A 72089-nucleotide genomic window follows, 5' to 3' on the forward strand; every position below is an offset into this window, starting at 1 on the left:
AAAAATAATAATATAGCATTGTGCCTTTCAAATGAGCAACATGTTCCCAACAGCTGGCATTTATTTATTTTTCTCCCTAGATCATGAGCCTATAAACACACAAGCATTCAGCAGGCTGACACTTAATGTGATAGCAATGGCAAATCCACAGCTGAAGAAAGACAATAGGAAGACTATAACCTTATTTTTTCCAAAATGTCATGATGAAATTTTACAGTCTGCTGTGCCAATTGTTCCAAAACCTTTAGATGAGCCTTTAATATTGATAAACGGGAGTTTAATCTTCTCTCCTGGTGGAAAGCATCACTGCTGCCCCATGTTTCACCCCTTCATGACTAAGTGAACTCTTTTTTTTTTTTTTTTTGGAAATTGAAGAAAGAGTCTTAACAGATCCCTGCTAACAGCTGAAATAAGATATGTTAAAAAATTCAGAAAGATATTACAACTGTAACTCTTCTCGACAACTCTTGTGTCTTGTAGGCATACATTTTCATTTCCTTTTATTCTCAATTACTGAAATGGTCTGAGCTCAGAGATTAAAACATGCTGAACTTTCCAGTAGTAAAACTTTCATCTGGGTTTGAGCAATAGTTTTTTTTTTCCTTTAAAAGCATATTCACATCAAGGAGTAAAAAACCTGAACAGTCAAGTTCCTTTTTTGGTTAGCAGGAAACACTTCATATAATCAGGTCATCATATAGGGCTAGGTTCAGTTTTTTTCTGTTTAAAGAGGAAAAGGTTGTTATGTAAAATCAACTTTTTGAGCTTTACATTATGTAATGATGTTAGTCCCTTATCAAAAACATACCTGGAGTGTTGCTTTGATTCTTTTATGGATGTTTGATAAATGCTTTAATCTCTTGTGGCGGCCATTTGGAGGTGGATAAACACTCGATCTCACCAAGCGCCGCCTTTTCCATGCAGTTTCTGCTTGAAGCTGCAGCCTCCAAGCCAAACTTCTGCCTCACTGTTCCCCCTCCCGTGTGACTCAGCTCCTTCAGCAATTAGCAAACACCTGGTGCACCTGCTGAGCTCATTTACCAACTACCTCTCAGCGGTAATGACTTCTGTCAATGGCTTAATGAAGAAACAATGTTGTTATGACATTCTTGAAGGTGGAGTGTCAGAAAGAGCAAGAGCTTCTTAAAGAGGCACAGGCCCAATTTGCAAAGTCAAGTCTCTTTTAAGTCATTTTTCATAAACAGCATACAGCTTTTTCTTTAACAGCTGAAGGTAGCATATTAAATTGATTGTGCTATGAAATGGAACCAAGTGCCTGGCCATTGGCAATCCATAAATCCATCACTTTGAACCACACCACAGAAACATTATGCTTCAGCAAGAATAACCATCATTAATATTTAAATGTAACATGTAGTTTGCTTGTAAGATAATATCTCTTGATAATTGACTCAGTGACTTAATGACATTTTGACACAATGCTACATGAAATGCTATAGGCTGAGGTTTGCAAAGCAACCAATCCTGGAGTGATATTCATTTTCCCTGGTGATAAGGAACAAAAATAACGAACTGCAGGGATGCAAGTCTCTGAAGTAGTTCCAAAACCTTTTCCACTCTTGAGCATGTTGAGGTATATTTACTTATTAAACTATTAAAACAGGTGACTATAAGAACTTTTAGTCTCAAGTATTTGTGGATTTTCAGCTTTTTATCATCCCTGGTAAAAAGATCCTGTCTATCGACTGTGGTTCCCAAGTATCTAATTTGTCATGAGGACTATTTTTAGAGGAAATGATGCAAATCTGAAACGACCAATCCGACTGCAAAGAATGGGGGTGGCATCATTGTTTTGTGTGGATGTTTTGCTACAGGAGGAACTAGTGTACTTCAAAAAACTGATGGCTTCATAAAGAAATAACCTTTTGGAGGATGACCTTATGTGTACTATAAAAGTAGTTACAAAGTGACTTAAATACTCATAAATTAGGAGTGGCCATCTGGAAGCCCTGGTGTCAGTTCCATAGAAAGTTTGTGAGCAGAACTGAGAACATTGTGTGTGAGACTCAGTAACAGCTGTTTTCTCAGGAGTAATGAGTCAAAAGTCAAGCAAATTATTTGAAAAGCCAGTAGGAGCACATTGTATTTTATCTGCTTTTTTTCATTTATTGTTTCTATCAGCAAGATTTCTTAAGCTTTTTAAATGTTTTTATCAAGTTAAGATATTTTTTCTAGGTCAAGCACAAGAAGTCATGCCTCTTTGTGTCTCTTATTAAAGCAAACGTACAAACAAACAAAAAAATGAAACATTTAAAAATTATCACAATTTTTTTTACCTGGACAGATCCCATTACCAGCCCTGTGAAAGAACCTATTTTTGTATCATTCTGGGGAATTCAAATCTTTCCTCCCTCTTTCCATTCTGACCAGCAGCTTGTCAAAATGAATACTGAAGAGCATTTTACACACCACTGCCCAAAACAGTCAGCTCCTCAGCTGTCTCCCCTGAAGTCTAACTGGCCCTACAAAGACTGAGAGCTGCATATGGTGGACTTGATGGCGACAGATGCATCTGTGAAGCATGTATGCTTCCCAGAGCTAAATGAGCTGGCAATAGATGGCAAAAAGATAGTGTGCAAGGAGCAGTGACTTTAACGATTTAACAGAAACTGTAAGCTTCAGTAAGGGAAGAAACTGTGCCTGCACTTATGAGTGAAAAACTGTTCAGTCTCAGCATGAGAATATTACTTCTCATGCTGCAATGACTGGGAAAAACGGTGATGTGAGAAATCACGCTGTTCATGGACTCCTCAAATGTAATACTTTACCATTTGATTTTCAGGTATGACACCAACTGTGTCTAACCTAACATTTGGGTTCCATTTGGTTTTAACTGATTACATGCCGAGCATTACATTGCAAACACAGCAAGCCAAAAGCAATATAACGGCTTTGCATCACAGGTATCCTTTAAGGAGATAATGATCTTAGTAGAGTCTGGTGCAACAGTTTCTCTTCTGTTTTCACATTTTGTTCCAGTGCAAAGTCACTTTCCTTCACGAGTGTTTTCCATCAAACACAATGTACCCCTGTGATTTATAAATTCCTACAAAGCAGAATGTTTTGTTTAGATTCAGATCTGAATTAATTATTTCAATTCTCTGACAGTGCCTAAAAGAACTGTCTATGATCCAATAAATTAGTGAAAAAATTTAAAATAAACATGACCTACTTGCTTAAGTAGTTTGTGAAAAATTAATCATGGAAAAAATAAATATAAAGTCAGAGGCCTTTCTGGTTAGTTCCTCTCACAAGTTCAAATGAAGTTGAGTAAAGCTTTCAGGATTTTCTTGACATTCACTCACTCCTATAGGAAAAGCCATAGTTTTGACACAGATGTTGATCTCAAAGTATAGCGTTATCAATCAGGAGAAGGCTTGATAGAAGAAACTCCTGAAATATATAAAGAAATGCAGAATAAATGCTGTTAAGTGAAGAATAAGGATGTCGCTCAACTCCTTCAGAAGACGTCTGAATGCGGAAATCACAAGGCTTTTAAGCAATTTATTAGATTTTGCAACCAGATTATTGTAGCTTTTTATTCTTTCATTTAAACAGAATATTTTGGGTTGTATTGGAATTGTTTAAAAACTAACATGAGCAAGGAGAATTTTGAACACTTGGCTTACTTCAAAAGGTAAATGAACCCTATTGATAAAGTTTTGGAAAAAGCAATAACAAAATGTTTTTACACTGCAATAAGATGACACCACATCCCAGTTGTGTAGGAAATTAGTTATGTTTGTGATTGTTAGGTGGACATGCTGCCTTTAGAAACCATAAAGTCATATTAAGATGAGTGATATTAGATTCTCTGTACTTTTTGTGTTCTGTTTTAATTTTCCTTTCAGCAAAAGAAGTGAATTGTTTTGAAATGTCTTTCAGACTTTGAAAGGTGAACAACCAGTTTCAAAATGACCTTTTAGTTGTGTGAAAGAAGCTAATTGTTTCATCTGTCTGTCACCACCCTTGACTCGTCCTTATGATGTCTTGACTGTGGTTTTGAATTGTTATTGCTTTGAATACAAAGCCTTAACCTGTTATATCTGCAGACCAGACAAACGTCTGGTCTGCAGATAACTGTCTTTTTTTAGTTAATATGTGACCAATTGATCTTCAAAGGTGGACATAGATTATTATTTTAGTTAGTGCCTACATTTTGCAGAAATGATTGACAAACAGATCAGAAGAGCAAATTCTAAGAATTCAACTCCCTTTCAAACACTACTAAAGTTTTTATGGCAATGTCTAAAAAGATCCTGTAAAACAATTCACAGGATGTTTCTATCTTCTCTTTCCTGGGCTTGATCTTTGACCTTAAATCTATCTCTCTGTAGAGAAATTAACATTTGCAGGTCTTTGTCCACAATCGGTGCTGGCCCTTGCTCCTCGCCTTGTCTCTACTGCTTCTTCATCCCACTTATCGGCATGGCTGATTGAATCTGTGACCTTTTTCTGTCCTCCAATCACACTATAACAATAACCTTCACCTTCTGCAATAAAAGCACAGACAGTTTGTTAGCAAGTACAGCTTTGAATTTCACCACTGTATCTCTCCTCATTCTCAGTTCTTAGTAGTGAAGTCTGTACCTAATCTCCCTTTAGGAAGGTTATAATATGGCAACCTTTTGGTGTTTGGTTGCACCAGGTAAGACAGTGGGTTAGTTTTCTGTGGTTGTATACACACAGGTTTAAATCTAGGTCTTGCTAAACCAAAATCACACCAATTTGACAAATGCATCAATGATGGAATGTGAGCCAAAAGTGATTTAAGTATGCTTGCATCAGACTTAACTATGTGTCTAAAAGCTTTGATGAACATTGTTAGCTATTAGTAAATTGTTGAAGCAGAAATTACTTTAGTGCTTACAGAACAAATCAAAGCCAAATCTAATTTAGCTCTACGCCTACCCCAGCGACCGCCCCTATCCCTTGGCATTTGTTGTCACAACGAGAAGCGGTTTAAACAATCAGCTGTAAAATGGGATATTCTTTCTTGAAGTCAGTACATTGTCAATTTTACACACTTCCTTTGAACATGAACACACTGACATCAATATAACAACTTGTTTTTACAAAAGAGGCTTCATTATACAAGATATGCTTGATGCTTGTTTCTACCCTCCTCCCAAAATTGCATATGTCTTGTCATTTTAATGCCCTAAAAGATACAGCTCCATAACTTTGCATGAGTCTGATCTGCATCATACTGAATGTGAGCCCCAGCCAAGCCAGACAGTCACAGATTGTTTGGATATGAATGTTGCAGTTTGTAGAAGCCACATGCAGTGACAGTGTTTACAGTGAACAGGGCAAGCCCCTTTTTATACAACCAATTAAAATGCAGAAAATCATCTAAGAATCAGAGGTGGGATGAAATGCTGTGGAGCCACAAAACAAAGCTTCCCGATATGTGTAGGAGCAATCAGGTTTCTCCAACTTCCCACACTGGCTGCACATTTATTAAAGCAATAGAAAACCTTTTTTCAGAAAGTAACTAACATAAGTAATAATTTTGTTTTTATATAGTGCTTCTATATTCTAATTCTGCGGTGGGCAATGACTCAGGGTGGCATTAAAAATGCTGGGCTTGTATGGAAATGCAACTCTAATATTAAAAGAATTGACCCGAAATATAATCTCAGGCATACCTGAGACACTGCACAGACTGCAAAGCATCGTATGCAGACACTGTATGTATTTTACACATTCATTGAAGTTTCTGAACAATAACCCACAAAATAGCAAGCATGCATTTAAAGGGTAATAGTGTTGTTCCTTTGCCCTCTGTCTAGAAAAAAAAGGGTTGGTCTGATGCATAGAAGTAACATCATCATTCAAATCTACCTTATGTTACAGTCACAGGTGTTTAATTTAGTCATTTATGACATATTATATTTATTGATAGAGCATTGTGACATGAAAATTAAAATATTACTTATTCTCTTATCCCTGTTTATATCTTTTAGGACACATTTCTTGGAGTTCTGCATCATAACTTCAATAGGCATGCTCCATTCAGCAGGACACATGCTGAATGGAGCCCAGCTCTGCTGTCCCTGTCAGGGGTAAATCATGTACAATACATGATCCAGAGAAAATTTGAAGCTGCATTCAATTTCACTGTGTGAGAGCCTTATTTGAAAAAATTTTCAACATCTGTGACCTACTCTTTGACACTGAAGTGGCTCCCTAAGACACTCATTGTCTATGGTTCACTTTCTGCCAAACTCACATAAGGATGAAGTACTAGACTGTCCTATTGTCCTAAAAACGTAGGATGTTAATTTAATAGATGTACTTCAATAAATCTTTCCTAAAATCCTTAGAGGAAAACTTAGTGCTGCACGTGGTCTGCAAGGCTGACATTGTCCTTTTAATCCCGTGGCAGGTTGGATCTAAAAGAAATTAAGCAAATACTCAGCCTCTCAGGGAGTAGAAAGCCACGGCTCTTGCTTGATCCTGTCTATCTCCAGCCTCCGAAGCTTATTTCGCTCAACTAAAGTGGCCACACACAGTCTTTATTCTTGAGAGGAAGACTGACAACTCCAGCACAGACCTGAGTGCAAGTACTTGGGAAGATTGTCAGTCTCCAGCTCTTTGCAAGGCAAAATCCTCCATGAAAGCACCACCTGTCAGAACAGTCAATGTCTCTCTCAGGAGTGTGAAAGCAGAAGGTGAATAGAAATCCCTGTGACTCTAAGTTAAGGTCATGTCAGTGACATGGGCTTAAACTGTCTTGGTACACAGCTGCTCTTTATGGAGGGCACATAAAAGAGACTCCAAGTGTGCATCAACCAACCATTCCTCTGCCAATTTCAGTACTTCAGTACAACCTTTATTTAATGACAGGGAAAACAAATACAACATTCATTCCATTTGTGTGCAAGCTTTTTCACTTATGTTACATCTCTGATAAAAACCTAGAGTACTTACAAACCTGTCGTCACAAACAGCCAAAGGGAGTTGACACAAAAGTGAGTACACAGTAAACTGAACTGGAGCCATCACACTAATTATCTTTACAGGAAGGGTCAGAGCAGACTCTACCTGCTGAGGAGGTTTTTTGGAGTGCAGTGGGCCACTTCTGGTGGCATCGTCCATCTGTAAGTGTGTCGCCTGCAGTAACTTAAGAATCAATTGAATATGTTCATCAAGAAGGCCAGCTCTGTCCTTGGATGTTCCGTGAGCCACTGCAGGTGCTACAAGACAGGAGAACACAAACCAAATAACGTCACTCTTTGAAAATATCTCTCAGACACTTTGCAACCACTGGTAAGCTCTTTCAGTGAGTAGATTAAAATATGAAAAGAAAAAAATACTAAATTGCACCTCACAGCTATTTGACTACAACCAGTAAATACAACAAGATGCTTACATTCTTACTATTATCTGCACAGGTTTCCTTAATCTTAAGTTTTATTATTTTACGTTTCTTTAAATCCACATCTGCTATTTTTCATTATAGTTTTGCTTTCATTGTATATCAGACCTTACTGTACAGGCCCTATTTTTATTTTATTGCTTATCTTTATGTGTATCTGTGTATTTTACGATTGGTTTGCTTCTGATATATGCAAAGTACACCACTAATTAACAAATACAGCTTTGGAAAAAAATAAGGGACCACTGCACTGAACCCCATTGAAAACCTCATGGTTATTTCACCAAATATTGATTTCTGAACTTTTCCTGAGTAAAAACATTAATATTGTTGTTTCCAAATTAATATTAACTTGATTTCTTTGCACTATTTGAGGTCTGAAAGCACTGTATCTTTTTTTTTTTTTTTAAATTTTGACCACTTCTCATTTTCTGCAAATAAGTACTAAATTTTTGGTTGGAAATTCAGAGACATGTCAGCAGTTCATAGAATAAAATAACAATATTCATTTTACTCAAACTTATACCTATAAAAAGTAAAATCAGATAAACTGATCATTTTAAGTGGTTTCTTGATTTTTCCAGAGCTGTTCACATGGAGACGAGCATAGTAAAGTTTTGTAAACAGTTGAGAGGAATACGTCTACAAGACATGATGCAGCACCATAGAAAATACCGTATCCACTGCATCATAGTTTATAAATGTCACAGCTCGCATGGCCATGCAGAAACATAAAACTCATGTTTTGAAATTTATTCACTGTGGGACCAAAAGTGATCCGTAAGGATGGCAACACATCAGTCCTAATGGGAATTAGAAATTACCATATTTCTTTTGCTCGGGTAAACCCTACAAGCTGTAACAACCCCGCTTTAGTTCAGTTTTTGCAGGGACACGTTGTGAACACATACATAGCATTGTCAAGGTGAGATGATCATGTTTACATATTTATTAAGGAACTATAGTTTTAACAGGTCTTGTGTGTGGTTCAGTGCCCTTTAACGTATCAGGTGCCAATGCTATTTTTTTTTTGCCTGCTTTGTCCTCTGACAGTTCAGCTTGCTGCAGCAGATGGTATCGTACTGAACTGGGTTCTGCTAGAGTTTTCTTCCTATTCAAAGAGAGAAAACTCCATTTTGCTTTCAACACATTTCCTCAGAATGAGGGACTGACACAACATTAACGGCTCAATGTAATCAATCATTCACATGCTTATTCAAGAGGAATAATTGCTGCAAAAGTGATGACTCAAAGCAGTCTACTGGGCATCCTTATACTGACAAATTTTTACAAATTGGAATTATCGACAGAATGTTACTGCATGTACATAACCAGGACAAAAATATAAGTACCAGTAATTGAATTTTAATTTTAATGACATTTTAATCTTTCTTAATTAGTGGATTGTATTGGAATGACTTGATCATTTATTTATGGATATAAATTGGATCTGTTTGGGTTTTTCAACCCTGCTTGAGTTTAATTTTTTTTTGTGAATTGTTGCTTTATTGATTAACCGGATTTATTTGAATTTATTACAACGTCTCTCCACTGAATATAATTATGATTTAGGCCCAGGTGACTCTTCAGAAAGATGATAGATGAAAACCACTGATCTAATTCAAAAACTCTTAGTGACTATCTGCTTCAATACTCATTATGAAGTCACATAGCCACAGAAAATCGATGTGAGAAAACCTACGACAGATGACTCCTGTTCATACTTCAAAATAGTAAATTAATGAATTATCCAAACATTTCAAAAGCACAAAATGGAAAGAAAATTGGTATTATAATAATGATAATTGGCATAGTATTAATTGAATATAATTATAATTTCTCAAGCTGAACAGACGCAAAGAAAGGGAATGAATAATGACAAAAATGACATTTGGTTTTTGCCTGTCAGAAACAGGATGTAGACCTTATCAAAGTAAACATAAAAAGAAGTTGTAAATTAAAAGCCACCAAATGAGCCATAAAAATGACAAAAAAATTTACTTTAAAAAATCAAGATTAGAATTGACTAAGGGTGTCGTTGCTGTATCTTTTGACCGTGAAACTGAAATAAAAGCTTGGTAGAAGACACAGAGCAAAAGTGTTACCAACTGATAAGAGATTGAGAGAGTTTGAGAGTGTGGACAGCGCAGTTCATTAGTTGGCAGCAAACAAGTTAACAGAAGGTATTCAAGTAAGACAGCAGAATCAACACCTCAGATTCTCCATAGACTAGAAGAAAAGTGCCCAAACCCACAGTTTAATCACCACCAGACACATTTGTAAAACTCTTCCAGTAGTGTTGCCATTCATTGTTAAAAAGAATCACCAAGAGAGAAATCACAAGAATCAGAGGACCTCTTTCAGATAGAACCAGTCTTTCTTATAGGACTTGTCCACATTCCGGAAATGTAAAGGGTGGGTCTCCAGCTCTGCAAAACCCCCTTGAACAAAGACGTTCTTTATCTTTACAGATGGGTCTTGTCTGCTACAGGAAATAAACTTAGCCTCTACACATGCCATCAAGAGTTATGCCCCATTTCACTTTATTCTGAAACCATTATATGTCTAACAATGTAGGTCAATGGCAACAAATGAGTAAATAATAATCCAAATTAATGTAACCAATAAATGCAATTGACTCTAAGTAGATGACATAAAATAATGATAATGAACAAACATTTTTCTACCCCAGAATTATGGACTTTGCATGGCGCTATAACAAAAATACTTTGGCCCTTCATACTGTCACATTTTTTTTTTTTCAGACAGAGAAATGTTCTTTTTGTTCTTAAACAGAAAGTTAAACTTGTTTTCTCAGCAATCATACATCTATTTTTTTAGACATATGGTCAGTGTAAATTAACTCTTTGTTCTGTTCTCCAGTAGTACAGGAACAAAACTGAAGTTATTATCTTCAGTTATTATCCTAACAGTCAGGATGCAGCTTCAGTTAATAAAACTAGAAACTTCAGGCCCAGAATCTGAGCATAGCGATGGACTCAGATCTTAGCCTTCAGAGACACATAAAACAGTTACAAAGTCAGCCTTCTATCACCTGAAGAACATTTTCAGTATTAAAGGACTAATGGTCCAGCAAGATCTAGAAAAACTCATCCATGTGTTTATCGCATTGTTGTACTGATTACAGCGAAAGGTTTGCCTAAAAATTTAACCAGTTAGAAAAGTGGAAAGTCCTTACCCTGTCTCCCTGTAGCTCTGAGAATAGGCTTTAAAATACTTATGTTAGTTTATAAATCACTGAATGCTTCAGCACCAAAATACATCCAAACAATGGAGAAGCAGAATTCACTTTTTATGCTCCACTGGATCAAACTTCAAGAAAACTCCACAACAGCTGAAACACAGAGCTCCTTTAAATCACTGATCCATATATTTGTACTTGATGATGGCCTTTTTGTAAAATATATGTTACTGTCTCATAATTGGGAACTGTATTATCTTTATGTTGTAAATAACTTTGATTTGCCTTGTTGCTTAAATGTGCAATATAAATAAACTTGATTTGCCTTTACTTTGAGGAATCCTTTTAGCAGTTATAGTTCAAATAAATTAAAAGTATCAGACTGACTGCAGAAATGTTCAATGGAAATCCACCCAGCAATCAGCAGTTTTAGATACTAAAATCCACAATAGCAAAGAGTTAAATGAGTGTCAGGACTGAACTTCGTTTTGTAGCCTCCCTGCAGGGGCAACCGTCTCACACTGAGTGATGGAGCTGCAAAGAATAAATTTGCACATGACACAGTCATCATAATAGTTAAGTTTCAGGTGATAAAATTAGCAACTGGGAAACTTAGAAATAATTAATATTCCTAAAGCATTTCTAAAAACACAACAGCAACAAAAAAAACACTGGGGGTTCATTGGATTCTCTGAACTCTGCTGAAATGTGAATGCATGTCATGGTGCAGTTTAGTTTATATAAATGAGACTTTTAATTTAGCTATGATATATCATGAAAATACAACAAAAAACTTTTAAAATAGCAAACATTTAAATCTGTTGGATTCTCACAATTTATAAAATATTTGTAATAGACTTTTCTCATCACATGAAGGACAAATATACTCAAATGATGCATTTTCCAATGAAAAGGTGGGACACCTTCTCTGAAATTGGGGGAAATTATTCTAGAAAACAAAACAATTTACTCTAGGTTGTTTTGCCTACAGCCTTAAATTAAAAATTAATTTCAATTTTAAGGTTTAAAGACATTTTTAAGTCTATGAGCAATGTTTTTTAATCTGTGAAAAAAAATCAAGCTCCTCGTCCTTTGCCCAGTGCTCCCAGTGAAAACTGCAGAAAATACAGTTAGCTCTGTCAGAAACAAACAATCAGAGCCAGGAGGAGGGTCTTAGCACTGTCTTTCATGCTTGTGTACATGCTGCTCTCACCCTCCACCTTGTTCTCTGCTATGCTAGAGCTGGTTTATAACAATTGAGCCTGTCATGAATGCTCAGGCTAGTTAATCTATTTAGTTCTCTAAATAGATTATGCATTTGACTCATTATACTATCATTATTGTTATTTCAATAGAACTGGGCTATACATTTCCGCAGTTTATGATTGAACTGTGCTGGTATGAATTGAATTGGTTTTTTTATTCTACATTTGTCAAAAATGTGGCTGTAGACAAACATTTGTTGTCTTGTTATATGCCCTAAGATGAACTATGTTATCTCTATAAAAACAGAACTAAATAAAGATATTCTGTCTTAGTCTCTAGATAAAAGAAGCTGATATAGACATGAGTCTAAAGCTAATTTAGATCCCTTCCATTAATACTGTAATTAGGATATAATTAAGCTTTTATTTTAGAATCCATTTAATGATCAGCATTATGTAAATCTACTTTAGATCATTTCTAACTCTATTGAAAATGAGGCAACTCAGAGTGACTCTTTCCTTCTTGTTGGAAATAAACTTCCTGAAGGAAGTTCTGGGTTGGATGGACAAACATTTATTTTTTCTCTTTTCAATAACTCCCCCTTTTTTTACTTTGATGTTACAGAGCATGTACAAAACTTAAGTAAGTTTTTTTCCTGCATTTTGCCAACTCTAATTGTCATAGTGTGTGGTCTGTGCTTGTGTTTTGGACATGCTTGTTTCAAAAATGTCATGATGTGCAGCTTTCTACTCTGACAATCACAACATTTTGGATTATAAAGGATTAAAAATGTGTGAGGAGTTTGTATTTCAGGATTAAGATATTTGAAAACACTCAAGAAGTATTTCCCCCTGCGCCGGCTGACAGTGGGGAACACAGGAGCTCACACTGCACAACACATACACCCAGAGGTATGTCAAGTTTATGCAAATTTCTATCAGCCTTGAGGATTAGGAGAGGGCTTCACCCTTGATGATATCTATGTGTGGATGTTAGGGCAGAGCCACTGTCATCTGTTGAGCTGAGCAAGTCATAGTCAGAGATGAGTCACAGAGCTTCAGTTCACTGATCAACACCTCCGCCACAGCCCCCCGGCACTGCTTAACACAAATACACAACCCTGTGTCAATCTGTCAGAAACAAATAGGGTGACGTACTTTTGGGAGAATGTTCAGCTCCAGAAACAGCAGCCTCAGTCTGAATGCACCGACTAAAGTCTCATCGTCTTGCCGACACGAGCGGAGGCAAAGTCTACCACCACAAAGGCAGATATCTAATTATTTATGCACCCATCTGTCTAAGCATTGTAAACATGTTTTGTTGTGACGCAGTGAGGATTCCATTTATAATTATGTGCGTTTTTATTCTTTTATGAGCTTTAGAAGAAGTCAAAGGAAAAGAAAATGAATCTATTTAAAACTCTTGAGATTGAACAGTGCCAAATGAACTTTGTTTGTTTCACTAACTAAAAATTCTCTCTTAATACACAACTTAAAATGGAAATCTTACAAGACTGTTGGACATTAGCAATATCTTAGGAATAGAGTTGGTAATTACTTTGTTGTTATTCACTTTGTTAGGATAACCTCAATCAGAATTCTTAAACTAATGGACTCTCACGGAGAAAATACAGTTAAACAAAGTGTTATCACATCAATTGTTAAAAATTGGTCAGTATTATATAATTATAGCAGTCCTTAAAACTGGAAGAATCTTCTGATTAACTGACCTGAGATTATATATATTCTAGGGCAGTAGAATCTAAAAATCCAAATGTATTTAATTGGATTGAGCTTCTTGTATTTTGAAAAAAATATGTAGAAGTTTCCCAACTTAAAAAAGAGACAATGGGGGGCATGCCGTGGTGGCGTAGTGGTTAGCGCGACCCGTATTTGGAGGCCTTGAGTCCTCGACGCAGCCGTCGCGGGTTCAACTCCCGGACCAGACGATATTTGCCGCATGTCTTCCCCCCTCTCCTTCCCCGTTTCCTGTCAGCCTACTGTCATATAAGAAACACTAGAGCCCACAAAAAAAAAGACCCCCTGGAGGGGTAAAAAAAAAAGAGACAATGAGTTTACTAAACTCTAAACTATTTTAATACAAAAGAATCTATGAATTGCCTTTTATATGTCATTAAAGGATGTAGCTACATAACTGTACAGCTAAACCAACATCTGGACATCTGTTATCAATACTCTTAATCATTTTCTGAATAATTAAATGTTTCCATTCTAGTGGATGGGAATTGACCAATTACAATATAATTCAGGGATTTGCAAGCATTTAGCTTAAAAAATGAAATTTATCTTGGTCAACACAAACTTGTTGAAGAAACAAGTTAACTTTTGTGTATTTCTAACTGAAGAAACAAACAACAAATGTACTGGAACATTGCAGAGCACATCTGTTTAGTGTTAATAAACTACTAATTACAGAGTTACTTAAAAATAACTCTGCATTTGACAAGCAACCATATCAAATAACTTTACAGCAACTTCTGTCATTTTACCATTAGTTGCATCAACAATCAAACCTATAGCACCATTGCCTGAAAAAATCCTGACAAAAAGCAGTGAAGTCTTTGTAAATGTTTATCAGGTAGAAAGAAAAAGCTTCAACCATTTAGACCAAGAAAGCAGATTTCAAATGGCTCCCAAAACGTTGATAAAAAAAACTCCTTCAATTTTCTAAGCCTTGAAAATCTCTCCTATTCAAACTTCTATTATAGAAAAGTACTGCCTTTTGCTAGAATCAGAACAATGTTCACAGCAAACACAGCTTATTACGTATAGATTTTAATATGACCAAAATGCACCTATTGTGAACTGCATCAGCACTAACACGTATTGCAAAGGCTCTTTCAGTAAAAGGTCTTCACTTAGGCTGACAAAAATCAATCATTTTCCCTCATTATTCTGCTTCACGGTGCACCTTCATCAGCTGTGGTATTTGAATGAATAGAGAATTGGCAGTTGCTGTGTTGAAAGTGTGCTGGAGAAGACAGTAATTGGAGGGAAATAATGAAGTATGAGGACAGTTTCTCAATGAAAATGTACAAGGAGCTAAATGGATCTTTTAATGGTGTATATAAGGCTCAAAATGACAATTTTTGATATGGAATATTAGGTGTGTCCATCATGAATGAGTCTGAACATTGCACATCTAGAAGGATATGTTTATACCCCAATCAAAGAACATGAAAAAAGATGGTAAGATGAAAGGAGCATCCACATATTCCAATTAAAATGTGCATTTGATTGAATAAAAGATTAGATGCTTTTCCTTCATTATACGTTATTAAAGTAACACATGCTTTTTATGCTTCCTTTCAACCCAACTCCCATTCCTTATTTAACATAATATGTAAAGTTAATACACAGTGTAAGCAGGGCTATACATCTTCAAAAACAAGCATAGATTACTAGAGTCTTGCTGTTTAAGAAAATGATGTTACCTAATCTAAAACCTTTGGATTTCATAGTTTTATTTTCAAACTTCTAAGACTGTTCTTTGATCGTGTGATGTCAGTGCAAGTCTGTTTTCTTTGACTGCCTTGGAAATGCGTCGCTGGCCTGATAAAACCAGATTCATTTCAACCCTGAGACTTGAAACATTTGAAGCACTTCCCCCACGTTTGCCAGGGCGCCTTTCATCGGCCGTGTCAAATTTCAAAACCCCCCACGGTTGAAGTCTTTGGAAATATTCAATAATCTTTAATATCTGCTGCTAACTCAGCCAGACACACTGAAATTTGAGCTGAAGAGCTTCATTGCGTCTCAGAGTGAAACAGTTTAGGGTCTGTTCATTGACTCTTTCCATCGTTGCCTGTTAAAAAGAAATAAGAGAAATACGGCTTGATTTTTTTTTCTTCACCCCTCAGTTGGCTTCATTTGCTCCTTGATGTGTTTTTCCATGGGGATAAGAGGCCATGAATAAGCTAAGCATCCTTGAGGAAATGTGAGCAGAAAGCATGGATATGATCCAGTTAAGCATGAGTGGTTACTTTTGCTATTCTACAATGGGTGTCTGTCTGTAAAATGACACACAAAACAATGACTGTCAGCACGCTCATGAAATTACAAAAGAAAGAAGATTTTTCTTTTGTACAAATACCAACAGACCTAGAGAATGGAACAGGTCATTATGGATAGCTTGTAACATGATAAAACCCAACAAAACCGCCCTTGCAGCAATTAATTTTAGGTTGACAGAATGCAGCCCATTTAAGCAATCTGAAAATATCGAAATGTTGACAGTTAATAAATGAATAGATGTGATTCTATTTTGTGCAGCATTCTTTATCTAGATCTTACAGTGCCTTGTAAATGCATACTTGTGAAATGTTTTCAATTTTTCTCACCTGAGAAACACACATTACAATATATTTTATTAAAAGTTAAGGGGATAGACCAACTCACATTACTGTCAAGTGAAAGGAATAGAATAAATGTTTTTTTGTTGTTTTTTTTTATTGTTTGCCAATACAAATCTTAATCTCTTAAAGCTGAAACTACTCACTAACCTTTTCTAAATTTTTAGCTAGAACAGAGAAAGCCCTTAATCCCTTCAAAATGTGCGTATTCTACATATACTGTATGCCATAATTTTTGTACAAAGGATTTAAAAATATTTGATTTGATTTTTCCAAATGTCTACTCAACATTAATCTATGCCATGCAGATAAATAAAGTGTTTGCTTTTGTTTTTTATCTAAAAAAACAAAAGGATTTTGTTTTAAAAAGTTGTACCGGAAATGTAAATATCTGAATCAACATCTGGGCGCACATACAAGGCTAATATTGAACAGCCAAATCTGGAGTTGCGTAATCGCTCATTTTAACTCTTATTGTGACCTCCACTTTAACCTTTGCAGTTTGTTAGCTCTTTTTAAAATCTTGGTTTTTCACTGCAGCTAATACCCACCGTAAAAGTACTTTTCAAGATTGGCTGTTTTAGTTCTGTTAAGACCAAATAGTTTGTCTTATCTGGTGGTCAGTGAGTGGTCACAAACCACTGTACTGCAACCTTTAGATGTTTCCCACACACTTGATTCAAATGTTTGAATTGCCTCCTCAGCATGTCTCCATTTTCTGAAAAAACCCTTAATCACCCATTCAATGAAGCCAGGTGTGCAGCAGCACGGAAACCCAACTAAAATATGCAGAATAATGGTCCCTGAGGGCCAGGGTTGAAGACCTCAGCTCTAAAAGCAGGACTCCAGGTGTGTTGATCCTTGAGTTTGCTGCTGACAGACATATTTTCTGGAACAGTTAGGCTTAAACATTTAAACTGTGGTTCTAAATCTTTAACACTAATGAAATAAAGAAATTAAATTCAACTGCAACCTTTTAGGAACACCTGGTCTTCCCAAATATCAACTCTGCCAATTACATGGTGTCATCTCAGTGGACTTTGTCAGCATTCAGATGTGGTGTGTAGACGACTTGCTGACATTCAAACTGAGCATCACGAAAGAAGAAAAAAGGGAATGTTATTGATACTGAACACCGCATGATTGTTGGTGCCTGACAGGCCATTCTGACTGATTCAGAAACTGCTGATCTATTAAAACCTTCAGTCACAAGTACTCATGGTTGGCAGATCTAAACTATTTTTAAGCTTATTATCATGTTTCATCTGACTGAAATTAACACCAGTCCCTTAGTGTGACCTGGCAAGAATGTCTATTGTAAACTGATAGAGCAGGAGTCCTGTCCTCAAAAGCTTCCATCATGAAGCTTTTAGATACATATCTGCTTAACACACCTGAATTAAATTAATGACTTGTTATCAGGCCTTTGCCAAACTTGATGGACGTAGATTAGAATATGGCAATCTATTCAGATATAAATTCAGATATAAATGAAAATGAAGAAGGCGGTAAAGACAAAAAACACAAATGAAACCAAATCCAAAGATCCAAGGTTCATAATAATTAGAAACAAACGTTTTTGTTCAATGAAAATGAGCTTAAATCTAAATTGCAAAGCACTATTAATACCTTGGAGCTGAGCTGTACCCCTATACATCATAATTTTGTACATACACCATTTGATTGTATGGTTTATTATACAGTTGGAACACCATAGTTTGAGCTCATGTAAAGCATTTGCTCTTCTTTCATGCTCCTGTCACTGTATGTGCTGAGCAAGTCCTTCAGCCTGCATGATGTTTCTTCATTGTGGTACAGGCTCAAATATGAAAGTCAACCTCAGCACAAATTGGGCATGTCACCAGACTTCAAAGAGAATACATTAATCACTTTCTATTGGCTTTGAAATTCATGTTTTCTGTTTGACTTCTGCAGGTGCTCCATGTTGGATTTTTTCCCCCCTTTTTTATCAAAGGCAATGCTTTCCTAAAAGAGAACACAAAACCTTCATTCACTGCCTTTCTCATTCTCAGTCGCCAATGTTTTACTGAAATTTAATGACATCCAGCCTTACAAGATTTTCACTCACACTGCTCGCAACTTTTCTTTTATTGTTTTAATATGGGATGGAAAATGCATTATTTTCCTCAGTGGCGCTTCTGATTTCATGCAGTATGTTTTAAATAGGATCTGCACTTCTGAGGATTGATCAATGAAGGACGCCCTTCTGAAGTTTCTTGCTTGACTTTATGGTAGCAGATTTATTTTTACTTTTACAAAACTTTGTATCTAATTTTTCTCTCACATACCCCAGTGAATATAAAACTACTTAGTACCTGATTTTTCTTTGTATCTATGTTTGCTTATGTCAACCAGTGATATTGTGGATCATTAACTACTGTTGCTCATGTAAACATGTACTAAATTTGGGCTACAAACATTACCGTACTTCTTTCAAGTTCAGCCACCTAAAAACAAAACAAAACAAAAAATGCGGTTTCTTCACCCATTGAATTATGTAGATGGTACAAGTTCCAGAAAGACATAGAAATAAAACGTAACCGTTATATTATTTACTGTAAATACAGGTCCAGTTGCAAAATGGTTAGTTAGTGGGTGTCCTGTCAAGCGTGGTGTAAACATTGTTCAAAAAAAAAAAAACACACACTGCAGATGGCTACAGACAGGGAGGTAATAAGTAGCCAGCTGCAGCATTTGACTTGTGAAAACCTTACTCTGTTAAAACAAACAAAAAAATATTGCATATTATTTTTTTTCACATGAATTCAGTGAGAATCTCCTCTTAGTCCCATAAATCCAATATATTTGGTGGACATTTAATACAGATAATCTGACTCAGAGGTTTTCCTAGATAATCATTTAGTCATGAACACCCACTGTGCCTGCAAGAAAATTGGTTGTGATTTCTTCAGTCTGTTATTTTTTTAATTATGCAACACAAAAGTAGCATTATTTTAACCTGCAACAATTCATTAGTTCGTTTTTGTTTGTAAGGAATTGTGTAGTTGAAAGTGGCTGTTTGGTGCAATTCCCCATCAGGATTCATCGGATGCTCTTAACTCTTATGTTTTACCTTTCTTTGATTTTTCTCTGTTTTCAATAACAGACTGCAGACAGTCCCTAAAGCCAGTCATTTGTTTAGCTTCAGTCTTCGTGCCACGGACTGTAATTAAAACCAAGCAGCTCGTCTCTCTGACTGTGTGGTTGTTGTTTAACTTGGCCTGCTTTAAGTTCCTCGTATTGCTAATCCTTTAAGCTTAGAAGACAATACAGTGTAAGTGTTTTGCTCTGTTCCCATGTCTTTTTAAAAGTGCTGACCAAAGTTGCCTCAGAAACACTGCCATGATGTATATCACCATAATGTGTAATATTTCTGCTTAGAACCTTTTAATAGACGAGGTTAGGTAGTCCACATCAGCTTATTCTACTCAAATATGATTTGTCAGAGTGAATTGTGAACATTAAACTGAGTAACAGTTTCCTCGTTTTATTTTTGGTAGCATATTTTGAAGGATGATTGGTTATTTTTTGGATAAAGCATGGTGCTCATGTTCAGAAGAAGACCCCTGAATGTGGGGGGAGAAGCCCAAATTAGCCCCTTATCAAGCCCTGCAATGCTTCTGAGATGGAAAACAGAGCATGTACGTTTTGTTTTTAGTCTCCAAGTCAGAAGAGGCATGCAGTTTGGCATGCACATGCTTTGGCTCCTTTCAGTGAGGCAGACACGGATAAATCCTTTTATACGCAGTCCTGCCAAACTTCCCTGTAGGCAGGCTTTGCATTTGAAATGTACAATTAGTTATCCCTGTTTGGTTTGAATGCAACATTTCTGAAACATAAAGCCTAGGGGCAACACATGGTGAATGGCAGCAGTGAACCCATACATTGTAACTCTTTGCTGTTTATTCTGTATTCCTGTCAGTCTTGCTCCTTCCTTTCTTTGCTGCTTCATCCTTTCTTTTGTTTCATGCTTGTGTAATTTAGATGTTATCCAGATAAATGTTTATGTATGTGTTCTGAACCTATCTTTACCATAGAAAACGTTCTGTCAGACATAAATTTGAGCATTCAGTTAAACGGTTAGAGTTGAGGGGCTAAATGGAATAAATTGAAACACTCTATCTAATCAGCAAGGCTGGTGGCAAGCTGTAAAGCCAGTTGTTGGTCAGTTGTGTGTGTTTAGGTTAAAGTCTGCCCGCAGTACTTGTTTTCAGTGTTGACCTATAAAATGCCCCAGCCGGTGTGCCTAATCTACAAAGACATTAAAACTGGCAGAAGCGGCTCACAACATGGCTATGAGGGAGGCTTTTTAATCTTGCTAAGCGCTCTGCTGGCAAATAAAGAGCTTTTTTTTGTGTATCCCCCTGCAAAAGATTAAAGTCAAGTTCAACATGCTAAATTGTTATGGTAAAGCTTTGCAGTTTTTTCCATGTGTATGTGATTTATTTTCTCATTCGTGAGTTTCCTTTTTTCAACATCCTCCCACAAGGGCTGCATGATTTTGGAACAGTTTATTAGCTGGAAGAGCTAAATCAAATTGCCCAGTGGAATAGTGTTTACTAACAAGTTTTTTTGCCAATAGGTAAAACTTAATATCAAGGCCAAAACGGGCTTGTTAAGGTCAGGCCGAGCCACCCACACATTACAGAAGAACAGCATTTGAGAACATTGTTGCTTTAACTGATGGGAATGATGGGAATGGACCGAAGTCACCTGTGGCATCATCCTTTCTCACCCAGTTCAAAAACAACACAAATCTTAGAACCCCTTCAATACAAACTTGAAGGTAGCTAAACACCGATAGCAATCTTGGAGAGATCTTAGTTATTTCATCTTAATTTGTCAGAAACTTTGTAGCAAAAGTAACTTTTCCCATTTTGTCATGTTATAATCATAGACATTAACATACATTATCCGAATCTTACGTGGTAGAACAAAACATAGTTATGTATAGTTGTGAGGTTGTTGAAAAGTGGGTTACAAATTTGTTTACTCTGAAAGGTGTGGCAGTGGGCAAACCTCGTGGTGAGCTAACTGTGAATATACACATGACCATGTCCTCATTCAGAAGAATAAATCAGCCCAATCTTGAAATTGAACTCAGAGGAAAGGTTAGTGAAAAGTCAGGGCATAAATACAAAAAAACAAACAAAAAAATCTCTAGGAAACAGAACGTCTCCTGGAGTTCAGTTAAATCTATTTTCAACAACAGGAAGGAACGTAGTCCATGTGTAAATCTGCTTAGCCCACCCCCTTGTTTTAAGTGTTGAAGTTTTACCCAATTATTAAATCTGTTAATATTTGCCTCAAGCTATGTGAGAAAGAGAAAAACAAGTTTTGTTTGGCCCACGTTGAGAATGCAATGGGACACAGAAAACTAACTCTGTACAGCATCCTGACCACATTGAAATATAATGCTAGCAGCATCATGCTGTGGGATGTTTTTCTTCAGCAGGGAGAGAGGTACTGATGGACAGCATTTACTATTTCTACTTGCTAGGGCAACTTAATCAAAGTCCAGACTTAAAACTAATAGAGAATCTGTGTCGAAACTTGAAACTTGATGCTCAAAGGTGCTGTGCTGTGACATACCGCAAAATACTTTTCTCTAAGCCCAAGTATTGACCCACAGAGGGTGAATATAAATGCACCGCGCACTATTAACTCAGACTTGAGTTAATCTCAAAAAAGAAGTGGCCACAAACTACACACAGTACATCACTTGTTTGAGTCAGGTTGAATTTGGCAGATCTAAAATCTTGGCAAGTTGTAAGTGAAACTGATTGAGGTAATGAGCCAAACCAAACCAAAGAATTGACAGGTTTAATTCATTTCAGGTATTTTTGTTTATATTCTGGAGATGTAGCATTGACAGTGTGGTGTGCACAAACATTGAAATAATCTTGTTCTTGAGTGATTTTTTTTAACCTTTGAGCAGAAGAAATTAATGTTAAAGATCATGCTATGTATTCTCATATAAACCACACTGAGAAATACATTTTCCGGGTCGAGAAATTTCACGCTGCCTTACAACTGAGAGGGTTGGTGGTGTCGATGGTCCAGCTGTACATCCCCCTCCTCCACACTTCTGTCATGGCCTGTGCACAAATTGCGTGCTGTGCTCCATCTCTCCATCTTGTGTAATTGTTCTTTCCCCAGAAGTCAGTACTCTGCATACGACTTGTTTCACAGTCTTAACGCAGGAAATGTTTCAAACAGACAACTGCTTTGTCTGTTGATTACGGAAAAATGTGTGATGAATCTCACCCACTTTCACTGCACAGCTGGATCCTTCAGGAACGAGTGGATGCTCACTTCATCCTTTAATTTCTTGCAGTAATAAACATCAATTAGGTATACTTGAATGGTTTTTTTAATCAGCGATTATTAATATAAATCTTACAGTCAAAGAAAATGTTAAAATTCAAGATAAAACCTTGCAAAAATTATTTCTGGTAATCTACAAAATGCTTTAGAAAATTACTTACTGACTTTAAAAAACAAGCCAAAGGCCAATTATGAATCTTTCAAACATAACATGTAGGAGTTTTATGACTCCTAAATGTTGTGTGACAAATTTAATTTGTCAGTAATTTACAAAACAACCTCCTTGGGATAAAATTTTAATCAAGTGGCAGTTATTTATTGTCAGTTTTCACATATTTATTTTCTGGTTTGTGTGTTTGTTTACTTTATCCCAAACTTTCATTGTTGTTCACATCATCTGAATCTCAGGTGCACACACCTTAATATTGCATTGTACTGTAGTGTGGCTACAATACACTGTAATATTACCACAGCAGTGGAAAATTCCTTTTTATCTTCAGTTCTAGTAAGACTCCATTTTGATACGTGCCATTTTAAAAGCTATTTTAAAACCTCCCATCCATAGAGGACGCACCATTATTTTTCTACTTCTTTCAAACAAAACATTGCTAGTTCTAAAAGCCTGTGATCCTAGTAATCCTTAACTTGAATGGTGTTGTGCACATGTAATAAACCATCACAAGAAAATGGCTTATGAATCATACTGTTTGGTCACAATCACTCAAACTGCCACTGAAAGAACAATGTCATTTTCTTTGTAGCACCTGCTAAATATCAGCAGTTGGAGGCTTGGAACACCTAATACATTTCACAAAAGTAATTTTCCTTCTGCCAGTTGAATGCTTCGGCTAAACTTCATATATCTTTTGTAGACAGCTGGGAACTCTTTTTTTTTGAAAACCTTTTTTTCTACTGTCTCCTCAGGCTGTGAATTATGCCTTCACTCCCAATACCTCACAAAACTCATAATGATGAAAGTATAAGCAGATATCAGGCTCTGGTCATACAGTGCAATCATAAAGTTATGGACAGCCTGCTTTTACTTTTGTCCTCCATTTCATCCCCATCAAAAAGACTCCTACTCCATTTATTGAGGCTATGGTTATTTTCTTAACAGGCGAGTACAGGATGAGGCGGCTGAGCTGCTCATGTGTGAATACACCTCTGACAGTAGTCACAATTCAGGCACTTCTGAAAACTGCCCATAAACAACAGAGGAGGGCAAAAGATGCTTACAGAGGCAGTAAGTGTATTTGAAGGAAAGCGCTAGTGCTGCTGGAGGAAGCAGCGGTCCATTCAGGAGAGTCGCAGGCTTTATGTTGATTCATTACTCTATTAGACCTTGTGACAGAGATAAGGACCAGCATGTTTCAAAGTGATAGCTGACCTCTGCGTTTTACCCATCCCACATCCAACACACCCACAGTGGCCACTGTTTTTCAAGCACACAGGCTCACCTATATACATGCGGACACAAAAACAGTAGAGTACCTATCAAATCCAGTTTTGTTTTTTCTTCCCCAAAAATCTATCAAAATAAAATACAGACGTAAAGTTATTTTCAAAATTGATACAGACCAACTAGCATAAACACAAATGATGTAATGTAAAATCAGTTGTGTAAAATGATGGATATAAATAGAATGATTGTGCAAAAGTTCAAGCAGTTAAAGAAGATTTGACATGTTTACCATGAAAACATTAAGCTAAATGCCAGACTGTAGAGTATTTAAATTTTCTTGGGCCTTATTTCTTACATTTTTCACAGCATATGTGTACAAGACATGCCTGCTGCTTGTGCTCATTCTTTATTTGACATAGCAATAAGTAGGATTAAGAGTATATCAAACAACAAAAATAAAAATGAAAAAATAAAAAAAACTTTCCTCTGTGCAGATGGTCTACTTTTGCATATGTCAAATCCAAAACATTTTGTCTTATGTCAAGACGCTAACTATTCTTTAAAAGTCCTTTGTATTTCCACTGAATAATGTAGCGAGACAAATCAATTATGAGCATTTGCCATTCAAAATGGAAAAGGACAGAATAGAAGAATAGAATAGAAATATCCTTTATTGTCCCACAGTGTGGAAATTCAGGGCTAACAGCAACACATCTCTTATACCCAAATTTTGCACAAACCCAGTATAAAAAAAATTGTCTAGATGCCTAGAAGAACTGAATGTGTGGATGTGCCATAGCTTTCTTCAGCTGAACAGAAACAAAACTGAAGCTACCATCTTTTTACCTAAAGAGGAACGATCCAGGGTCAGCATGCAGCTTCGTAATGACAGCTAGAAACTAGTGATCAGTCCTGAAATCTGAACTTGAACCTGCAGAGACACATAAAGGTAATTATAAAGCCGGCTTTCTGTCACCTGAAGAACATTTCTAGGATTTAAAGATTAATGTTGACTTGACACCAAAATACAGTGAAGATCTGTTGTCACTGTACCAACCTTCCAGATCACTAAGGTCTTCTAGTTCTGCATCAGAATCAGAACCAAATGTTTAGAAGTAGCAGTCAGTTTTAATGCTCCTTTAATCTCGAACAAACTTGCAGAAAACTGCAAAAATGCTGAAATACCAACTTCCTTTGACTCAAGGCTAAAAACCCCATTTGTTAGTTTCCTTTGATTAATAGTGAGAGTAAAATAGATTAATTCTGGTCTGGATTCCATCTTTTTATTACTTTTCAGTACTTCTTTGTTCTGGCAATGTATATAAAGTTTAATTTTTTGTTTGTTTTGCTAATCATCACTGGTACTGCTCAGTTTGTTGCATGGCTTTTGTTTTGTATAGGTGTTTCTTTTCATAATAACTATTTTTTTATGACATTTAAGTAGGTTAAGGTTGCTTTATTCTGTTTTGTTACTACCTGTCACATGCTATATTCCTATTTAAAGAGTATCAGTCAGTAACAATTAAACAGCCTGTGTTTATTTTGGCCAGTGTACAACAATTGATTCGGGACAATGGGAAAGGAGGATTCATATATAAATTCAAAATATGGACAAAGAAAAATGATCTCAGTATATTGACAATCCTTTTTGACATACATATAACCATCGATACAGACTTATAGTGTCTGGTTGCCTCTGCTCAGCGAGTTCATTTTACCTTTAAGGCTAACTTTCACATTGTTAATGTGACAGAATATTCACTTAGACATCCTGTGAACATTTACCAAACGTCCTTCTTTAAATGGAGTGAATTAATGCTCAGTATTTAGCAATGCAGCCTCTGCTCTACTAGCTGACCCACAATATATTTTTATCAGAGAGCTGAGACAGAATAAAGTCAAACATGTTCACAAGCACATCCCTCACTGCATTGATGCCCTGCCACAGGATATTGCAGGCTTCAGTCTTTAAGAAGAGCAATAACAGCTCACATTTCATCTGAGACTGCAGTCTTTAAAAGGTAAGGCAAGGCGATAACCCACCTGTTTTTTCCACGGCTGCCTGAAAGTGCAGCCAGAAGAAAGGATTTCAGTGTAAACCATTTTTAACCTGTGACATAACAAATCATTGTTACCATGAGTGAAGGAAATATTTGAATTTTGACAATTGTGATTGATTATTGAGTCATTTTTTAGAAAATGTATTTTGAGGTTTTTGTGTTGGTTTATGTTCTGTTTACAATTTTTCATAATCGTAGTGTTCTTTTCTTTTCCTCATGACTCAGATATTATATTCTATCAGCGCCCCACTTTTCTGCTTCCTGTTTTTCATCAGCCAATAAACCCACTTGCTTCTCATCCCAGAATTACTGTCTTCCACCTTGTAGCAACAACTCCTTGCAGAACCTTTTGTAACTCACCATCATTATCATTTATGCCTCATGATTTCTTCATCTATAAGCTTTGACTTTAATTTACTGAAAAAAAATATAATCTAAAAGACATGTACTTTCATATAGTGATGCAGGCAAGATCGTCCTGTCAGTGGCTCAGGAACAATGTAATTGTTTGCCAATTTGTACCTCGATTTTATACCCACAAAGTATCATTTTGTCTCTTTCTGTTTAACCTGGTTTAACCTAAGAAATCAAACTTTATTAAAACTATTTGCAACAGTCTATGGACATTTTAGGCACCATGCTGCCTCTGACAGGTCAGTGGCAGAAACCGAATGATGCTCAAATTTTTACTCCTAGATCTAAATGCAAATGCAGGACTTTTTTTAACTTTTACTTTGTGGATTAAACAGTAGCCTATATGTTAGTGGTGTAAGATAGTAATGGGCAAATGAAGCCTCATGAAGCAATGAAGCTTTCCAACCCTTTGCTTTGCAAAAAGATTAATTACTTGAAGCTTCATTCATCACTCACTAGTGACATCGGCTGGTGAAACTGTAACAGCTTTGTCACTCAGTTGGATCACACTTCCAAAAATTAGTAAATGCAATATTGTCACAAAGTTTTCATCAAACTTTAGTAACAGGGGAATCAATTAAATCATATTTAATTGTCATATGTTTTAATTATTAAAAATGATTTGTAGCCAATCTAATCCTGGTATATGTTGAATGTCAGTGGATGTGTTGGATTTTCTGTTATGTCATGTACTGATATGACAATAAAGACATTTGATGTTTTAGTGTCTTGGGAGTGCGGTGCTTGTTGGGGCATTCGCTTTTTCTTGGATTTCTAATTGGCTCTGATCTCTTATATTTAGCTAGATGCAGAATTTTAGTCTTGCAACAGCATTAAATCTGTTTCTGCTGTTCAAGACTGATATATCTTTGCTGATCAGACTACCAATAATAGTGGAAATTTCCAGAAGGTGAGAAATGGGGAGGCATAGAGATTAATTATTTTTATTTAAGAAGAATTTTATTGTGAGCAATCATCTCAAAGTATTCCCAGATGTCAGAAATTTTCCTCTAGCTGGATCCATTTCAGACAATCAATCGAGTTTATTTGTGTGGCAGATTTCAGCAACAATGTAGTTCAAAGAGCTTTACATCATAAAATGAAATATAAAGTCATAAAAAAACACCATAAACAACAATTGAGAAAACCAGTAACAAATAATACATTTTGAGTGTCATCATCAATACACATCAAATATGTTGGTCAATGTTCCTTTTATTTTGACCAGTGAAGCAAATATTCTCCTCTGATCTGCAACCATATGACCTACAACAACCCATGAAGCAGCATGTGCTTATAGTGCTTTTATTTTGAAAACCGACACGCAAAATGAAGCAGTCACGTGTCCCAGGTGATGCGAGGCGTCGTTTGTTGTCAGTCACGTGGTTTTCAGCGAGACTACACAAGCATCGAAGCAGGGCTTCATCTGACACGCCCCCTTTTTACTAGGTACCCGTCTCAAGCCTGGTTTCAGATGACCCATCTCTAGGTGTAAGTGTTCTGACATTTGATCATCAGTATGAACCTTTTGTACCACATGGTTGCGGTATTGTTTTAACCCTTCACACATGCACAGTATTTACATGCAGCACTTCTTAAAGCAAATCTAAGCTTATAGACAGACATTATGTTAAAACATGACGTTTGGGAACATCAAGGTTTCTCCGCTGACAGCAATAAAAAAGAAGTGGATTGACTGAAATGCAAAGTCAGACCTCAACAATAGCAAATGTCACTAGAGCTACATCAAATATAGTTTACTCACTTGTAACGGCGTGTAAGCACAACTGGTCCAAAGTGAAGACAGGTTTTACAGAAAATCAAGTTGCCTGTAGCATTCAAACACACTCTTGCTGACAAATTCAGACCTGGGTACTGATACAACACAAAGGAGCTGACATGTGACTTCTTTGTGAAAAACAGCAATGCTGAAAGTAACAGTTGTGTTTTGTCAGCAAATAGGACCACATTTACATAAAATAGTACAAGATGCTCTTGTGCATGACTCATACAAAGCTTAACTTGCTGCACTCATTACTGATGAATACAAGAACAGTGTTGGTCAGCAAGTCATGATTAAATGTGCACATCTCAACCATGGGTTTGTATTTACTTCAGAGAACACTGACTTCCAAAAACTTTATACATAGCAAGAAATGTGTTTCATATTTTGCTCACTATTCAAAAAATGTTTTTTCCCCACTTAATGTAGTCATACCAAGCTGAGGACATTAGGTTTAGAAATATGTGGAACATCAGCAGATATGCTTAGAAAACAGCTAACCTTGTGTACTCAAGTATGCACAGGCTTCCTCTCAAGTCATTAATTCTTTGCTATAAATGCTAGTTATAAATGACTATACTATAGAACCTTCTATGCTGTACAGAAAAACTAAGAAAACAGACAAAAAATATTCTCCATTTCACGCATTAGTAGTTTTAGTTGTCACATATCTGGGCCTGTATTCTCAATGATTTTCTCTCTTCTCAAAAAGCTCCTAACTTAGACTAAAAATTCTTAGTGTTTGTGGTTGACCCTGTTGCTAGGTGTGATGCTGTCTTCTAGGGACTGTGATTGGTTCTTCTGCTACTTCTTGTTTAAGGGTTGATAAACAACTTAATGGAGCATTACCACCATCAACTGGAGAGGAGTGTAGACCAAATAGTGGGGACAAAAAACTTAACATCATATCATACACATTACACTGTATTTAAAATAAAACATGGCTGGGTATTTCCACTTCTTGAGTCTTCAAGAAAACGATCCATAAGGTCTAATTTTGACTTTGACTGGTTGATACATGAAACAAAATAAGACACAGAAAAAGCAAACACACTCCCAGTCGGTTAATAAAAATGTACTGGTCATAGAATTTAGAAAAGTGTCATGATGATGATATTGTGCAAAACTGAATTAATTGCCACACAGTATCAATATATTTGATTGCATCTTATTTACATGCTCATCATTGTTGTGATATATCACTGATTGTCAATATGTTGGTCATTTTACTGTGTCATAGAGTTGATATTAAAATGGACACTCAGCTGTCAGCAACACACTTGGTAAATGCCTTCTTATATAAACTTATTTAACCTTGTAAAACTATTATAATGGAGAAGAAAAGGACTCGAAAAAGAAAACAGGACAGGAGCAGTGTCTATTGGTGGCACTGCTACTGTCATCGTCAACTACAGGTAAAATTGTAACCTACCTGTAGTTTCAGCAATGACAGCGAACAAAGCCGTTCAGTCCGTGTTGACCACATATCCAAATATCACAACATGGACCTGGTGCATTACATGCATCATGGGCAAACGTTAATATATAAGCAATAGCCAAGAGTCCAAAAAACCTCTGTCTGAAACAAAAACCATAGGACAAAGAGCTGGTTTATACCATGCTCCTGTATACAAGGACATGTGCAATCGTGTTTATTTGTATCCAGCAAGTTTGGTTCCCCTGAGTTGCAGCTAAAGAGGCAGATTTGCAGCTTCAACATACTCCCAGAACACCTGCAATTAATGATGACAATTTAAATTTTGATGTGCTGGGCTTTGCCCGAGCAGTCAGCGCTAGACAAGTTGGGGAAGTCACCTATCTAACAGATGCCACATAATATTAATGTAAAAAGGTACGGTGCCTCTAACCTGGCAGCCACAGGAAATCAATCACCTCCTCGGCATTGCTTTCTTCTGACAAATATACTCTCAGAGGCCAGGTAGCAGAGCTAATGGCCTCCAAAGTATTTCTGTCAAAGACACAGCTCCTATTAATTATTCAGTCACCTGTGCTGTGGTGCAACCTTACAATATTTACAATGCTGCAATAGGCCGCTATCCCACCAGCTTGGAGTCCCTGTGGTGGTGAGCTGCTTTTGCATGAGCTATAATTCCATCTGCTCCCCTTTTACTGAGACAGCAAAAGAGAAAAGCTGCTTTCATCCCTTATCAAGAAACATGCTGGTCTCTTGAGGAGACTGAGCATAAACATGACTGACGGCTGATGAAGGAGCTGCACAGTATGTTTTTTTAGACATTAATGAGCCAGGTAGTGTTTTATCATCATGCTGAAGTGGAGACAGAAAGTCTGGTTTCAACGGTCATGAAGTATGTGTCTCTTTAATTCAAGATATGAAAGCTTACTAAATATAGATGGCAATTTTGTGTACATAATGATGCATCACTAATGTGGCAGACAAGCCACAATATTACGACAGTTTTCAATTTGGAGCTGTATAAAAGATGCTGTCCTGGGAGAATGACTGTATGCAATGCTTTACAAAGTAAACAATGGTTGTAAATTCAGCTGTTGCCAGAGAACTGCTGGCCACCATCCTCTCACAGAGTTAAATCTCCCCTTTTCTGCCTACAGACGGGGAATAAAGGGGTTGGGTCAGGGGTAGGAAAGGAGTAAGGGAAGAAGGGATTAAAGATGCATTCAGGTGCAAGTGGGAAAGTAGAAGAAACAAGAATTATTGTTTAGTGTTTTTAAAAAAGAGGAAATTCAGAGAAGTTAGTTGTTAAATGCTCATTTAACAAACAAGTCACAATGTTTTTTTGTTTGTTTATTTGTTTGTTTGCTGTTTTGAACCTACAAATGGAATACTGGTTTTGTAAATGAAAATCTGTGTTTGAAGAAATGTAATCAGTGTGACATGAATTATTCCTGGTTTGAATTATCCATGTATTGCGGTTTGTTTGCTTGTCTAATTCTAAGGTATCCAGGTAAAAACCCTCCTTCTGTGCATTGCTTCATACGGACTCTTGGCTATTGAGGAACGATCACTACCAGGAGGTATGAACTCTTTTGAGGTTTAAAATTTTACCTAACTTTTGCCCATGACATACAGTATGTCCCAATGTGAAGCTATGAAGCTATATGCAAATTGCCTGCGCTGTAAAGAGAGAAATGCTGAACTGAACTGGTGGCTGTTAATGTTACTTCAAAATTTGGAAGCATGACCAACATGTACTGAATGACTTTGTTCACTTCAGTTGGTGCATTGTTTCTGTTTGCTGATTGACCCAATTGAAATTCTACAGGAGGAATCCAAGTCAATGGGAGAAAGCCCAGACAGCTGTGAAGTGAGTTAAATATTGAGTAGAATCGCTAGGGAGAAAATAATAATCTCTTATTTTACACATGGCAGGTAAATTATATCTTATGTCCCCCAGAATGTTTTAGCTACTGTTCATTGTTATCATTTATTTTTTCTGTTAATCAGCTCTTAAAAATGGTGTAATCATTCCTGTCATTTGCTCAAATAAACAACTTTAAACTTATAAATGAACAGTGGAAGTAAATATTGTAACATGTGAATATGACAGGTTGTCAGTGACATTCATGTCGCTCTTACTCTTTTTTTTTACACATCTCATCTGTTATACAGAACAAACATGACCACAGGTCAAAGTTAAATATAAGAACATTTTACATTATCGGAGAAGTATGTGAATAAAATGATAACTATGTACAAATGACTTGAACTTAATAACTTATAAGCTGCCTGCCTATATCACCCATTGTTTTCCCAGGCTTTTCGCCTCCACCCTCTCACCTAAATCAGAGTACGTTTAAATTCAGATGAGTTTTTAAAACAGCAGTGCAAACAGAAGTTGTTTTCTTCCACAATAACATTACTTCAGGTTCAATATAAAGTTGAAATATTTTTTGAGTTGTGGCAGCACCATGATTTTTTTTCCCCAATACCCTTTGAACGTCTCATAACGGAGTAACTGGGTCACGTGAGCTGCTCCTCTAAGAGTGCTGTGACGTGGTCGAGCACAGTCAGTGTAGCGGTGTCTGACAGACAGCTTTCAGGGGCCAGCAGCTGTCTTGGCTGGATGAGAGATCCGGCAGGGGTCGGGGTCGGTCCAAGACGTATCAGAAGAATGCTTCTGCAGAAAAGAAGAAGCGGAGTGTCCAGTCAAAGCCTGGAGCTGAAGGTAGATGAGTTATTGCTTTTGTTCTCCCTCTAGGAGTCGGGGTACATGTTTCAACTGTGACTGGACTCAGAGGTGGAGCTGATATTTCTATAATTCTGTTTTCATCCATCGCGTTTCACTGCGAATTCACTGCACAGCAGCCGGGCTCAGAATCGTGGAGCAGCAGCCGCATACCGGCAGCTCTGCCGCCGCCGCCGCTCTGCTTTTCCTTCCAGCGCGTTGGCTCCAGATGAAAGTGCGGGGATGCTTTTTCATTTTTAAATGACAAGAACGTCTCTGTAGAGGAGGACAAACTTGGATAAGATCAAGGAAACAACTGGGAACTGCATCGTAAAGCAAGAAATGTGCATTTGAAAAAGAGTTATATAACGGACCCTGGGAAGAGAAGAGGGGTAAAAAGGGAGTCGCACCAGGAGGAGAACCAAAAAAATCCCCGCAGGTTACTTGAGGTTCTGCTGGCATGAGGAGCTGGAGGGTCGTTTCCACATCCAAGGTGTCTGTGCAATTAGCGAAAAGGGAGGCGGAGGACGGAGGGCACAACTGAAGCCCCGGTCAGAAGAGGCGGTGATGGCGGGTGTGGGTACCGGGGTTCAGTTCACCCGTGCGCCGACCGCAGCCCTGTCAGCAGCCGCAGCATGAGGTGGAGGAGGTACGCAGCGTTGCACGTCCCATCGGTTCTCCACATCCTCATTATTCATTTAGCCGTCCCCTCCTTCCTCTCCACTCCATTACATCCACCTTTCCTCGGCTGCCTTGACTGGGATCCATGAACCCATCAATCAGTTTCTCCATTTAGCCCACCTTTGACTCAACATCATTTACCTCCCCTTTATCACTTTGTGGTTCCTTACACTGACAGAGTAGCCCTTAGACTTTTGGATAGGTGGACCTTTGCTTAGTAAGAAATAATTTACTGACTGCTTTATTTTCTTATTGTGGAATTTCTTTATGGTTAAAAGAAAAAAAAAGAATGTGAAATAGAGGTCAGTTTGTTTTGCATTAATTTGCACACATTCCAGTTTTGGAGTCCGTTCCGTATCCTTGCCAAGAGGCAAAGCCATTGAGTTCTTATTGATCACATTGATTTAGGGAGCTTTATGTCCACTTCATTGTGCCAAGCTGCCTGATCTAGTTGGCACCCAAGTCTCTGCATTCTTTATGATGCTGGAAGTGGCTTAAAAAAAGAAGAAACGGAAGAAACTTCACCATCTGGGTATTCATTCTGCACCACCAGACTGTGACACGTTAATGGGGCTTAATTTCCCAACCATTAGTGGTTGACCTCTCACTTTTGTGGAAACTTTTATGCAGAGTTTGAACTGCTTTAAAATGTAATTCTGACGTTTAAAGTGTTAGTAATATAGATTTCGATTTAACTTTTTCCCTTTAGCTTAATTGTTGTAAGTTTAACCCTTTTGTTCAAAGCTAAAAACCACTTCCTCTGCGAGGAACCCACTCACGGGTACACGCCTACACACAAACACACCTAAATGCTGAACATCACTGAGGCTTATGGTTTTAGGGTGACACCCCTTAAAGGAGGCGCAGTGTAGAGGATAAGAACTGCGGTTCCTGGTCTGCAGCTTCTTTTGACTCATCCTTAAGGTGAACTAAGCTGAAGCTCCAGTGCTGGGATGGAGACAGATTCTCTGTATCGTGACACTTTGTAATTGATTGAGAATTGCTTGCACTAATTTGTGAACTTATGCCAACATTTTTTGTTTATCTAGAGTCCTTGTCCACCTGAGATAAAGAACCCCATGATGCACTGCCTGGCAGAAGGGTGCAACAAGAGTAAGGGAGAAAAAGTTGGAAGAAGTGAATATTGCTTCCCAAGTAGAAAGAACCTTATCACAACAATGATTCTTCTTGTAAGCCAGACCTTTATTTCTCAGAGGTTATCTTTATTTTTGTGTTTGTCAGTCTTCTTTTTGAAAAATCAAGTATTTAAATGTTCCTCATTGCATTCATTTTACACCTGTACTGTACATAAAATACAGATTTTGGTCGTTTTTCTTGTGGCCCAGACAACAGGGACTATATTTATGGGAGCTGACTAAATGTTATGTCTGTAATGTCATTATATCAACCTTCTTAGTTTAGCCTTTAAAATGTCCTAATTTAGGCTCCATTAGTCCGTTGCTAAAGGAATTTTCTTTATCAACAATAATAACAGCAAATTTGTTTATCCAGTTTTTATTCTAAACACTTGAAATCCGATAAAATTTGAGCAGTAGGATATATTGAATCACAATTGTCCATGCATCTTCGAAGTGTTGGACGTAAAGCACTGCTTGGATGATCTCTCTGATGGAGATGGTCTGGTGGGAAAAGAAAACAGAACCTTTGGCTTCAACTCAAGCAATATTACAGAATTCAATAATATTACAATTTCACTTATCCCTAAAATTTTGCAGCCCTGCATATGATCACAACTCCTCTCAAATAGTGTTAATGGGAGGAATATTTATTAGAAGTTCACAGAAACAAAACAAACCCTGTTTAACCCAGAACTGCTCAAAGCCGTGTTTCCACATGAGATAACACCACTGCTTGTGTTATTTGGGTCAACTGACCCTTTGTCACCTTATGGCAGTGTTCTATAGTAAACGGACTCTTGTGGTCTGACCCACATCTGACCAATATCCACAGTTAAAGGGTTGCGTAGACATTTCAATAGTTTTCTCAGCAACACTTAAGGGACTGGAATCCTGCAAATCTACAGTACTTTGGTCACTTAAACCAGATGATTGTTTTGAATACCTGACAATCATAACGTTGAAGATGGAAGTTGATAATTTAAGCTCAACTAATCCTTTTATCCTCTAGCGTATTTGAGTTTTAATCTAACTCAAATATACACAGAACTGTTGAACCACATGACTGCACACATTAAAATATGTTTTCACAACAGAAATATGGATGCTTTACCTGCATTGTAATTGTCATTGAGGCAGGTACAGATAGGGGATTTTTTTATGCCAGCAGCATAAGATTAAATTGTGGTGCATAGGCTCCAGTTTTTGCATAACGGATTTTAATGACACGCCTTTCTTTGCAGTTGTAAAATCTGAGTTTCTATCTCAAAGAAGATGAATTATCACTTCAATGCAATGGAGCCAGAGCAAGAAACTTTATTTGTGATGTTTGTCAAAATGTGTTTTCATTGTAATTTCTGTGGTGTGGACTACAGGAAGAATAGTCTTTGCTGCAGTAGAAACTAATGGGGATATTTAAATAAACAAATGATCAACTTTGCCCAGACTTGCAGTCAGAAGGAGGCAGCATTTATAGAAGGGCACGTTCTGCAAGATTGTATGCAGAAGAGTACATTCATGAGTGGGGTTATTTTCTGCAAATTTTGAGCTTAGGCAAGGCTTTTTAAAATCTGAGCAAGTTGTGCTGAATGTGGCTCATTGTTGCAAAGTGGCCAGTATTTCTCCTCGAGTACAGAATGTGGTTTTATGCTGTGTGTGAGCTGTATGATCATCTTCTGACACACACGCAGTTTTCTTTCTGTCATTTATAACAAGTTTTTATTTCCAGTTACCTGGTTGATGGTGTAGTTTACCTTAATGAAATGTGCTTTGAATTTGACTAAACTGTCAATAACATAAATAGATGTCATCCATTTCTTTATTTTACTAGACTAAGGTCATAGGAAGCTACTGTCGATAACTGTAATAGCTATTCAGTACAACCATAATTTTAGCAGATTTTAAAACCCCTAAAACCTTAAACTGAGAATGTTTTTATATCTGTGGAAAATAACACTATACTAGTGTATTATCACGTTTGGCTTCATTTCACCACTTCCATGTTGCCATGGGAGCTGAATGGGTAGGATCGGGTTTGGCCACGTTGTCTATGGGCCTGATCTAAACTCTGTGTTTGAAAAGTGATATTTGATGTTGAAGTTGCCTGAGTTTCTCTACAATATTGATTGAAACAATTTAGTTTAGATTATGTTTTGGCTGTCCTGTTGAGTATAACCAGACCCTTGGCTTTTGTTATTGATGTTAAACAAACAAACCAGACCATTTGAACCCTAAAAACATAAAGATAAAAGTTACTTTTTAGTGACATCCACTAGGCTTTTGGTTGTTTCCTTGTAGATGATGAAGACAAAAATATCTTCAAAAAGCCTTTGCACATTTTGTAAATTACAAATTGTAGTGACATTTATCTCGTGGTGCTCTTTGGTTGTTGAGATATCCCTGCTTTACTTTCACAACCTTCAGCTTACATCTGCGCTGAATCATCTCAGTCACTGAGATTGAAGAGCACCCGGTGAACCCAGAGATTTAAGTAGCTCAGGTACCACTTAGCAGTTCAATAGTAATTTCATTTAAAAAAAATGTATTAACTAAATATTAGTGCTAAAGTAGAACTTGGTTTTATAAAACCAGTAACCGATATGTCTCTACTACATAAAAGCCAGCTTCTGTGCTGAATGAATCAGACTGAAACAAAACATGTCTGCAGGCACGTGCAGAGGGGGGAGCAATGGGGGCTTGAGCCCCTGCCTTTTTATCCTTGATGCCTCTAGTGCCCTTTTTGATTTTTTTTTTTCCAAAACATTTTTTTTTAATTTTTAATTTGTATGGCAGAAGGCCTGTTTGTGCCCCTCAGCAATAATATTTAGCTAAATATAATAATTTAGTAAAAATAAACTAGTCTGGCTGCCCTCAGTCTAATAATGACTCTCAGAACCTCCATGTTGTTCAGACACCGGGTCCATGGTGAGGAGGAGGCTGATCTGTGTCCTCTAACTATCAAATTATGGGCAAGAATATTGTTTTATACACTGGTTTGTGAATAAAAACGTAGGTCTGATGTTGACGTTAGAAAAACTGTTTCTATTTATATTTTTATAATCATCCTCGCAATAGTGGGACAAAATCCGCCTCGCCCCTAAACACAGAAATGTTTCGGCTGCAGAGAAAACTTCTGACTTTAACTTAATCATTCTGCTAAATGTCCGGTTCGCTACAGGCAGCTTGAGTCGGTCCCACCGACAGATATAAAGAATATCTGTCTTTATATCAGATATTCTGATATAAGACGCGGTACCGACTGTCACCACGAGTCGCAACGCAGCTCAAAGCCCCAGTACCACCTGGTACCACCTGCTCTCTGTTCGCTCTGCTTCTCCTTAACGTTTCTACCAGGTTACAGCCGCTGCTGACGGGATCTGGGCCGGAGGTTCGCAGCTGTAAATAGAAGTTATTGCAGAACCTCAAGTGTTAAAGGAAGATTCAGCCCAGAGCATTTAGAGTTCACAAAATAAACATCAGAGAAAATATTGTAGCAATAATTAGAACCGCAGCAAAAAGCCAAACATGCCACAATGAAATTAATCAGAATGTCTCCAAAGCATCGGGGGACTGACAGGGGCCACCGGAGGATTCCAGGTAGATTCCAGGTAGATTCCAGAGATGTTCATCGCAGCAGCTGTTCCTCCAGGGCCGGCCCAAGGTAATATGGGGCCTTAGGCAGAACCCCCCTCCCTCCGGAACCCGTCCTACTAAGAACCTCAGCATCACTAACATGTTTAAATATTGATAAGGAGAAGTCTGTGAGAGGGAGACCAGGTTTATTGGCAGAGTTTAAAATCAATCACTGATTATTGGTTATTTGAGGTGATGTATTTGTGAACAAACCCAATTCAAACACAAAGATTACACCATATTGTAGCCATGGTAACACAACAATTAAACTATCAAGATGATTCTTTAAACTTTTACAGAGTAAACTTCCTAATTAAATCCTAAATTTACTATTTATTTTTCTCAGCTGAATGCATTAAATAAAATGTAATAACATTGTCATTCTCTATAAATGATGCTACAGGTTTAGATCTATGGTCTGTGTTACAATTAAACTATTTCTAGGGGCCCCTGAGTGTCTGGAGGCCCCTGAGTGTCAGGGGCTTCCAGACACTCAGGGGCTCAGTAGCTGCTGACCCCTACCAGCAGCTACTTAGTTTTCTTTGCCTTGATATTCCAGTCTTATAATTCTAGGTCTCAGAGGTGCTAACATCAAACTATTATTTAGAGTTAACCCCTTTGAGCTTTTTGGATCTATAAATCAGTCTGCAGCCAGGTTGTTCTAGAGGTTAAATATATATTATTAGGGCTTAATTAGTAAAATGGCAGCTATTTTGCTTATTTCATAACTTTATAACCAGAGACCTTCTCTCCTCTGGTCTGTTTAACAGCTACAGTCTCAGATCAGCTCAGCCCTCCAGGACTGTCAGCAGCAGAAACAGAAACTTTATACCTGTTGGGGAAAATATAGACTAGATTTGCTTTGCATTTTCCCGCATGATGGCAATGATATAGTAGGATCCAATTAGATTCTTGATTAATATGGGTTGTTTCTATGTTGTTGTACGGTGTTTTTGTTCAAAGTGCCCCTTTCTTAAATTTGAGCTCCTGCCCCTCCAAAGGTCTCTGCACGGCCCTGCATGTCTGAGCAATAGAAGAGAAATGCCATGGTTGTATGCTAGAGACACTCCCATTCTCTACCCAGTTTGTAAGTAGTGGCAAATAAATGAATTTCATTCACAGATGAAAAATCTTCAAAGAGGAATAAGATTTAAAATAAGAGGGGAAAAAACAATTGAATAATAGATGATTAAAACAAAACATGAAATATTTAAGACCTCAAGGAAAAGTGTTTTGTTAAGAATGTCTTCAGCTGCTTTTGTATACAATTCAAATATCTAAAGACGACGGAAAATCAAAGGAACTTGATTTGATTGGTTTGAGGACTTAACACTAGAATTTTAAAAAGAACAAGCATCTAGTAGAAAAGACAGCTTAAATAGTAATGTAAGCTCTTCTTTTTGTCCCAGTTCTGAGTCTTGCTGCAGTCTTAGGTCATGGGCTTTGTTGTTGATGAGTGTAAAATGTAAAATTGGTCTTAATTGTCTACAGATACAAGGAATTAGACAAATGAATAACCACATTCCTGTCTTTTAAACCTGTCCTCATAGTTTGTAAATATTTCTCAAATGTTAGTTTATCAAGAGCAATTTTAAGATTAGCACATTCTAATTCTTCATGAAAGGCTGCGCAGTGGCGCAGTTGGTAGCACTGTTGCCTTGCAGCAAGAAGGTCCTGGGTTCGATTCCCAGACCACAGTCTTTCTGCATGGAGTTTGCATGTTCTCCCTGTGCATGTGTGGGTTCTCTCTGGGTTCTACAGCTTCCTCCCACAGTCCAAGAACATGACTGTTGGGTAAATTGGTCTCTCTAAATCAGGGGTGCCCAAAGTCGGTCCTCGAGGGCCGGCATCCTGCACGCTTTAGTTCTCTCCCTGGTAGTACCAACAACCTTTTCAGCATGTCAATGTTCTTCTTAGGCCTTTTAACGAACCATCATTTGATCCAGGTGCGTTAAACCAGGGAGAGAACTAAAACAATCAGGATGCCGGCCCTCGAGGACTAACTTTGGGCACCCCTGCTCTAACTTCTCCCTAGGTGTGTGTGTGTGCATGGTTGTTTGTCCTATCTGTGTTGCCCTGCGACAGACTGGCGATCTGTCCAGGGTGGCCCCACCTCTCCCCCGGAACGTTAGCTGGAGATAGGCACCAGCACCCCTCCCGATCCCACTAGGAACAAGGGTGTTAGAAAATGGATGGATGGATAATCCTTCATGAAATTATATTTCTATATATGATCTACCAACTAATCCTTCAAATCTTGAATATTTCCACATATCTACGCTTTCTCACTTTTCTTGGTCTAATTTTGTTTTTGTGTTTTTTGTTACAGCCTGGCTCAGATGGCTGCAACAAAAAAATAGGGAGGACATGGCAACCAGAAACATTTTTAGCCCTTCAGAGACATTTATTAAAAGTTACTGTCTAGGGAATGAGCAGCTGCCCAAGATGTGCTTCCAGCACATGCTCCCTCAGCCTGGTCCTTCCCCAGTCATGGACCCGGTTGGCCCCCACAGGTTTCTGCTCCCAACACCCACAACTGGTCAAGAGATCTGCCGGGGCCGCCTCTGGATCCCACTGGGCTTGGGACTCGGCGGGACTCTGGCTCTTCTCTGGGCCTGGTTCTTGCCGTCTGCGCCTGCCTCTTCTCATGAGTGGAACGTTGCTCCTTAAATACAATCCAGGTGGCCACATAATCAGAGGCACCTCCCACAATCAAGGACCTTAATTGACAAACAATTTACCACATTACCACACAGCAGGGCCGTCACAATTGTTTTTCAATGAATTTGAAGCACATTTTGGCCTTTATATACACTGTTAAAAATCTTTAAGCTTTTACCATGACTATCATTTATAGATCTTGTCACATCAATTTGCAAGTGAAACATATTGCACAAATTAAAATTGGTAGTTGTAATACAGAAAATTGGAGTTCCCAAATAATGAGATAAAAAAAAGGTTCATCAACCAACAAATTGCACAAAAATCTGTTGGTGATGTTTGAGGCTATCATAGGGGTGTGAAGGTAGTATGACTCAATGAATCTAGTGTGTCTAAAGTCAGAGTACATCCACTTCATGATGTGAACTAATTAACCTTTATGACATTAAATAAAATACCTTGGATATTAAATCCATCCATTCCAGTCGTATCGTTGCCTGCTTGGCGATGGGAGGACAGGACCCTGGACATGTCCTCTGTCCATCACAGGGTTTGATATTAAATAATTGGGTAGTTTCTTGACAAAAAAAGTATAAAATATTTTGTCAAGATAAAAAAAAATTGTATACTCATTCTGAAAGTGTGGAGTCTAAGTTTTCCAATTAAGTTATGCATTTTAAACTGAGGTTTAAAGACAAAACTATAATGATCAAATAATTTTTTTAAATAGTTTAACTGAGAGATGTATCTTTTGCTTTCCCACATCCATCTAATCTTGGAGAGGTATACAGTGATGTTTCCATACATTTATAAAATTTGTGCTTTTCTGACTAAACAGCAAGTGCTACAACAATACATCAGAATTGTTGATGATGAATTAAAATAAATCAAACATGTTGTGGCTCACTGAGGATTGCTGCTTCTGGATAGCTTTATTAGGTAAGACGAGATCCTCAGTCAGCCATATCAGTCAGGGCTTTTTCAATAAAGTGGATTTTAACCTTTATCTTCAATGAGAAGCTACTCTAAATGGCTTATAAATGGGAGCAGTACTTTTCTTCAGGAAAATGTGTCACTATTATGAAATGGGATGTTTTTACTGAGTGTCGTACATTCATCAGCATTGCCAAAGCTTGTTTTGAATCCATGCTCTGCATGTTTCCTGTGAAGAAACAGAAACAAAACAAACGCCCATCATCTCTATTTTTACCTCCAGGTTTGAAGTTGATCTAGTGACAGTCAACACTGATGCACGCCTAATAATGTCACCAGTGCGGCACTCCCACAGCCTTCGTTCTGATTATTGACCGCTGCAGAATCGCTGGGGCTTTAATTAGCACTGGTGTAACTAATTGGCCTGCATAGAAGTGACATTGATGGGAGGCAAGAAAAGGAATTAATGAGGAGAGGCATTGGCACACTAAATAGTACTGTTTAAAAGTAAAAATGGATCCCTGATGAGCCCACTGAAATTTGCATTTATGCTGAGAACAACTAAACAAACTCGATTCACGAATGACTGTGGGCTGGGTGGGTGCCAGCACATAGGGGGGCATCTATTCCTTGTGTATTTCTCTGCACTCCTATCTATGTGTGCCTCCATGTGTGTTCTCCTGATCAGAGTTTGTGTAACTAGATGTTCATTTGGTTGACAGCAGAAATCTCTCAAGCGCTCAATGTGCTCCGATGTAAAGTATGTTAACCTTTAAAACAAAGCTTGCCCTGGCCCTTCTCATTCCCCTGTAATTGCTTTCACTGGGTAAGCACACTCGCCTGAAAAGGTTATCGTGTTCCTTGTCAGTTGTCATGATGAATGAGCAAACATAACAGAAAATTAAAATGGGAAGTTTTGGAAATCATTCTCAGACTAGGTCAGTACAATATTTGCACTAAATGCTCCCTCTGCCCCCCAAACATCACTTTTTCCTTCTGCTGCTAAAATATGTGAATATTAGGCTTATATTTCTGTCTGACATTTATTTGACTTTTAAACACTCCCCATCAAAATTGTGAGAAAATGAAAAATGTTACAAATACTCGCATACGCCGCTGGCTTGTAGCCAACTGTAAGTTGAATTCCAAATGCTAAAAATAAGAAATAAAAGCAAAAGACAAAATAAATACGACCAGACAAAACAGAAAGTTCCATTGATGAAAAATGTGCTTATGACCATAATGGAGAAACTTCCTTTCTGTCAAGTAGAAAACATTCACAGAGATTTCCTTGTCATACCTTTGAAACATAATGTGAGATTTGGAATACTGAGAACTCAGAAAGAGAGTACAATTAATATTGTTTTGGCATTAGGAACACTTTAGAACAGGGGCATCAAACTCCTTTTCTTGTCAAATCACATCAAATTTATGAAAGTCCTGGAAGGGCCATTGTGTCAGAATCTATTGATGAAACTTCCAATTAAACTGTTAAAATATAGCATTCTCTCTATTCTATGAGTACTTTTTAAAATGAAAAATATTTAACATCTTTTCACATTGATTTAATTTGGCTTTATTTGGAGAGTCATAGAAATCTCTCTTTCTATGGTTGTCTAGATCAGTGTTTCTCAACCTTTTTCAGGCTGAGGACCACTTAATCCGTTTAACAGTCACAGACCACCTAGCCTGAAATTGCCCCCTCAATAACACATCTTAATATATGATGCAACTTGAAATGAAAATATTAGTCTCTTAAATCACATAATGTTGTTTTCTTTGTTGTTGTGGTGCTGTTTGGTAAATATGACTGGCCACGACAAAGCCATGAACAGGTTTATTCTGCATTTTGAGTTATTTACTGATTCTGAAAGTGTGGAGTCTAAGCTTTCCAATAATGTCAAACACATGAAAATAAAAAAAAAGAAGTTGTTCTTTACTACCAAGTGTTGTGTGTATTAATAACATTTATGGCTATTTGTGACTTTGAAGCACAATTAAAGAAAAATAGACTTGAGTTGCTTTATCAGGAAAAAAAAATCATTTTCTGCACCATTAAATATAAAAATAATTAACCAATTTCTATCATTGTATTTATTTGTTGTATTGTTTAAAATATGTTTTAATGAAATAAAACTATAACATTAGCTGTTGACCTGAAAGCAGAGCATCATTCATTACCAAGCAAAATCATTAAAACCAAAGAACAGTTCTGACTAACTGGAGCGATTCCTACTGCTAATCATTCAAAGGAATCCAATCGCTAGTGAACAACATGTCAACACTCAGCAGCTATGAATTAGCTTCCTCTGATCACATTAGTAGTTCTGGAGTTGTTTTCTTTCCACCAGTATCTGCAGCTTTTTTTAACCTGTTTTTAAGCCAGCTTTCTATCATTATCTAGGATTAAACGATCCTAGCTAGCTGTAGCGTCACACTTTGAGCTTACGTCACGGCAAACAAACGGTCGTTTACATGCAGACCACCAGTGGCCCGCTGGCCTGGAGTTTGACACCTGTGCCTTAGAATTAATCAAGGGAAATAAATACAGTATATGAACTAGTCAAATCTGGATCGAATTGCTTTATGCTAATTAAACTTAGTATTCCTAGAAATATTGCAAATATTGCAAAATCACAACCATTTCTGATGAAGCCGGTAACAGAGATGATGCACACACATTGTGATTAGGCAGAAAAACCTGTTGGACCATAAATCTTGTGTTGGCATGATAGTGTATGCAGAGCACAGTAAATGTTGAGCTTGTTTGGCTTAGTGACATTCTGAATCAGTGAAGACTGAACATGACCGGCAGTATGTCTGTCTCAGTGGACAACTCCCTGGTGGGCACCAGGCACAATCATTTGCATTTTATCCACACTCTTGTGTATTTGTATGTCTGCATGTGTGCATAATTCCCTGCATGTTCTGTATTCATGCCTGTGTGTCCTGGAAGATTAAGCAACCCGGGTGATCCCAACAAGACCGTACAAAGCCTTGATAGGCTGAAGGTGAATGACAAGCAGTGGCTGTCATCGCCAGAGGCTGGCTTGGGGTGCAGCACCACTGCTTGCTGGACCCTGAAAACTCATTTTGACAGATGCGTTTCCTCTCTCGCTGTTGATGTGTGGTGGGGGGCTGATGACACTCAGCAGCCTATGTGGTTTAGAGCAGGTTTAATCGCCACCACATTGAGCAAAGCCACAGTTTATATGTAAGCCCTTGACCCTAAGCCCAGTAATTGTATGCAAAAAGGAGTCACAATGTTGCTATCCACTGGTTGCAAGTTTTTGGCATTTCAATACATTTTCATAACATTTGTCATTTTTGACTACTTGTTTGCTGTGAGATTTTAAAATGCTAAACTGATTTAATTGATCTGTTAGAGTTCCTTTTAGAACAGTTTCCCTTTTCTTTCCTTTTTTATTTTTTTGCATTGGTATGGATGTGTTTGTCATGTTATCAAAAAGCTGCAGGCCCATGCTGTGTTTTTCATCCCTGCCTAATCAAATATGCTACGGCGCTTTAATATTTTTTAGAATTTCCTTTTCAAAGTGTTAAATCGGCTTCAAAAAAAGAAAACAAAATCCCTATTAGGCTATGTATCTATAAAAAGCTTTAATTGGGACTCTTCCATCTGGACAAAATTAATTCAGATTATTTGTGTTGAAACAAGTCTAATAAATGTAACAGTAAAAAGAAAAATACAGCATAGCTGGAGCTAAAATAATTGACACTTGGCACAGTGCCAGTGAATAAAGGAAATCTTTTGGAGAATGTTTCCTCAGTTTCTTTTTCTCTGTTTTTAAATTACAGGGAGCAGACACAGTGGAGGTGACCCTTATTATAACCTGAAGAAGACAAGACCCAGTGCGTGACCCTGTTTGTCGGAAGTGCCAAAGAAGACAAGGAGAAGCGTCGCTGGTGAAAGAATAGTCACCTTCTTTCCACCAGGAGCCCTTTCAACCTTGCTTCAAGCTACACTTAGGGGCTCAACTGTTCTCTTGACTCTTCCAGGAGCCTTGCTCCAACCCATCTGCCAGCTCAGATAACCTTCTGATTGTTGGCAACCACATGTTTGAGGTGACTGCATGTGACCACCACCGCCCATTCTCGAGAAGGAGCAGTGTCTCGCAACCCCAATCTGCATCATGCAGTGGAGACGGCGGCACTTATGTTCCATCAAGATGACCTGGACCATCAAACGTTCCCTGTTTCGGACCCATGTGGCTGGTCTGCTCTCCTTGGCTCTACTCTTTACAGTCTTTCTGTTTTTCAGCCACCAGGAATGGTTGCCAGGGCGCAGTGGGCCTCGTGACTACCCACTGGCTTACACCATCAGGGGTCTCCGGGCTCCCAAGGGAGAGGCCAACCAGAGCAGCTCCCTGAGGAGCCTGTGGAAGGAGACAGGGTATGGTGCTCCAAAGCCTCTTCTCAACCTCAGCTCTCAACAGGCAGAGGGAACAGCAGCTGAGCCAGGAGGAGGTGGAGCTGGAGGAGGATCCAGGACGGGCATCATGGGGCTTGGGGACTCCATGAGCTCTAACAACAGTTTACAGAAGGAGATGGATGTTGGGGAGAAGCTTAGTGCTCAGCCCTACCGCTACATCCTGAATGAGCCTTACAAGTGCAGGGACAGTACGCCCTTCCTCATCCTCCTCATTGCTGCTGAGCCTAGACAGGCTGATGCACGCAACGCAATCCGGCAGACATGGGGAAATGAGAGTGTAGCTGGGGGCCTGGGATTCGTCCGACTTTTTCTTCTCGGTACAGGAAAGAGTTCAGATGCCTTCCTTCAAAGTAGCATTGAAGAAGAGAGCCGTATTTACCATGATATCATTCAACAGGACTATCAGGACACCTACTACAACCTAACCACCAAAACCTTGATGGGCATGAACTGGGTAGCCACCTACTGCCCACGTGTCTCCTATGTGATGAAGACGGACAGTGACATGTTCGTCAATACAGAGTATCTCATCCAAAAGCTGCTAAAACCCGAATTGCCCCCCAAACAGAAGTATTTTACAGGCTATCTAATGAGGGGCTATGCACCAAACCGAAACAAGGACAGCAAGTGGTACATGCCACCAGAGCTTTATCCAAGCGAGCGCTACCCAATATTTTGCTCAGGCACAGGATACGTGTTCTCAGGGGACATGGCCGAGTTGATCTATCAGGCCTCGCTAAGCATACGCAGGCTGCATCTGGAGGATGTGTATGTAGGGATCTGCCTGGCAAAGTTACGCATAGACCCTTCACCCCCTCCCAATGAGTTCCTCTTCAACCATTGGCGAGTCTCTTATTCCAGTTGCAAGTACAGCCACCTGATCACATCCCATCAGTTTCAGCCCAATGAACTCATTAAGTACTGGAACCATTTGCAGACCAACAAGCACAATGCCTGTGTCAATACGGCCAAGGAGAAGAACGGCAGACACAGACATCGAAAGCTTCATGGGGAGAGGCTTCCATGATGAATCCTGTGACAACAGCTCACTTAAGGAAGTAAAAGATCTTGTGCAAAGAAGGGAACATTGAACTCGGCACAATATTTAAAAAAGCACATTGTTTTTGGTATTATGTACAGTTTATGAGCCAACTTATTTTTTTATTTTTGAAAGAGTTATTGTAAATCTATGGAGCTATTTCCGACAGGAAGAATAGGGGACATGATTGTGTGATGCACAAAGAAAGCTGCAGCTCAAAAGTGGGGTTTTGGATAATTCAGGTGCCAACAGTTGGGTGGCAATTCCTGCTCTTCTCTCAAGGGCAGTGCAGTATGTCAGTCTATGATGTTTAAAGAGATGGGTTAAAAAAACCACCACTGTGTTTACACAGACAAAAGGAAATGTACATTTATTTTGAAAAATTACACTACCTAAATATGAATGAATGATATAAATCGTTTAACACTGACCAGTTATGCTGCCCTGTTTCTCAGTGTTTACTTTACAGATCTATCAAAGTACACTAAAAGTGGTTTTCTTGTCATCTAATGTATTTTATTTTTCAAAGGATTCATATAAAGCACCACAATCACATCAGAAATGACTGAGATTGTATTTTATAAAGCTTTACATTGAGTACTACTCTGCACTTAAGTAAATGTGCAATGACTCAGTTAAAAAACTAAAAATAAATGTACTGAATTCATTTTGCGTGTAGTTCTTGTGTCTTGTCTACTCCTTAAGCAAAGTGGGATCACAGCGGGTGATCTTGTTGTTATTCATTGGGGTGGGGAGGAAAGAAGATAAATTTAGCATTGAAAATTGTAAATGGGTTACAACCGTCATTTGTATATTTCACCAACAGTAAGTCTATAAGTATATTTTCATAGCGTGTTTGAAACAGTAGATCACAGAATTGCTGCACAAATAAAATCAGTAGAAAATTGAAAAGCAAAAAAATAAAAAATGTTTCCATAAAAATATGAATGGTGTAAATTGCAAAATTCTGAAAGCCTATAGTACAGTGAGTTCGAGATTAAAACTGCAGCGATTACAGCTGCTGTCACTTTTACCTTTAAATTGGTATTAAGAAATGTCCAATAACACTCGATGTGTTGCTCTGGCTGCAGTATATGCATACACAAACTAATATAAATCTGGTACCATACCAGATGAAGACTCCCAAATACACATTTTCAACTGGATCACGAAATAGACAGGAAGCCGGATTAAAGAGGCCGTAGCAGCTTTGATGAGATCATGTCGTTTCTTTACCGATGGTGTAAAGCTACAGCATATTTTGAATAGCTTTTTGCAGTAGAAGTGAGAAATGATCAAAACCATCTTACAGAGAATTACAGTAAATCAACAGAGATGTAATGAAAGCATGACTTACTCAGTAATGTGAATAAATGTTGAACTGAGCAGGAGAAAGCTCATTTTAACCATTGAGTAAAGCTCTCACACTTAAAGGCACTGTCACACAAATGTTGTTTCCAAATGATAAAATTAATCTATCATATAAATCATTACATTTTATTTATGTTCAGGTTAAATAGGTTTATAACAATCCGTTTTTATAAATCCCTAAAAGAATTATGCAACACCTGAATTTGGATATAACCACAGGCAATGGCTTAGCTGCAATGGTCAAATATTTTTTAAGGTTTTATATGAAAAGTAAATTAGAAGCAACCTAAAACTGAGCCTTGGGGAACTGCTGGTTCTCCCAATGTATCCAAAAACATCCTTTAGTTAGTAAAGTATGACTGCAATGATTTCTGGATTGCCCTCTTATTACCAGCACAGGAGATGAGACCTGAAATAAGTTACTTGGGATCTAGAACATCAAAGGTTGAAGTCAGACCAAAAGTACTGGAATAGATTTTATAAAGTCAACTTCTAAAAGTAGTTGACTTTATCAATTCACCCAGCAGCATAAATTTTGCACACTTTTCAGAGCAAAATATATACTGCTGGGTGAATTATATGTTGCAGCCACAACTATTTTAATACCCAAAATGAAATATTTGACAAACAGTGCATTTTAATAGCTCACCATTAAGATAATAGATATGTCTGACACAAATTGCAGGCCTAAGCGTAATTTATGATTAGTGTTAAACCACAATTTTTCCTTTTAACATGTTAATTTTGCATCCTTTTTTTCTGTGGTATTAACTTGGTGTCATTGTTCATCCTACCAACGCTAAATGAGAAATTTTAGGCAAACTAGGCAAATGTTTGTGAAAGGAATACAAATGATCATTACAAAATCCTAATGTTGTATTAAAACAGGCCTCAGTTAATTTCCAAATAACACAACAAAACACTGAGCAGGTGAATTGAAACATTATGGAGACAAGAAATTTCTGTTGGGAAATTAGAAAAATGTTGAATTCCACTGTGACCCCAAGGAATATGTAATATTCAGCTGAAAAACACCTAGTTTCCTATTTAATTAGAAATGAATTCACAAGACTTGAAAAGACAGCCAATATTGCTTCAAATTACTTTCTCCTTGCAGAAGCAGGTGTTTTTGTTTCTGGTTTTGTGTATGATGGAGAAAGTAAGGCAAAAGAAATTAATTTTAAAGAAACATCTTCCATTGCTTTGAGCCAGAAACAAAAGGAACGTATATAATTGGGTGTTGGCTCAAAATAGTATATATCAGATTAAGGTAATTTAATTAAACTAATGGAGAGCCGGGACATCACTACACACACCTGCCACTCTCGTTTTAATCACCTATACATATGAGTGATTCTGCTAGGGGCATTGTACAATGGGTATAGTTCACACAATGCGATATTTTAAGCTATTAATCACTAAGCAGAAGAGTCTTAAGGGAACTGGGAGCTAAAATGGCAAAAACAGTATAGGGGGAAAATATCAAGATGTTCATCTAAGATAAACTGCACAGCAGCAAGTAATTACTTCATGCAGGAGCCACAGGCAAAGAAGACAGTTGCCTATTTTATTTTTTTTTAGTCCGTGCACACTCATTTGCAAATCTAAACCCCCTTGTAAGCCCTTGTTAAACAGTTACCACAAGAGTTTTACAAACACAGTAGTATAGTGTCATCAGTGAATTTCCCCTCTGTGTTTTCTTAGACGTTGTAAAACCTTATGAAGTAGACCACAGCAAGGTTTTACAGGAAGGTCTTTCACAGATTTGGTAGCATTTAAAGCCTTGCAAATGAACTAAGATATTTGCATGATGCTATACACTCGCAAGAAAATTTAGGTCTTTATTGACATGACAGCACCTCACAGTCGCTGCACATTTGTCAGCTACACATCTCCTCATTCCACCATCTCATATCCCAAAGGTGCTCTCTTGGATGGGAATCTGGTGAGGGTGTTGTACAGTGGACTTTTCATGCCTATGCCTGCTGCTCATAAGATAGTCTGAACTTTGTGACAGGCTGAGTTTTCCTGCTGGAAATAGCTATCAGAAATCTGGCACACTGTGGTCTCTAAGGGTTAAACATGGTGAGAGACAACATGTAGGTTTGGTGTGGAGTTCAAGCAATGATCCTGAGATGTTACAGTACTCTAGGTTTTCCAGGAAAACAATTCCCACATTGTTACATCCGGAATGGAGGAATGGTCCTATGTTGTTTGTACTAGATTCTGACTCCACTATCTAAATGTTGTGGCTTGATCCAGACTCATCAGAGGAAGTAATGTCTTTCCAATGTAGTATTGCCTAGTTTTGGTGAGCCCATAGTGTGTTGTTCTTAAGTGACAGGCATGCTTACTGGTGTGTTTTTTTCTTTGTAGCTCATCTGCTTCAAGGTTTTACATCTTGTGCATTCAGAGATGATATGATGTGCAAGTTAGTTAAAGCACTGTTGTCTTTATATCATCTCAAACCAGTCTATTCATTCTCCTCTGCCACTCACTGGACAGCTTTTTCTTTTTTTCGCGTTATTCTCTATAAATGGTTAATTTAAAGATTACATTAAATCAGCAGTTTCTAAAGTACTCAGACCAGACTGTCTGGTAATATTGATAATTCCTGTTCAAAGTAGTGTAAATCCCCCTTATGCCTCATTTTGATGCTTGCTTTAATCTTCAGTAAATCACCTTCCATATGTCCAGATGCCAGAATATATTATGTTGACTGATTTCTATGAACAAGCAATTGAACGGGTGTACATTATGAAATAGCGTGTAATTGAACGCTTTATTGAGTTGTAATGGATTAAACAACTTTTGAAGGAAAACTACACAAATTTTATGAAACCTTGCAGAAAACAAAAAATTAATCTCTTTCCGAAATATCCATTTCATTCCATAATGATGCAATTTACAAAATGCTTAACTGGCCCCTGGTATTCATCACCTTCCATTTGCAAAGATTAAAGCCATGACCCAAAGCAAGAGGATATTAGGAATACAGTTGGATATCATTCATGCATGCGCTGCACAATCAGAGCAGCAGATTAACAGCATCTGGCACCATTTAGCCCTTTAAAGAATGATGGAAATGAAAAATGAGAAGGAAAATGGAAAATGGAAGCAGGAATGGCGAGAATATCAAGTCTAAAGAATGTGAAAGAGAACAAAAATGCCAGAAGAGATCAGTCTTCTCCTTACTAGAAAAAAGAGGCATGACCACATGAAAAAGTTAAACAACGAGAAAAGCCAGGTCACTGTACTGGTAACAGGAAGAAGGATGAAGAAGAAAGAGAAAATTGTGAGAAGGAAGTAGTGATGAATGAAGCAAAAAGAAGCAGTGACTGATTAGTATTGAAAACCTATGTTGCTGTAAATGTGGGTAAAAAAAAAGGCAAATGGTGAAAACAGATTGCGGTGTCTGCCATGATGGAGTGGAGGCTACGGCATGGCTTTAACACCACGACTCAGTGTTCCTCAGAAACCCACAGAAGAGAAAATACACTTGAGGAAGAGACAAATTTCCTGACCTTTCTGAAACAGCCAGGCCTGAGAGCTGACTAATACCTCTCTCTAGGCATTACTGATGAATCCTAATGGAAGTTTTACGTGAAGAATAACTGAATTTGACATAAAACATCTTGAAATTTTCTTGCTGCAAAGAAAGATATTTCTGTCGTTTGAATGATAATGGCTGCTGCTTTGTGAGGCAAAGTTGGAGGTTCATTAGATTTTTCCACTTTTGTTATTTTAAGGGTATGCAACAAACCTGCTTTAATGCACGTTACCTTCCTTGCTGCTATTATTATTATTATTATTAAACTTTATATTGCTGACAATAAGTATCTTTTCCAGAGTATGTCCAGGTTTGCTACCCATACAGAGATTCTAGTAGTGATAGATTTTACTCAGAAAGGCAATAGAGCCACATGTATGTGACAAATGGTTCCTCTACAAATCTATATTACTTTGAGTCAACAATTTATTTAACTACACAAAAAACATAAAAATACTGAGCACTGATTTGCGAGAACCTGCAAATGTTTTGTGAGATGCTGAACTTCATTTGCGACATCTCGCAATATGTTTGATATGTACTTGCGAGTTATTTTTGAGACATATAAAAGAACCACAGCAACCGAGAACACACACCCATGTTGGAGATTTATTGATTTTTATTTTGAGATCGCCTGAACTACCTCACATTAAATCAGTGCTTGAGAGAGGATGTGGTTTTCATGACAGAGATCTGAAGAGAGTTCTTAGCACACTAGGAAATAGTTGAACACACAGTTGTGGATCAATTCATTAGCAACCAACTGCAGTATTTTACACAGCTTAGCAGGTATTATGTCATTCTGCGTTTTGTTTCCTCATCAAAATGTCTTCTTTCCACAGATTTGCCCCTCCTAAAACCGTGTATGGCCATTGCAGGCTGGTTTCCAGCTCAAACTTTAAGTAGCACACTCTGCTCATATCACAGGGGAACTATGGTCTAAATGTCCTTTGGGACATTTAGTGTGCTACTTAAAGTTTGAGCTGGAAACCAGTTGATGTACCATAAGCAAAACACACAATCTGTTGACCTTATGAACAAAGCTCATCGCTATCAATGGTCATTACATAATCTCTATAAAACAACAAACAAATCTCTAGTTTATTACAAAATTGATGACTAAAATTTTTTTAATATTTTATAATTTCCTCTGTCATGTGCATTTATGCCACTGATGAGGATCAGTCTTATCTAAAACCATACTGAATATTTGTTAATATGTTTGGGTTTATTGATGAAGGCATAAAGTCTTTGGGTGACCATTTTTTCCTGGATTTCTGAGAACTGGTATAGTTATAATAGTGGCCTGTAAATTAGAAAACAGATCTTTGTCACCAGCTTTAAATATTATATTAACTTTGTTTTCATTTGACATGGACATATTCTTGTTGTGAAGAATATGTTCTGATATAGGTCAATAGAGGCACATTGGCATCTACACCTTTTTTTCACTAAAGTCATGACTTTTGAAATTAATAAAATTTAAAGAAAGGCTTTCACATATTTAACTGTTGTGCTTTGATTTTTATAAAATAATAAAATATGACCAAAACTGCAGCTGCATTCCTACATAAATATGTCCTATATTTTAGAACTAAAATAACGTCTTTATCACAAATCTTTAGCACATTTCTGATTAAAAGCTAATAAACCTGTGATTTAATTGGAAGACAGTTCTCCTGCATTCATAAATATTTAATGTTTTAATTAGTACCAAGGTCAAGCTGAGTAATCATTACCACGGACAGCAGCACCTGATAAGTCAGATTCAAATTAGACAAAAAGAAATGCTGATGTTCACTATGCGCAGTAAGGCTCCAGTTCAGCACCGCAAGTCGTCACCATTTCAACTCCTTTTGAAAAGGGAAGCATTTTGTGCTCATCACTTTCTTAGTTTTTCTTATCTATGTATATATATTTCATGAATACCTAATGAGGAAATTTAAAACAGGTAATTATAGCGTAAATTGCTTATGCACAGAGGTGTCCTTGATTTTATATTCTAATTTCACGCAGATTTAGATCGGGACTGTGTTGATATTTTCCAGTATCAGTTCGATACTTTTAAGATTGCAGTTTTTAAAATAGTGGCCAGCATAGAAACGGCAGTAGTTCTGGTCAGAATCTTTGTTTACAAAACTAACGAAGTAAAACAATTTGAAAATGGTTGAAAATGTGCTGCATATAGGACGGAAAGTGTTGAAAGAAAAAAACTTGACATTTGACAATAAAAAAATGTATTACTTATATTGGAGTTATTTCAAGATAGATTATTTGGGGTGCAACTTGAATGCACTTGGAGTTAAAATGTGACCAAACGTAGCTGCAGCTGTGAAGAAATATGTTTTTATCATATTAGCTGGACACACTGTGTTTATTGATGACAGATAAATATGTTTCCAAGGTCTGTGGTTAAGGTCATTTTAGCTGACGGTCTCCTTAGACATGGGAGGAAAAAGAAAATGTGGAAATTTTATTTTTGAATGAATTCAAAGAGCATTAGTTTTCTTGTATGAGGTCAGCAAATAAACTTTACAGAAAGAGACTAAATCTGAATTGTTTCCTAAAGGTTATTCACCTTACAGTATCCTCTCAGCTCACACGACAATGTGAATGTTATGTTTTCTCTGACAGATAAAATGCTATGCTGAAGTAGTATGTGTGAATGACAGTGATGTAATTGTAAAATATACATTTCATTACTGCACACATTTTTCTGCTTGTTTGAGTTGTTGTTATTTTTTGGCTTTTTACACTATTTTGGCTGGTCCAGAAATATCTTCCTTTTCAGCAGTTTTACCCTCCTGTACTGCAATCTCTCACAGGGGGGCCAAAGACCTTTGAAGCACAGCACATTTGCTTAGCTAGTAGATCGTTTCAGATATACTGCTTTAAAACCGCAGCTGATATCTGTAAGAATTTAGACACCATGTCACTGGTCACTCCTTTCCTATCTCAATTGTTAGCATTCTTGCAGCCTGTGTCCATTATATAACAATGCCTTTCTTCCACTGGAACTGCTCTCTGCGTGGCTAGCGGCCAAAATGCCAAACAAACACTACCACCCGCCTAGAGCTCTTTAAAGTGCTAAAGAGGGTTGGATTTGTTTATCGCCGCCCTGGCAGGTTGGATGTCCAACAGTTCTCCTGCATTGTGGAGCATCACTGTCAAATTATATTTATAAATAGCTTTTTGGCTCAATGCATGCACATCCTCTTTACCGAGTCCTTGAGTGTTGGCTCAGTTCTACCATCTGTCTGAAAGCATTACAGAGCTGAAATAAAAGGATGCACTTTCCTACTTTGCATAGTGTTGACTGCAGAAGATTTGTGTCAAAGTTCCATTAAATATATGGCTTTGGATGTCATGTTTTTTGGTTTGTTTTATTAATAATGCATTTGATGGTGATTTTTATGTTTGGGTTTGAGTTCTACCAGGAAGCAGCAGCAAAATTAGAGGGGTTCATTTTATTTTTTACACTGCCTTTCACTGTCAGCACACTTTAATACATTTCGGTGTATTAAATTTTATGTCAGAAAATTGAAAGTAAAGGAATGAATTGCTATAAAACTTAAAAGAAGTTAAAAAAAACAACACCTTTTTGCAATCTTTACTCTAATGCCCTGTATGTGGAGTGAAAAAGTGCCTACTTTCTGATTTCCTATTTCTTTTGCATCTTTTTAACACTTATGTGCTTCAGAGCATGAAACCAATTAAATGTTTGTGAAAGATAAGACAAGTAATCACAAAATTACATTTTCAAATCAAGATGTTTATTTTTATGGGCGAAACAAATTTGTAGACGGATGGCAAGTGTAACAAATAAAAAAAATAACAACAGAAAATCAGGAAGGGGGACAAACACATTTTCACACCACTGTAAACTAGTGCACCAAATTGAATACAGAAGTTACCTTATCAATAAATGTGGCATATGAGTAATTTAATCAAATACAGCTGTTCTGGCCTCAAAGGATTTTTCTGAATTACCAGTGTTAGAGAAGTATTAAAGTGGTTAATGATAATTCTGTACAAGCTGCAGAGAACCACAACTTCAGAGGCTGATGGACAAACTGCAGAACTTTAAGGTGGAGTCCCTGAATCTGGCCTTGTGGAACGTCAACAGGTAAGAAGTAAGCCATTGTTGAAAGAACAAGAAAGCCATTCTTGGTTGCAGTTAGTCGCAAGCCATGTGGGGATACAACAAATTTGAAGATGTTATTCTACTGCGGGGATTATTGTTAGTATTTAGTGGATGGATAAATGGACTGAGCTAAATCAAGGTTGCAAAGAGTTAAGAATGGGGTGAAGGGTTGCCTTTCAGTAGCATTTCAACCTTAAACACACTGGGGTGATCACATGTGTTAGAATGACCGAGTCACATTGTGTGGCCTAATTTGACAAGCTTCAGATGCCTCTAGATGTGCAAAGATGATTGAGAAAGTTGGTTCTAAACTGAGAGGCTGCTTCTAGATCATTGTGCTATCTGATTATAATCTAATGTTTTTTTTAAAAAAAAAAAGAGTGTGTATTTTTATGCAAGGTAGGGTAGTCTTTGCAGGCAAATGGAGTGATATATTATTCATATTGCGAGCATTTTAATCCCAGATACAATATTCCAAAACTATTTAAGAGTTAGGATATTTCCAATAATGGTTAAATGTATATAAGCTCTGGTCATTACATCCTATTCTCAGTTCTCTGAAGACAGAGAGTATTGTTTATAACATGCTAAAATCTAGAAAGTGTATTGTTTCACAACGGAGCATTCAAGCAGTGTAGCTCTGTTTGCTCTAATAACCCTGTTCTATGTTAATTCTCATGCACTGTTCTTGCTGACACAATCCAATCATGTCCTGTATTGACATTTTCAGTCCCCCGAGGAGGAATTATCTTTTCACTCCTACTGTTCTGTTTTTCCTAAGATATCCAACTAAAACATGAGCATCATGTTCATCAAATGTGTGCCAAGAGCACAATTTCTGAGCCTATTTACAAATGTCTTTCCCACAGATCTGAATGCAGATTTCAGGTTAGTCACTTTCGAAAGTCACTTTTCTTTTCCTCTGGCAACTGATGCAAAATTAGAATCAGCTGGAAAGGCTGAGCATTTATGTAAGACACAGAGAAGGACATCAGCAAGGATTTATTTTGTTTTTTTAAACATATCATCTGTCTGTATTCCTTGCACTATAATGTTAATTGACAAGAAAACTGTTAAGAACCCCATTAAATGATAAAATGTAAATTATTTTGAGTTTTGACCTGTGATGTTGCACCAGTTGAAAATTGTACAAAACATGCATGTGAAAATATAAGCATATTTTTCACTTTTTGAAAATGTCACATTTCTGGTTGGCTTAGTCAGCCCTTGCCTTCTTACAAGACAAAACTACAAAAGCATAGCACTTTCTAAACACCATAGTGATGTAAAAATAAAAAAAGAGATCAATAAAATATGTCAGATAATTACAACAATGTTTTAGTTTTTCAATTTGAAGGTAAAATGCATGCTGTATATTTCAAAGCCAAACAAATTTATTCAAGGTGAATATAAATAATCAGTGGTCATAGGTGCACGCAATATGAAACTGAGGCTTTATTAAATCAGCTTGTAATTCAGTTTTAGCATTCAGTCTTCTTAGGCAGACAGCTTTCATTAATTTCAGTAAATACAATTTAAAAAAAAAGTTGTCCAGATGACATTTTCCTTACATTTTCTCATTTTCACTCTTGATGTAAAGCTACAGTTTTCAGAGAGAAATCAACAAGAGTTCAAATGTATTGCTCAGAAGAACAGAAAATGAGAATAATATTTATATTATGAAAATATAAACAAAGAGCTATCAGTTGTGATAATTTCTTTAGACACTACAATACAAAACACAGAGAAGTACAAACAAATGCTAAAAAATTGATACTTACTTATTACAGTTATGAAACAAAGTGAGGTCAATCACATCACATCCCAAAAAAGGACAGTTTTTAGATGAGTCTGGCGGCACATTAGGGTGACATGCTGCAAAATACAGCAGAAGAAAACTGCAAAACAAAACAAATCAGATTTAGTGACTTCACAGCATTGAAAAAGGAGACAGACAGTCCACAGATGGACAAGAAAGGGCAAAAAGCAAAACACATTCTTGTATGGAAGAACAGATTGAGGCCCTGGGGTGTGGCATCAGCTCCATCTTGTCTGTCTTTTGAGCCCTATAACTCATTTATTCAGTTTAGCAACTCACTATTTTTGCGTCAGTCCCTAGCTGCCCTTATTTCACAAGCCTTGCATCTAAATTTCAGGAGAAGAAAATGTCTTGGTAACATGATGGCATTGGTAGCTTGTTAGAAATTATTCTTAATCGGTAAAATGATCTATATTTTTAATTCAACACTATTGTCTGTAAATGGGAGTTTAGTAATTCACCTATTTAATTGATTACCTGGAAGATAAAGAGAATTGATTAAGCTGAAAATATATCGGCTTGTACAACTTACATCCTGTTGTTTTCTCTATGTAAATGAAGAAAAGTTCCGTTTTTTTAGCCACACACACATCTGCTTGCTGTGTTTTCTCATGTTTCACTATGTTTCACCAACAATGTCGATTTTGAGAGACTGATGCTTTATTGCATTCACATAAATATGGATGCTTGTCCTCTGAATGTGCATATATTGACTACCACATAAAAGGCACTATTTGGTTTGCAGTGCAAATTGAAGCATAAACATTCTTAGTTAGGGAGATCATGCAAAGATTTTCCATAACTCCTGAAAAATCAGGAGTTATGTTTTTTGGTCAAAGGACATGTACCTGTGGAGTTTCTGCAACTTGCAAAGTCGTTCCGCGTTACTCCATCAATATATGTTCTCATTGGGGGCACAGAGGAAGACTGTAAAAGAGGGAGCATTATAACACCATCAGTTCCACTATTTAGGGACTGATAGAAATCTTGTGATTCTTTCATTATTTAGCCATTCACTCCCCAACACCACATGGTGGATGTCAGCGCTGAAAGCTGGCGTGTACCAAATGTATTGAGAGAAAACTGATTTAGAGGTAAAGTTTTTTTTTTTTTTTGACCAAAGGTAAATTTTGTTTGGTACTTCCATAAGTACAACTGGAATCAAATGAATAATGTCAGTGGAAATTGTAGCTTCTCAAGCAAAATGTGGTGCATTTCTGCTCAGTTACTTTCAAAGCACAATGACAATACAGTTAGCTAAACAGTGGTCCTTATGTATTTAAGCACACAATTTTATTTTGTAGCTGTATTTCACCGTAAACGATCAAATGCATATTATGCACTTTGATGTACCACAAGTTTAACACAACCTGGTATGATAGCAGGAGAGAACTGGAGGGGGGGGGGAAATCTTGATGGTAGACACCTGCCAGTAGTTATATTATTTACAGCTCACACTTGCATAACACACAAAGAATATCCTATAAATTTTAACCATGTCAAAACGAGCCTTTTTAAAAGAATGGCATACATTTCCCTGAATTTTTAGGTAAATTATTTTCTATCTACTTGGTCTGGAGAATGTTCTCAGCAGCATTTGTGGGATATGGGTCACACTTTGTTAATAAAAAAAAAAAAAGAAAGCCTGCTGTATTTAGCCAAGCTTTATGAATGAGTGCCCAAGTCTGCATCTTAGTAAATGTCACTGACTGTGTGTGTGATCCCATTAATTAAGAAACTAAAGGGAAAGCAGAAACTTGGTTAGTAAGAGAGAAATACATTTTCCATTTTGGGAAGATTTTAATTTGTATGCATCCTGTTGCGATGGCCTCACATCAGTTACAATATCACCCTAAAGTGTTCATTTGCATAAACTACCTACGATAGCAAGCTAAATGTATATTATTAATGAATGGAGGAACAAACTGTGGATAAACCAGTTCTACATTTTATATCTGTTAAGAACTGCAAACTATTGGATACAGACAGATTTGATCTCATTTTAAAATTGTCCGTGAGTACCACTAATCCAAATATTCTTTAGACATCTGGTGTGCAAAGGTTTACCTGAGGATTTAATTCCCTTACTGAAAAGGTTTCTGGATGTGAGAGTAAAAGCAGCATCAAAAACCTGATGGGTCCAAGAAAGAGCATTAAACTGTAATGCATATAATGCGCCTTCAAGGTGAATCGTATTACAATCTGCCTCCAAAGATCATTAACACAATCTCATCTTTCATAATCTAATATAACCAACCCATTCGACAGAATATGATCATTTCCCAGCTGATAAAATGTTGCATTGTCAAATGTCATTTCCTGATTTCCTGATTTCAAATAATAAATACTTAACCTGGGCATTTAGATGTAATAAATGCTCTTCTCATGCACTCAAACCCAGTCAACCAACCAGATTTTTGCATTTCCAGACGGTGCAAGCGACAGGTTTAAGCTTTCTTTTTTTAAACCTCTGATAACTGCAATCTGCCTTTCTCACTGTAGTTAAAATATGTGTTGTCATTACACCAAAATCTCATCAAAATCTTTCAAGATCTATTGCTTATAAACTTGCCAAGTGCATCTGAAAATACACTCATGTGCCACCTACCTAAAAGGCAGTCATTTTTTAAACGGTATTGCATTTAAACTACTGATAACGCAACCGGGATAGGCTACACCGGTCCATTAGGATCAGCTGTATGTCGGGAAAATGTGTTATCAGAGGGGAGAGAAAAGGCACATCCTCTTTGATTGACAGGTGATCTCTGGCTGCCAAGAGCTGTGCAGAAGCACCACAGCAAAGAGTGATTAATGCCACAGATGGTGACAACAGAAGAAAAAGCAGCTCATGCATAGCATTATCCACAGTGAAAGAAATGAATACGAACTGAGAGTCATGCATTAATCTGTCTGAGACTATAAAGGAATCTGAAAACATTTTTTCTCCTCAGTTAATGCGGTAAAAGCTGTTTGTGAACTTACACGAAAACCTTTCATAGTAAAATATCAAGTAGTTATGCTTGATCGGCTTCAAATAGTTTGCCATCAAGTGGGATTGGATCTAATACCATTGTTAAAAAGAAGGGAAAAAAATGATCTGCACAAATAAGATACTAATTATCTCTCCGAAGGCCTGCGCGCCTCCTCCCTGAAGAGAGGCTGTGCAGGGCAACGGCAGTAAATGCAGCTCCTCCACCTCTGCCGGGCTCATGTTTCAGTGCGGTGTTTACCCTTGCACTTTCTGAAATGACAAACGAGAACAAATTGCAGGCCAAGGGTGCATTAGTAGGGTTATTGGGTTATATGCCGGTAAAATATAAGCCTGACAAAATGCCCTTTCCCAGCGAATCTCAGAAGTGTCATTCTCCAAAGTAGAAAACAGAGCTCCTGCTCTGTAACAATGCCTCTTTGTGCCTTGGGCACAGGTCCCGCAATGCACTTATGGGATCTGTGCCAAGGTGCTGATTTCAATTAGACCGATCTGACAATAGGACTCCGACAATAGTACCAGTGATGTATGAAGAATTTTGAGTTAAGAATATTTTAGAGTACATTTGTTTTGTATCAATATATTCATTTGTTTTGGTCAAGATATCAATCAATCAATCAATCAATCAATCAATCAAATTTTATTTGTATAGCACATTTCAGCAGCAAGGCATTTCAAAGTGCCTTACATCATATCAAACACAGAAACACAATGCAACATAGAATCAACCTGACATTAAGTCAGGTTGCATCAATAAATTTGTAATTGAAAGAAATTAATACGATATGAGTACAAAACTATGCAAGAATATTATGGTTCCACATTTCTGAAGAGCTAAATACAATTTTGCATTGGTGTTGGATTTTGCCCTTTTATTTTCTTTGAGTTTTGGGAACCAGTGCCAAGAAAAATCTATGGACTGTATTGGAAAAGTTTATCATTTTAAGTGAGCTACCTATCATATTAGAGCAAGCTATTGCTAGAATTCCTCTGTTCTGCTCTGTGGTGGTTTTACTTCAGCATAAACTGAGTGTCCTCTGAGGGATCATACTGGTGCAGCAAGCAAGTGATGTCCTCAAAATACAGAGCAAACCCTTGGGAAAAAATAACTAATTAACCAGAGCTGAAAGTAAATCTACTGTGCTCTCTACAAGCTTCTTAAGAACATACTTCTCCTGGATCAGAGGCTGAACAGCTTTATAATTGTTGTCACGCCTTGTCAGTGTTTCTAAAAATGAATTTTATGTGAAGAAATTAGGCACTTTTTGTGAAACATAAACTCCTGTCATGTGACTACCTAACTTGGTGAGTTAGACTGACTTCTTACCTTTTCTTAAAGCACATAGAAATGACAGAAAGTGCCTCAACTCCACCTTGAAGAGTTTCTGAAAGGGGCTAATGAATGCCTTTCAAAAAACGGGACTGAAGCCCCATGTCCCTTGGAGTGACCATACAAAGTTCAAAGATTTCAAGGTGAAACATTACATGTGTAGAAAGAGCATTTAAGTATGGTTTCAGTGGTGCATAATGTATATTGAGTTTCCATGTTGCAACTTTCTGGCTTTAGAATATTTCAACATGTTAAAAAATATGTGGCAGTTTAATATTGTACAGCATCACAAAGCAGGCACATAATATTCCTGTGGAGATATTAACCATCTGCTAACTGTAGGTGCTCCACAGTACTAAATATGCAGCATAAAGTGAATTTAATTGAGACCTCCATCAATGCAGATGTTGACGATGAGAGCTTTGAGAGAAAACAAGAACATTTTCCCAGGATGACTTATTATTATAACAACAGATAAAATCTCATCCTTTATCTGTATCCAAAATTACAACAACAGAGCGATGAGTCCAATGGACAGAGTTCCTGCCCTTCATTCACTATAGTGTCTGTTGTGCTGCTGGCTTTATCAAATAACTCAAAGGAAAATCACAAAAGCTCAAAAAATAAAGAACTGAGATTCTGGTTTCTAATAATAAGTGACTTGACTTGTATATTATGTTTCAAAGTTGCAGCATTGCATTAATGAATACAAATGATAATTTAAAGGCAATAATCACATTAGAGAATTATGGTCAGGATAAAAGCTTATTATGCTTTAGGAACTGCAGAGATGAAAGTAACCAGAAGGTTTTCTTATTACCTCAGACAATGGACTTGTGAACTTTTCAGTGGTGCATTTGATATGATCAAGCACAGAATTAAATGTTACTGAGATGAAAGAAGCTAATTTCTTCAATCTATTACTCTCTGTGCATGCTTATGCTCTTATTCTTGTCATTTACTGTGGGAACACGTCCTTTTTTTCTTCTTATTGGCATGCTATCCTTGTCTGTAGTCCGTGGTTGGGTTGTGTAGATGCCACCCTCTGTAAAAGGACAGTTTTTAACTCATTACCCCTAACCTGAAAGGCAAAGATTTGTTGCAGTCTTTGCGGATTTGAGTATTGCATGGCACCTTATGAACATCAACATAATTAATCTGACTGTATTAATTGATACAAAATTGAAAGCAGTATGCTGAGTTTTATTGGAATTTTCAAACACAAATCCTTGCCTTCTATAAATGATAAAACAAAAACAATTTGACAGTATAAGCTGATAATAATGTGCCTTCATTTGTAAGGAAATTGTCACACTTTCTGTCAAGCCAGTTTGCACTAACTTTAACCATCAGTTATCTAAGACCCAGCTCTTTGCGATGCCACCTTTAACCACACCCTGATCTTTAGTGGTCAGCAAGGTCTCTGCTGAAACCATAGTCCTTACTGGTCCGGAAATCACTTTACGATATTCTGGTCTTCTTCCTGTTCTCTGGTACCTTTAGGCAGCTATCAACAGAGCTGCTTTTGTGACTCCAACCCGTAGCCAGTCAATGACCAACAGTTTTCTGTGACCTCATTTTCAGCAAAAACTTCACCAGTTTGGAGACCATGCAAAGCAGGTTTTAAAAAAGGGGCTGGTACCACCTAATCGCCAAGAGCCATGAAAGTTCTCAGTGATGTAACTAAAACAAAATGTGTCCCATATTATATAACAATATGCAGATGAAATGCTGGGGGCCGGAGGTGGAGCAGTTGTTAGCATTATTTCCTTCCAACAAGCAGGTACTGGCTTCACATCCCCACCACCATGCAGGTATGCAGAGAGCTCACTAAAATCTTAAGATGTGACACGTTAGACCAAAACAATTTGTCTAAACCTTTAAGGAAATATAAACACATAATTTTAAACAATCTTATTGAATCCAACTTACCTAAATATCCCCTATTGATCACACTTTGCAGGAGCATATTGTAGATCTAATTTATGTGAAAGCCTGTGCATGACCCCACTGTATAAAGACATGTTTAACTTATTGGGAGTCGTAAAGGAAAAACAAACATTCATATTTTTCTATGAACTTGTTTAAAATGCTACATTCTCAAAATGCTTAATATTCTTTGACCTTTAAGAGTGACTTGTAAAAAACAACAACTTTATAATAGTGTACTTATACTGTTTCATTTAAATATATCATTTTTCAGTGAGGTATGTCAATGACAAAAATAAACTGCTGTTGTTTGTATAGCAATTCTTCACAATTCCTCACCATCATCATCTATAATTACTTCCTCAACATCCAACTTTGACTCCTCTTCTTTTTGTCTTCAGTGTCACTGAGGATGACCTTTGTGTAAAGTTCAAAAAGCCTTTTCTTAAACCATCAATTCTTCCACTCTTACCAGAGTCTGTACCAAATCTTTGTGAGCTTGCTTGCTCTTGAACAGTGATCACATGTGCAAAAAGGCATAATAGGATCCAGTATTTGATAAAAGAAGAAGGAAGTCAGATGTACAAACTCCCTTTGATATAGATCTCTTTGATCCCTTTGTATAACGTGCACGTGACTGAGGAGCAGTGTAGACATAATAAAATCTACTTGCAGAGAATCAGATTACTTTCATTAAGATCATGATCAACTACATTTTTAAATCTCTGTTAGGGTCCAAACTCAGATAGTTTGAGTTTTTGTAGTTCCACTATATCCCCATTTATGAGCACCTGAATGAACAAACACTCACTCCAGTCCTTTGCATGTCTACAGTAGCAGAATATAAAAATGATAAACATATATGCAAAGTAGCAGGCATTGCTGAGAAGAGCTGGAGCTTTAAAAGTGTTTTTTCAATTTCATTTGACATTCAAATAATGACTTACTGAAAACTATACACCTTTATTTATGTCAGATAAAGTGGCGGTCAGAGGTGTTGGCATGCGACACTGCCAGCAGCTAGATTAAGTCCTATCGCTGACATCAGCTTGGCACTGTTTCTTGAGCTGAGTGCAAATGCACACAGACAAGGAACAGATACACACTTTTGTTCCACGTTTCACCACAACCAGACTGTGCAGTTGTTTCTGTCTCCTGTTAATCTTACAGTGTGCTTGGCTCTTCTATGTGTTGAATGGCTTTGGTTAACAGCAGCAAGTGAAAAGGCATGGGAAAAGAAGAGCTGTCTGGTGTCAAAAGAAAAAAAGAAAAAAAAAAGATGTGACAGAAATTGAGGAGACAAAATCCAGGCAGGAAAATTGAACAAATCCAATGTTTGGAGGATGAAGCTCTGTTTTTGCAAAGGAACTATTCTAATGAGAGCCAGACAAAAAACGTTTTTAATTTTTGCTTTATCTATTTACAATCTCTGCACATATTAGGGAATAAATTATTCACAGACTTGGACCACAGCTCCCTCTTGCCTAATTGAGATGACTGATGTTGTGCACTAATGTGTAACATCCTGAGTTTCATTTAAAAAATGCTAAATTCTAGAAAGCACACAGGAGACCTAAATAAAAGTGGCAACCTTGAAATTGGAGCAGATATAGGTCCCCTGTTTTCATTTAATTCCCAGAGCAAACACTACCAAGCAGCTTATTTGCAGCCTTGCCCATATTTCACCTTTAATACGTTTGCCATCATCAATGACTGAGTAGAGGTTGCAATGACCCACAGAGACGGACTGGAATCAGCGTTGATTTGTGGAACAGAACATCATCATTTCAGCTCCATGGATTTTTCATTTGACTGTCGTCGATTGTTAATTCATTTTAAACAAAACCTTCTGATAAGTGGATGTTCTGCTGTTGTTACAGAGCTTGTGAATCATGAGGACAATAACATATCTTATCCTGTTAGAATCACTTGGCAAAATTGTAAATTATTGATGTGTACCAAAGTAAGAGTCAAGCTTTGAAAAAAAAAAGGTTTTGTTTGTGAAGAAAAGATTTGCTCTGTGAACAAACAAATTACACATGCATAGAATATCAATCAATCAATCAATCAAATTTTATTTGTATAGCACATTTCAGCAGCAAGACATTTCAAAGTGCTTTACATCATTACAAACACAGAAACACAATGCAACATAGAATCAATAATCAAAACAAAGCATTAAGTCAAGTTCCATCAATAAATTTGTAATTGATTACAATAGAGATGTTCTCAGGAATTTCTAAAAATCTGGGAAAGAAATACACCTCAGGTTCCTGCATTGACTTGATGGTGATTACTTAATCATAAATTAATTTGTACAAATAAAAACAAGAAAAAAATGCCCCCAAAATCAAATTAATTTTGTATAAACATATATCTCAAGACGTTTACACAGTTACAACTTTGAACTATGCAGATACTCCTGGCACTGCATGTGTAGATATAAAAACAGTACAATATTTTGCATCAGAATTGCAATATGTCAAACAAAATGTTATTCTAGCAAAGTCACTATTCTTTGCTAATCTGTTATTTTGCATACTTTGGAAGGCAACAGCTCTAAGATTGACAGTGTGTAGCTTTGTTTCAGGTTCTTATTTTGAAGTTTGATGGGAAGTAGTATTTGTGTTGCCCTGTTGTGTTGATAGAATAGAATAGAATAGAATAGAATAGAATAGAATAGAATAGAATAGAATAGAAGACAGTTAACAAAAACAGCACATGGACTGGCTGACAACATTTGCTTATAACGCCTCCACAAATTACCACACAAATGTTTTTATGGCAGCATGTTGGTTGCATGGTTGAAAAAAAAATCCACAGACAGAGCGACAGATGAGATATGAACAGTTTATAAGCTCCTTGAGAATACTGTAACTGAGCTGTCTAACACTTAACAACTAACAATATTAACATTGACATCAGCTTTAGCGTTTCCAATAACTGTAAAGCAATAACTAAAGGGATGTTAGTTCACTGTTTTTTATTTTTTTTACATAATTTGGACTCCAGCTTCACCTGAACCCTCTACAAAAACATGACTATTATGAACACAATTCATTTTGATTTTTTTATTTTATGAGACAGCAGGAATCAGCATTGATTAATGCTGATGATGATGGAATTAGAAACTCATACAAATAAAAAACACACAATTTATGTATTAGTTAAACTAGATTGATCAATTTGTTGGTTAATTTATTAATTTATGTCAATAAGAGTAGTAAAAAGAGAAAAGAAAAACTATTAAAAAACAAACAATAGACGAAACAAATTGAGATGAAAATTAGCTTTTTCATATTTTTAAAATCCTGTTTTGTTCTTGTGAAATGATTATCCTGTATCGCGTCATTTCATTGGATATATTGTCATGACCAAAGCTGTAAATATTACCTATTTATTTAGTTGCTCAAAAACTAATGACTCTAAATTGAGCTCTTGTAATACATGCTGCTTTTTTAAATGAAAGGCAAGGAAAGGAATTTTAACCAACAATGACATTGACAGTTTTAGGGTTTTATCAGTTTAATTTACATCTGATCATTTTTCATCCAGACTTTTAGATGTACCAAATTGACCCTCGAAAAATTTTAAATCATGCATGTTTCTGCGTTTGGGTAACTTCGTAAGCACCATTGCATGTGTGCCAATGCTGATTAAAGGTAAAAAGAAAAACTGCACAGAATGCACTTTTTGACAATACACACAGTTTCAAGTAAGAGCTACTGAATACCATCATTGCAATATTAATGTGGGTATCAATAATACTGAAGGCCTTGGAAAAAATTGCAAGCGTTAGTATTTAATGTAGTTTATATAATGCTGCACACATATTTTGTTAATTAATTGAATTGGTGAGGTGGGTCTGCTTGTGGATCTTTCTTTTTCCAGGATTAGAAGTTGAATTAAGATCCTCAGACACTGCATGCAACACATGTGACACAACATTACAGCAAGTTTCAGTTAGGAGTAGGTTTTATTTTACGGTTAAGATGCTATTACTGTTAATCTGTTAGCACCCAAGTAAAAATTATATTTTGTGTTTGTACATAATGCTTTTCCTCCAATGACCTGGTCAAAACTTTAACTCCCCAGCAAATCTTGCTCAGCAGTGGACTTTAAAACTGAGATAACTGGGTGAAGACAGCACTTAATCTCAGGTTCCTCAAATATTTGTTGTTCTTTTCCATCGTCCATCTCGCTATCACTAAGTCCACATGTAATTCATACGTGAACAGTCTAAATATAAATGATTAACTAGTGTTCGCTTAGTTTCCTGTAACCAGAGAATGGGAGAACATTTTTATATATAGTTTCCAAGAAACTTAACACTTTGCACACTAGTCTAACTAGCACATTCCAACAAAGTTCAGTGATTTATGTATGGTTCAGGTCAAATTGCATACAGTCAAATTAAATCTTTTATTGTAAAAGACACAAAGCAGTACTGGGGATAATACTCTCCCTAACGGGAATGGGTTGTAGTCTGTGGAGAATTATACGTTCGCCATGCTGAGTTCTTGATGTATGAGGTTAAAGAAGAGTCAGTGAGTTGAATTCATAAACCAAAATACAGCTGGTCCATTTCTCATGCCATCTTTAGGAGTTAGCAGGACAAAATGGCAACAAAAAACAGTTGGTAACTTCCTTTGTTAGCCTCTGTCTAAGCTGCGCCCCAAAGAGGGCAGTCCCTAGTGTCCTCCCCTTACCTTTGAAGGCGTTTCCTAACAGGTCATTTCCTTTAGCTTTAGCTTTGCAACAAGCTAAAAGAAATAATAGAAAAACACAGAATTATTTATTCTCAACATATCTAAATATAGAATTTAATGAGAGCAATAAACACATTAACAACACCATTCCCAGCAGCTACTGAATGAGAAATGATAAATAAGTTTGGACGAACACAGTCTTGACACATGTAGCAATGTTTGCATTGTTTTCATGGTGTTAGGTGAATTTACGTGATTACAATCTGCTCTGAAAAATACATATATTAAGACCATATTATGAAGCATAATGTATTGAAAGAAAAAAGAAGAAAAAAATATTTCTTACCCAGCAATTTTGTAGTTTTTTCTTTGAGTGATACTTTTCTGGCTAAAATGTCACATGCTACTAGTGGTGGTAATAAATATAAATGTAACTCTGGCTTATGTTGTTCTGTCAGAAACCATACATGAAGCTGTCTTTAGTCCCCATTCTCAGCTTTCTACTCTAGAAAGTAGAAGATTTTATAATCATTGATTCACAACCATTCTAAATATCTAAACAGAAGTGCATTTTGTCAATAAAACATTATTGTTGTGGAAATTTCAGTGGGTACCAAAAAACCTAGGCATACTGCTGAACCCGGGCCTGGAAGACATTATTCGGGATAACTTTGAACCTGTGATAAATAAGATAAGCTTGCTTTTAAAGGGGTGGGACAAGCTACAAATATCGCTGTGGGGTAGAGTCCAGGTCATTATGCTTTTCTTTAATGTGTATATATCATTTCATATGGATAAAGCGATCTGACCACAGGGTATAGAAGTAACAAAGGACAAGGGTAGAGTTCATCTAGAGGTACACCTGTCAACCTGTCTATACTTCTCATCAAAGTTTGACAAAACCTCTTAATTTTATCTCTTCTAGATAATATTTGTCTGAAAATCACCACAGTTTTCCTGCTGTATTTCCATGAGAAGAGAGCATGACTCAGTTTACGATTCAGTGACTTCGATCTCTGCTTAACCCCTGTTGGACCATTTCTCTCAGCTGTCATCTAGATCCAGAACCATTGTTGGTCCTCTTGTATGTCCTTGTCCATCCTGAGGTCTCCAAGTAGGTGTACCACTCTCCCTTATTACCCTAGCATGGTTGATGACTAATTGATCTGATCTTCTCTGTCGTTTTTCTCTTTCTGCTGGTGTAGAAGAAAAAATTTTTTGTATCACTCCATTTTTGGAGTGATACCAAGTTTGCATTCTATGGACTACAACCAGTCACCCAGAGCCTGTACTCCACTACCCAGATGCTCTCATTCACTTCCTGGATTCCCTCAGCTGTCCCTCCATACTCACCTGCTGCATCATCTCTGCTCATCAGCTGCACCTGCTCTATGTAAAGAGTTTCTAGAAGGGAGAAGAAAACCTTTTAGATAATACTATTCAACAATGTTAATCTTAGAGTTACACACTGTTTTTTGACTTTCTGCAAAGAAGTCAGCAGTGTTATTTACTGACACTAGTCTGTCTTCAAAAGAACAATTTTTGTTTTTTCAAATTTACGCATTAATATTCAATACAACGAGCTGGACTTGTAACACATTGCCTCAGGCAAAGCCATGATTCCTGCTGAGTTGCTCAGACCCTGTGCTGTGCAGGCTTTCCCATGAGTTGAGTCATTCTTGTAGATATGTATTCTAAATGTCTGTAAAAACCTCATCCAACTGCATCATTGATAAAACAAATGCCTTAAACAAGTGCTTGCTCCTTTGACAACTCTTTTGTCAAATTAGAGTTTTACGTGAAATCAAATTAGATTTTGAATCAGTCAAAATAAATAGCTCTTTTAGACCTAGATTTTGGGGTACTTAGTGGCAAAATTGTATTAACTCTGACAACAACTTGCAGTGTTACCACAGATTGCCATGTCCAATGATTAGATCAGATGGGAAAAGCACAGCTTGTAGTGCAGCATGACATTTTGATAAGTAGCCAACAATAATAGAGTTTTTAATACAATTTAGGAAGCGACTCACTTATACAGAGAATAATAAAAATATAAAGGCAACATTTTGTTTTTGCTCTCATTTTGTCATGAGCCGAACTCCAACATCCAAATCTTTTTCTATCTACAAAATAGAACTATTTAGCTCAAATATTTTTTGTAAATGTGATTAAATGTGAGCAGTTCTCCTTTGCTGTGATAATCCATCCCACCTCACAGGTGTGGCATATCAAGATGCTGATGAGACAGCATCTGAAAAGGCAGAAGGCACACCTGTGATTATTACACAGATCACAATTAAAGGCCACTTGGAAATGTGGGGTTTTGCTGTACAGGAAGGTCTAGGTGTTTTAAAAAATCAGTCAGTATGTGGTACCTGACGCAGTGCAAATCATCTTCTTCACATTGTGGCCTATAGATTGCTTGTTCACTCCTCTTCACTGGTAGGAGCTGGAACATGCTGTTATGAAGTGTGAGTTTGAAGATGGACCAAAATGCAGACAGAAGCTGAAAACTTACAAAAATCACAGAGAATGCAGGGATCCAGAGCAGAATAAAAACAGAAACAAAAAGCAAACAGAACAACAGGGAAGTAAGTAGGATATACCAGTATTTAATGGGAGGAACTAGCAAGGAGTGTGTGCACAGGTTTAAATACTGTGAGGGTGAATGCTGGAACAAAAGACCTGGGCTGATTTGCTAACAGGTTGCAGGTGTGAACGGAGAGAGCAGATGGCAGGCCGAGGAGAGATAGTACACAGGGGACTAAGAAAATAGATCTTAGAGTAACAACAAAAAATTAGACACAAGGAAGAAATAAACATAATAAACTAGAATAATTAAGCTCAACTAAGGTTAAAAAGAAACAAGGATACTCTAATCAAAGAAAGAGACAAAGGAACACAGAACAATAATAAAGCTATAACCAGGATCTGACACGCTGTCGTTCACACTGACCTATGCCATCCCTGACATGCTCAGTGACATGTCCAGTGGGGATAAAGTCAGAGATAAGATTAGATCAGAATGTTAATAATTTATCCAATGGAAACAGATTGTGAAAAGGTTGGAGACAATAAAACCAGTGCTGCTAGGACAATTAAAATGATAACAAGAAAGTTATTTAAAGGCTTGGAAGAACACAATCTGGTGGTAAAAAGTAAATACAGCTGGACACTGCATTTATGACCATCCAGATAACACCACTTGTCCATAAAGAAGTTGCAGATCATTAAACATATCTGCTGAATAGAGGTTGTCCATGTTTGGTACATTTGGAAGTGATCAAATTCAAATTCAGATCCCAGAGTTAGATAAAAAATAAATACAATAAAAATACGGTCAATGCCAGAGCA

The 72089-nt window shown here is 37.2% G+C and overlaps 1 protein-coding gene across 4 annotated transcripts; it reads left to right on the forward strand.

Annotated features, from left to right (window-relative positions):
- Window positions 1-32194: 32194 nt before the first annotated feature.
- Window positions 32195-47558, forward strand: LOC102218609 (beta-1,3-galactosyltransferase 2-like). 4 transcript variants are annotated; one of them, XM_005800857.3, is made up of 3 exons: window positions 32195-33007; window positions 34089-34229; window positions 45219-47558. In XM_005800857.3, the coding sequence occupies exon 3, from the start codon at window positions 45554-45556 to the stop codon at window positions 46877-46879; it is 1326 nt and encodes a 441-aa protein (XP_005800914.1). In that variant the 5' UTR covers window positions 32195-33007; window positions 34089-34229; window positions 45219-45553; the 3' UTR covers window positions 46880-47558. The 4 variants fall into 4 exon arrangements, with proteins under 4 accessions (XP_005800914.1, XP_023195691.1, XP_005800913.1 ...); XM_023339923.1 differs by having other exon boundaries at window positions 32195-32358; XM_005800856.3 differs by lacking the exon at window positions 34089-34229.
- The last annotated feature ends 24531 nt before the right edge of the window (window positions 47559-72089 follow it).

This window comes from Xiphophorus maculatus, chromosome 9 (genome assembly GCF_002775205.1).
Source record: "Xiphophorus maculatus strain JP 163 A chromosome 9, X_maculatus-5.0-male, whole genome shotgun sequence".
Lineage (NCBI taxonomy): Eukaryota > Metazoa > Chordata > Actinopteri > Cyprinodontiformes > Poeciliidae > Xiphophorus > Xiphophorus maculatus.

Excerpts from the sequence above, each read along its gene's own strand:
- LOC102218609 (XM_005800857.3), top strand. The coding sequence starts at position 45,554 with ATGCAGTGGAGACGGCGGCACTTATGTTCCATCAAGATGACCTGGACC.